At 51.9% G+C, this 58,197-nt stretch overlaps 2 protein-coding genes and 1 pseudogene across 6 annotated transcripts; all 3 read right to left on the reverse strand.

Annotated features, from left to right (window-relative positions):
• Positions 1-6,809: 6,809 nt before the first annotated feature.
• TM2D3 (TM2 domain containing 3) lies at positions 6,810-14,709 on the reverse strand. Of its 4 annotated transcripts, none has more exons than XM_028137192.2 (6): positions 14,559-14,709; positions 14,064-14,156; positions 13,047-13,204; positions 9,947-10,121; positions 9,014-9,089; positions 6,810-7,551 (listed from the first exon to the last, which is right to left on the reverse strand). In XM_028137192.2, exons 1-6 carry the CDS (start codon positions 14,647-14,649, stop codon positions 7,386-7,388), a joined length of 759 nt encoding a protein of 252 aa, XP_027992993.2. In that variant the 5' UTR covers positions 14,650-14,709; the 3' UTR covers positions 6,810-7,385. The 4 variants fall into 4 exon arrangements, with proteins under 4 accessions (XP_027992993.2, XP_027992994.2, XP_054569232.1 ...); XM_054713257.1 differs by lacking the exon at positions 6,810-7,551 and adding an exon at positions 8,554-8,689; XM_028137193.2 differs by lacking the exon at positions 14,064-14,156.
• Positions 14,710-15,528: 819 nt separating this feature from the next.
• TARS3 (threonyl-tRNA synthetase 3) lies at positions 15,529-34,272 on the reverse strand. 2 transcript variants are annotated; one of them, XM_054713255.1, is made up of 19 exons: positions 33,889-34,272; positions 32,677-32,745; positions 32,267-32,463; positions 31,441-31,564; positions 29,680-29,801; positions 28,770-28,887; positions 27,796-27,860; positions 27,506-27,584; positions 26,337-26,483; positions 25,612-25,710; positions 21,506-21,672; positions 20,570-20,732; positions 19,975-20,112; positions 19,176-19,253; positions 18,990-19,090; positions 17,863-17,967; positions 16,927-16,999; positions 16,203-16,317; positions 15,529-16,046 (listed from the first exon to the last, which is right to left on the reverse strand). In XM_054713255.1, the coding sequence occupies exons 1-19, from the start codon at positions 34,174-34,176 to the stop codon at positions 15,898-15,900; spliced, it is 2,397 nt and encodes a 798-aa protein (XP_054569230.1). In that variant the 5' UTR covers positions 34,177-34,272; the 3' UTR covers positions 15,529-15,897. The 2 variants fall into 2 exon arrangements, 1 of the variants encoding a protein (XP_054569230.1); XR_008555399.1 differs by lacking the exon at positions 16,927-16,999 and having other exon boundaries at positions 15,962-16,046.
• Positions 34,273-38,074: 3,802 nt separating this feature from the next.
• Positions 38,075-39,790, reverse strand: LOC103303129 (D-3-phosphoglycerate dehydrogenase-like; annotated as a pseudogene).
• Between the last annotated feature and the right edge of the window lie 18,407 nt (positions 39,791-58,197).

The following is a 58,197-nucleotide window of genomic DNA, read 5'->3' on the forward strand; positions in this document are numbered from 1 at the left end:
CAAACCCGAGCTCAGTCCTTGAGAAACGGAGAACGTGGAGGCTCCTGTGGCTGCCGAGTTTGGGAGTGGGGTTTATCCCGCCAGGTTCGGGGGTCCCAAATGGAAAACAGGGTCACATTCCAGGTCAAGAGCGTCCCTCCCCGTGTCCATCACACACCCTCACTCGGTGGCCGCACAGAGCACCTCCCGCGGGCGGGGCACGTGGACGTGCGCTGTCCGCTGTCCGTGGTCCTGGCGCGGGAGCCGCAGTGGCCCCGTGGCCCGCAAGGCCGGGAGGGACGAGCTTTGGGGGGAGCTGGTGTTTGGCTCCGGGCAGAGGAGAAGGAGACCCCCAGGTAGCAGAGAAGGCGTTGGTGGGAACTGAAGTTTGGAGGGGCGCGTGGGAGCCGCCCCCAGCCTGCACCTGCTCGCTCCCGGGTGTGTCTGGGGCGGGCCGAGCGCTCCTCTCTGCCCGCACCCCGGCCCTGCGCTCCTTAGGGCCCATTTATTCCATTTATTTCTTTTGTAAATTTTCTTAAAATATATTTTATTGATTTCACAGAGGAAGGGAGAGGGAGAGAGAAATAGAAACATCCATGATGAGAGAGAATCATGGATCGGCTGCCTCCTGCACGCCCCCTACTGGGGATGGAGCCTGCAACCTGGGCATGTGCCCTTGACCGGGAATCGAACCGTGACCTCCTGGTTCCTAGGTCGACGCTCAACCACTGAGCCACCCCAGCCGGGCCCCAGCCGGCTTTAAGGGCCTCTTAGAACGCAGAGCCTTGGACGCTGTTCCCTGTGGACGTGCGGAGGGGCCATCGTCACTGGTCGGGTCTCTCGGATGCTGACTGACCTGCCTGTTCCCCGTGGACGGTTTTGCGTGTGATTCGGGAGCCCCGCCCACGTGGCACCTTTTCTCTCCCATGGGTGCGCCCTGAGTGCATGCGCCCTGGGACGTGGGCGCCTGGCAGGGAGCGGGGCAGCCGCTCTGAGCCGGCTGCTCCCTCGCAGCTCAGCAGCGCTGTGGTGGCGGGGAATGGGGCCCCGGGGACGCAGCCCCACGCCCTGTTCTCCCGGGTGGACATTCTGTTAGGCTCTCACGGGGGAGGCAGACGTAAACAGGGCATTTAATGAGACGCGCGCACACACACACGGAGACGTGATGGAGAGGAACATGCGGCAGCAAAGAGGACAGAAGGGCAGAAGGGCCCTGGGAGGCGGCAATTACACGGGCTGGCGGCGGCTGGCTGGCTGGGTGGGGCCCTCCGCCCTGGTGACATGTGAGAGACGCAGGAAATGAGGTCGGGAGCCCCAGAGGGGGCAGCGGGCCCTGAGGCTGGGGGTAGCCACGTGGGGAGCAGGGCCAGGGGGATGGCGTCCCTGTGGGGCAGGGTGGGTCACGCTGGCCTGCCACCCTCAGAGGGGCTGTGGCTCTGTCTTGGTGGGAGCCAGGGGACTGGGAGGGAGGGAGGGGGACTTGGCACAGCAGAGGGACACAGGAGCCTCTGTGACCGGGTCTGTGTGTGAGCGGGGCAAGGCGGCAGGGACACACCGGACGCGGGAGGCCACCGGAGGGTCCGCGGGGTCCAGGCACGAGGCAGTGACAACAGGGGCCGGCCCAGGGGCCGCGGTGGTGGGAACAGTTGGTCCCGCGGGGAGTGGACTTTGGAGGAACCGAGGACGAAAGAAGGGGCGTCCAGCCAGGCCGGCGTGGCTCCGTGGCTGAGCGTCGACCTAGGAGCCAGGAGGTCGCGGTTTGATTCCGCGTCAGGGCACAGGCCCGGGTTGCGGGCTCGATCCCCAGTAGGGGGCCTGCAGGAGGCAGCTGATCTGTGATTCTCTTCCATCATGGATGTTTGTATCTCTGTTTCTTCCTCTCTTTCTCTAAAAAAAAAAAAGAAGCCGAAACCGGTTTGGCTCAGTGGGTAGAGCGTCGGCCTGTGGACTGAAGGGTCCCGGGTTCGATTCCGGTCAAGGGCATGTACTTTGGTTGCAGGCACATCCCCAGTAGGGGGTGTGCAGGGGGCAGCTGATCGATGTTTCTCTATCATCGATGTTTCTAACTCTCTATCCCTCTCCCTTCCTCTCTGTAAAAAATCAATAAAATATAATTTAAAAGAAAAAGAAAAAGAAGAAAAAGAAAAAGAAAGAAAGAAAGAAAGAAAAAAGAAGTCAGCAGGGAGAGCCAGTCTGTAAATCACAACATGGAAAGAACATCACGGAGACGCAGGCGAGTGAGGGATCCTGCAAGTCCCCCTCGTTCCAGTGAAGAGCAAGGCACATTGGCAGGGAAGCGAGGAAAAGCCCAGGGCATTTCCTGCGGGGAATATGCGGGCCGTCCGTGGACACTATTGGAGGCAGAAGTCGAGTCCTGTCCCGCTTCCCCCCGGAAAAACCCTTCCCGTGGCTCACCGGTCCCTCCCTCCCCGAAAGCAGTGATTTGTGGGTGACACAGACTCCCTGTTGGGAACACCTTGACCAACGCTGCTGGGTCAGCCTCCCGGCGGGGAGCCTTGGGCGCTCGGATGGTTGGTCGGTCGGTGGGGATCTGAGATTTGGGTGTTTGCTCGCAGCCGTCAATGGCCGGACGTGGATTCCGAAAAGAGCTGTGGGCCCGGTCTTGGCTAGAAAAGCCCGTTAAGAACCACTGGGGACCGGGACGTCAAGCATACAGAGACTCCCAACCACACATTTACTGCATCAACGTATGGGGGTGGCCGAGACCGGTTTGGCTCAGTGGATAGAGCATCGGCCTGTGGACTCAGGGGTCCCAGGTTCGATTCCGGTCAAGGGCATGTACCTTGGTTGCGGGCACATCCCCGGTAGGGGGTGTGCAGGAGGCAGCTGATCGATGTTTCTCTCTCATCGATGTTTCTAACTCTCTATCCCTCTTTCTTCCTCTCTGTAAAAAATCAATAAAATATATATTAAAAAAAAAAAACAAAAAACGTATGGGGGTGCCTTGGGGGTTATTACCCTCCCATTGTGGGTGCCCAGAGGGGGCCCCAAAACAGCCACCTCTAAGACCACAATGGACCCCAAAGAGAATGGAGAAGAAAGGAGAGGAAGAGAAACATCCATGATGAGAGGGAATCATGGATCGGCTGCCTCCTGCACGCCCCACACTGGGGATGGAGCCCCCAACCCGGGCCTGTGCCCTGACCAGGAATCGAACCGTGACCTCCCGGTTCCTAGGTCGACGCTCAACCCCTGAGCCACGCCGGCCAGGCTGGAGGCCTCGTCTCTGTCACCCATTCCTCTCTGTAACTGGAGCATCAGGCGCAGCCTCTCTGCAGGGGCACGTTGCGCTAGAAAAACCACAGAAGCCAAATTGAAAAGAAAATTTATGACCCTTTTCCAAACCAATATCCTAAAGCTGACCGAGACAGCCAACCAGATACGGCCCGATTGCAGGAGGAATTTAACGGGCTCTTCCAGCGAACCACTCGCACGCACGCACGCGGGGGCGGCTGGCCATCTCCCAGGCCCCCGGGGCACGGATGAAGGATGTCCGAGGACCTCGCTGGGGATGGAGAGCGAGGCTGTGCTTGCTGATGTAGGGCTCATCGCCTACTTATTTCTGCTCATCACACTGACCACTCATGTGTTACAGGGTCCGCAGGCCCCCGCAGCTGGCCCGTCACGGCCACAGGAAGTTCTGAGGGACCCTGGGGGCATGAGTTTCCGTGCCTTAGAGATGGAGGTGGTGTGGCAGGTACAGGGTCTTGAGACCATGCCCCATTCTTTTTCTTTTTTAAAAAATGTATTTTTATTGGTTTCGGAGAGGAAGGGAGAGGGAGAGGAGAGAGAAACATCCATGATGAGAGAATCATGGATCGGCTGCCTCCTGCACGCCCCACACTGGGGATCGAGCCTGCAACCCGGGCATGTGCCCCTGATCAGGAATCGAACCATGACCTCCTGGGTCATAGGTTGACGCTCCACCACTGAGCCACGCCGGCTGGGCGTCCTGCTTCTTGTCGGATTAGGTAACAGCTCATGGGAGGTAGCGTGGCCGAGTGGTCTAAGGCGCTGGATTTAGATAACAGCTCATGTATTGCACATGATGGTATTATTTCTGCTACTTGCTGCTCAAAGCCACGATCTGCGATCGATGCTCACAGCTGCCCAGCTGGCTGGAGACGGAACCAGGATAAAAGCCAGGCCAGCGCCCACCCTAACGTGGACTTGCACGTGTAGAGGTTTCCCGCCCCGTGTGGAGCACACACCCAAGAGCACACACACTTGCTCTGGGGCCGCATCTTCATTTGAACTGTCAGGAAGCATTCTGACCAACAGGCCTGGCTCCCGGCTCAGCCTCCTCTGGCTCCGCCCACCGGGGACGTCCGAGTGCTCTGCCCACAGGCCCAGCTGGGAGTGGAGGCTCACCTACTCGGCATGGGTAGGGCTGTGCCATGGTTTTCCTGGAGTTTGGCCTATTAGAGCAGGTACTGACGGGAAGTTTTCTGTGTGTGTGTGTATGTGTGTGACTGAGTGAGCAGGTGTGAGTGTGCCTATGTGAGTGTGCACGAGTGTGCACGTGTGACTGTGAGTGTGCATGTGTGACTATGTGTGTGTGTATGCGACTCAGTGTGAGTGTGCATGTGACTATGTGAGAGTGCATGTGTGCGTGTGTGAATGTGAGCATGTGTGTGTAAGCTGAGTGTGTGCACGTGTGTGAATGTGAGCATGTGTGAGCTGAATGTGTACGTGTGAATGTGTGTGTGAGCTGAGTGTGTGCACATGTGTGAATGTGAGCGTGTGTGTGAGCTGTGTGCACGTGTGTGAATGTGAGCAGTGTGTGAGCTAAGTGTGTGCTATGGTGACGACTCCGCCTGAGGCGGTGGGCCCTCTGACCCTGCACCGGAGAGCGCTGGGGGTTCTAGAAACAGCCCAACGCTAACTGCGGGATGAACGGCCCTGGGCGCTGTCTGTCAGGCTCCGATTAGCCGTCATAAAGATCTTGATAAAGGAGTGAGTTCACCCAAGTGACACCTCGTTAATTCAGCCCTGGCAGGAGGCGCCGGAATCTAATTTCCCAGATAACGGTCATCACTCAAACTTACAAATGCACCCTGTATCAGGAACAACTCCATCCTGACCCGCAGCCTCCCACACCCCGCCCCCCGCTCCTCTCCCTCGTGGCCTCCGTGCCTGCGGAAGATGGCCCCCCACGGGCTGCTGTGGGACAAAGGCGCATGGGATCCATCCCAGCAAAATGACCAGTCAACAGCATCACCAGCCACTGAAATGCTCTGGCTGAGCTGACACATCGATTGCCTCGTCACCCAATGAAGTCGGAGCCTGGAGGGAGAGCAGGCTGGAGTCGGGGTTCAGGGCACAGGGACACCCCCATCTCAGAGCCCCAGGGAGCTGGGAGTCAGGTTCGTGTTGTGGGGCTGATCTCAGAGCGCAAATGTAAAGGGGACGCGCCATCTAGTGGCCGGAGCTGGAACTGCAATTCGGGGACACCAAGACACACCTGAGCAGATCTTCAAGGGCAAGGTACCCACTGTCCCCTTACAGGTAAATGGCAACGAATAACCTGGTGAAGAAAACCCCGTGAGATTTTAGGAGATATTCTCCAAAACTACTTCACAGCTTCCAAGTCTGGCAGGCTGGTTAACCCTTCTCCCCGTTCACAGATGCCCCATTTGAAAGGAAAATGCTGATTCGGAGCGTTTCGTAAGAAACCTTTGTAAAACCCATTTTGGATTAACAATTGCTTTTCCTGCCTTGGCCGGTGTAGCTCAGTTGGTTGGGCGTCGTCCCGTGCACTGATAGGATGCCGGTTCGATTCCCAGTTGGGTTGTGGCTCAATCCCCAGTGGGGGGCATGCAGAAGGCAGCTGATTGATGTTTTGCTCTCACATCGATATTTCTCTCTCCCTCTCTCTCTGGAAATCAATAAAAATATAATATTATATATATATATATTTTTAATATTTTTTTTTTTTTTTTTTAAATAGCTTTTCTTTCTTAAATTGATTTCAGAGAGGAATAGAGAGGGAGAGATAGAGAAACATCAATGATGAGAGAGAATCATCGGATCGGCTGCCTCCTGCACGCCCCACACTGGGGATCAAGCCTGCAACCTGGGCGTGTGCCCTTGACCGGAATGGAACCTGGGACCCTTCAGTCCGCAGGCTGACGCTCTATCCACTGAGCCACACCTGCCAGGGCAATAGCTTTTCTGTCCATTAAAGGATCTATAGACTCAAAATCACTCCTCGTGCTAACACACACTGAACACTCCCCGGTATGCCAACGACCCAGCCAGCGGTGAACACAGCTGACCGTGAACGAGGGCCTGGACTGTGCCGACACCCACGCAGCTCACACTCGTGTTGCTCGAGGGTCAACTGTATTTTCATCCACAGTTGGGAACCCCCGTATCTGCAGGGCTGACTGAACTCCCACGTGGATATTCGACCGCTCCGGATTGGCGCCCTCACTCCATGCTGTGCAGGGGTCAATTATGCACCTGTTGGAAGCGAGCGATGCCCTGAAAAAGACACGTTTCACCTCTTTTTTTGTTAATCTCACCCAAGGGTATTTTTCCATTGATTTTGAGAGAGAGTGGAAGGGAAGAGGGAGAGACAGAGAGGAACATCCATGTGAGAGGACACATCAACCGGTTGCCTCCTGCATGCACCCCAACCAGGGCCGGGGATCGAGCCTGCAACTGAGGTACGTGCCCTTGCCCGGAATCGAACCCAGGACCCTTTAGTCCCCAGGCCAAACTGGCGAGGGTACATTTTACCTCTTAATGGTAACAGCTGCTACGATTACTCAGGATGATCTATTGATTCAGAAAACAGTCTCTAATGTTTCTTAAAGCCAGTTATAACTTTATTAATTTTTCCGTCTCCTCACAACCTTTTACATTACTAATCAAGTCAAACCACAGCCACCAGATCTGTACGCTCTAGGTCACTTTAAACAGTCACAGACGAAGACCAGACATACATACGACATCGCACAACTCACGGAGCTCTGACGTGCGGGTGGTCACTCTCTGGGCTGAAGAATGAACCGGCCCACCTCCCACGTCACAGCTGAAAGGCTCCTGCAGGCTGAGCCGTCCAGGCCGAGCGCCGAGTGATACACTTCGACTTAAGCAACAGAAAAGGAAGCACAGGAACGAAATCCACTTCCAATCACTGCAGTGTGCTCCTCCAGTTGAATCGAGTCCCAGTTTTTTCACAGAAAAAAAATACACTTCAGGCAAATGAAACCGAATTCCAGAGAAGCATGGTCCGGTGTCTTCCTTAGTTTTACCTTCGCCAAGGCAGGCCACGTACAGATGCTGTACATTAGAAACAACCAACACGTCACTCGCGACACCCCCTCCTCCGGGCCAAGGCCTTCCAGGCGCCGCTCCCCCCGAAGCACAGATCGCCGCTAAATGTAGAGAGAGCCGTCTGCGGGCCCCACGTAGCCGACCCCGATCAGCAGGACGTCGATGAGCGTCCAGATCCCCAGGCCGCCGAAGCTGAAGAGCTTGCCCAGGCCTTCTCTCCACTGGCCCAGGTAGAACCGGTCCGCGCCGAAGCCCCCGAGGGTGATGCTGGAAGACCAAAGAGGACCGGATCCACCACACGTCCCCCCACCGCCCGGCCAGGTGTGGCCCCAAGACCCCGCTGGGCCACACCTGGGAAGGGATCTCCTGACCCCAACCCTCTGTGGGATCACAGGACTAGTACACGCTTTGCAACTACAAATATTTTCGATCTCCGATCCTCGGTGGGATCAGCGTGTGTGAAGGGCTGGCTTTAAGTTAGATACGGGCTTTTGACTGTGGGGGGGCTACCCTACCCCTGTGTCGTTCAAGGGCCAGCTGTAATCATGGGCCAGAGACTTAAAATTTCCACAGTAAACATACGACCTTTAGCCGGACTAAGACCTAAAGTTTCCCTTTAAAGAAAAGTAATGCCCTTTGCAGTTTATTCTGGAAAACGGCACATCCCTAGAACAAAGCGTTGGCACCAGAAGGCAGGCAGCCCACCACCCCTGCTGCCCGGGTCCAGCCGTTTCAGTCTCTCATCTCTAAAAACGTAGTGTGAGGGCCCAGCCGGCCTGGCTCACAGGGTGAGCATCGACCTGTGAACCGAGAGGTTACAGTGCAATTCCAGGTCAGGGCACATGCCTGGGCTGTGGGCTCGATCCCCAATAAGGGGTGTGCAGAAGGCAGCCAATCCATGATGTTCCTCCCTCTCCTCTCTTCCTCTCTGAAATCACTAAAAAATATATTATATTTTTAAAAATTTATTGTTAGGAATAAATGACTTTCAAAATTCCTTCCCATGCGAAGATCTAACACTATTTGGACAAGCTCTCACTGGATTTCTTTTAAAGCTTTTGCGATGGGTCGTTTCAGAGCATGCAAGTAAAGAGAACAGCACACCTGGCCCAGCTCCAACCCCACACCGACACACGGCCAGCCCTGCCCAGGCCAGGCTGCGGCCACAGGGTCCCGGGCTCTAACTCTGAACCCTCAGCTGGAGGGGGCACAGCGCTGTAATTAGTGCATCGCGTAAGTACAATATATATATATTTTTTTTTGCAAAACTGTTGAAAAGTTGAGCAAATACAAGCATGTGAAAATATAAGTCTGTAATTATTTCAGGATGGTGGGGTGATAGGTGGTGTTACCGTTTTCTTTGATCATTTTCACCTTCCTGGTGGTCAGCATGGAGCATGCAGTACTTTCATAATAAAGGAGAAAGCTAAGCACACACATCGTAAATCCGCCTGTGGCAAACAGCACGCAGGGCTTACTGGCTCGAGGTGCGTCAGGGAGGGGACCCTCAGTGGCTCTGATGCTCTGTAATGACTCCGCTAAGGCATGTGTGGGCTTCCTGGGAGAGGGAACTCCTGCCACAACTCCACAAAGGGCTGCTCTGACCCCCGAGCACCTCCCACAACCGTCTCCTCGGGTCTGAGGAGGAGCTGGTCTGAGCTCCGTGTCTGGAAGATTCCACTGACCCCACCAATTCCCACCGGCCCCCTAGCTCCCTGTAACAGCTCACCTCAGAGCCAGGGCTGTGGACCACTTGTAGCCGCCAGTCCAGTTGCAATAGAGCATCTTGGGAAACGTCCGGTTACCTTTAAGGAAAAAGAAAACTCTCCATTTAGACACCTGGGTACAAACATACCCTTACACAGAGACCTGACGGAACTAGTGGCCTTGTAACTTAAAACCTAAAAGTCAGCCTCCTTACAATAATGCCCACTATGTTGAGTGGTAAAAAGAAAGAAAGACCTGCCCTGGCTGGTTTTGCTCAGTGGATAGAGCATTGGCCTGCAGACTGAGGGGTCCCAGGTTCGATCCCGGTCAAGGGCACATGCCTGGATTGCAGGCTTGATCCCCAATGGGGGATGTGCGGGAGGCAGCCAATCCATGATTCTCTCTCTTCCCTCTCCCTTCCTCTCAGAAATCAATAAAGATATATATAAAAAAAAAAAAAGGAAGAACAAAAGACCTGATCATCCCTAAGCACAGACTTAAAATTTAAATGTTAGGTCAGGCTCAGCCAGCGTGGCTCCGTGGTTGAGCATCCACCTATGAACCAGGAGGTCACGATTCAATTCCCAGTCAGAGCACATGCCCAGTAGGGAGTGTGCAAGAAGCAGCAGATCAATGTTATGGTCTCACACGAATGTTTCTCTCTTCTCCCTTCCTCTCTCTCTAAAAAGTAACAAACTATTCAATGACAGTGCATTAAACTTCATACCTTACGGATTTTGTCATTTTATTGCTACATTTTAAAAGATAAGAGCATGGCAAATGTCTGGATTTTTATGGTTCCTTTTCATATTAATGAAACTTGGCAGAACTCCCAAGTGCTGATGAATGCTTCTGGTGAAATAATTTGAACTGGATTCCCAAACGTGTGATGAAGGCTCCATAAGCACGCTGAGAGAGAGACGCCTCGCCCCGCAGCCTCGCGGGCCCGCCTCACCCAGGCAGTGCACGTGGTCCCGCACCGTGCAGTTGGCGGTGTGGCGCTGCCGGGGACAGGACACCGGCATGCAGCCGGTGGAGCTGGAGCACTCGTAGTCCGCCTCCGGAAGCTGCCAGCAAAACCGGCAAGTCATGTTGATGACGAAGTGCTTCTGGGATCTGAAGTCCTGATCCTACGTGGCAAAGGACACAGAACTCATCAGTCATCACAGAGCAGCTCATTAATATGTCAACAAAACTACGCAGTCATATGGCACAGTGTGCGATACTTCATGATCTGGCAGGAAGTGGCAAGAAAGTATTTGGACACAAACCATTACGTATCCAAAGCAAATATACACCAAGTGGCCAGATTATTATGATCTCTGAATGCATACTAATCTGACCACTCAGTGTGTGTGTGTGTGTGTATACATATATATATACATAATAAATGCATATACATATATATATATACATGTATACATATACACACATACATATACACACACACACACACACACACATACATATATACTAGAGGCCCGGTGCATGAATTCGTGCATGGGTGGGGTCCGGCCAGCCTGGCCAGGGGGAGGGGACATGGGCAGTTGGCCAGCCAGCCTGCTGGTCGAACTCCAGGTTGAGGGGACAATTTGCATATTAGCCTTTTATTATATAGGATATACACCGAGTGGCCAGATTATTATGCATTCAGAGATCATAATAATCTGGCCGCTCAGTTTATATGGTATGATCCTAAAATCATAAAAATATACACCCATAAATATATAGGAAAAACATCTAGAGAAACGCACATCAAAATCACTAAGGTTATTTCAGGGTGGGGAGATTAGGTCATCCCTTTTACCTGGCTAACTCTGTAATAACAACCAAGCATACTTTTATACAAAACAGAAGGAAATTTTATAAAGCCAGAGCATGCACAGCTGGAAGGACAGATGGGACATCTGTTCAAGGTCAATGAACTGAAAGTTCGGAGTCGAGTCCAGGCCCCGCCAGTCTCAAATCGCCCCTAATATCCCCACTCCAGTCCAGAGTTGTCACTGCTGCTCCCAACACGAGCACGTGATCCACCCACAGGCACCCCAGAAAATCATCAACTCAGGAGACCCACGAGCAGGGACTCAGCACGTGTTCATTGGGGGCCTGAGCTGCGGAGACCAGACTTTTCAATTCCACTGTTGGCAGTCATTATTTTGTTTTCTGCTCACACAAGGAGCGCGTGTTCTCTGTAGGTTGCACATTTGGAAATTGCAGGGGAAAAAACCAGTAACCTCTGCAGAGAGACCCAATCTTAATTTTTTTTTCTGTAATATAGGTTCATAGAAGCGGACTTACACTGAACGCATTTTGTAACCTTTCTTGCCTGCACTTGACATTATATTGTCATACGTACTCATTTTTTAAAAATATATTTTATTGATTTTGTACAGAGAGGAAGGGAGAGGGATAGTTAGAAACATAGATGAGAGAGAAACATCGATCAGCTGCCTCCTGCACACCCCCTCCTGGGGACGTGCCCGCAACCAAGGTACATGCCCTTGACCGGAATCGAACCTGGGACCCCTCAGTCCACAGGCCAACGCTCTATCCACTGAGCCAAACAGGCTAGGGCTGGCATATGTACTTCTTAAAACCATCTTTAAATGGTCACACAATCTTCTCTGGAAGTTATCATATTTATTAAATATTTTTATTTATGCAAAATTACTCTTTTGTACAGAGTACTGTTGTAAACGTCTGCATATTTATAGTGATGTGTTTATAAGACACATTTCTTAGCAACTGTTTTTTGTTTTTAAATGTATTTCTATGATTGATTTCAGAGAGGAAGGGAGAGAGGGAGAGAGATAGAGAGAGAGAGAGAGAGAGAGAGAGAGAGAGATAGCAATGATGACAGAGAATCACTGATCGGCTGCCTCCTGCACACCCTCCACTGGGGATGGAGCCCGCATCCCAGGCATGTGCCCTGACCGGGAATCAAACCGTGACCTCCTGGTTCATAGGTCGACGTTCGGCCACTGAGCCACGTGGGCTGGGCAGCAACTGTTTTGTCAACTAGTTAATAAATGTACACCTCACTAAGTAGCCAGTTTTGGGAGATAAAGTCAAAGAAGCTGAAACAAGTAACAAAGGCCCTAACCGGGTAGAGCGTCGGCCTGCGGACCGAAGAGTCCCAGGTTCGATTCCGGTCAAGGGCATGTACCTTGGTTGCGGGCACATCCCCAGTAGGATGTGTGCAGGAGGCAGCTGATCAATGTTTCTCTCTCATCAATGTTTCTAACTCTCTATCCTTCTCCCTTCCTCTCTGTAAAAAAGTCAATAAAATATATTAAAACAAAAAAACAAAACAAGCAACAAAGGAATTGAATTCTGGAAAGGTTCCCCTTTCACAGCAAAGTCTGCCCATTTTCACTAAGTACCTACTATGTGCCAGACCAGGCGTCCTCAAACTACGGCCCGCGGGCCACATGCGGGTGTTTTTGCCGTTTTTTTTTTTACTTCAAAATAAGATATGTGCAGTGTGCATAGGAATTTGTTCATAGTGTTTTTTTTTTAAACTATAGTCCGGCCCTCCAATGGTCTGAGGGACAGTGAACTGGCCCCTGTTTAAAAAGTTTGAGGACCCCTGTGCCAGACAATAACATACATAATTTTAAAAGCCTTTAAATAGATCAGACGGCATGGCTCAGTGGTTGAGTGTCAACCTATGAACCAGGAGGTAACGGTTCCATTCCCAGTCAGGGCACAGGCCTGGGTTGTGGGCTCCATCCCCAGTAGGGGGAGTGCAGGAGGCAGCCGATCAATGATTCTCTCGCATCATTGATATTTCTCTCTCTCTCTCCCCTCTCCCTTCCTCTCTGAAATCAATTAAAAAAGTACATAGATTAAAAAAAAACTGCCATCTGAACCCTTGTAACCAAACCTGACTTGGAAGCTCGTCTTTGGACCAAGCTGGCTTTCGTCCTAAAATTATTACCTACAAAACGCAGAGCACTTTCTTTCAGAACTTTTCCCGTCCTCCGGTCTAAACTCTCCCGCGAGCTCCAGGTTTACAGCGAGTTTACTCAGAACAGGTCGGTGGCAGCACTTACAACACAGGTCACAGAAGGCTTGACTGTGCAGTCAAAGGTGACAGGCTTCCCGTAGACACAGGAGAAGTTGGTCCTGCACTCCACACAGTCGGCAGGGAGCCTGCTGCACAAGCCATTGCTCGGGCACTTCATCACGTAGGGCGGGATATCGGTGCTTTCTGCGAGAGGCCAGAGAGAAGCTTATTCTCTTAGAGCGCTGATTTAAAACACACACACACCATTTTCTAAGGTTACGGGGCATGATGGTTAGCAAGGAAGAGACTAGGCTGGAATGGAAAAAGCAAAGCTGGAGCCAGAGACAGCTGCAATTACAGCAGGGCTCTGCCACCAGCCGGCTCTGTGACCCGATGAACAGCTCCATAGCTTAGAAAACAGCACTGAGCCCGGCCCGGGTGGCTCAGTGGTTGAGCACTGACCTATGAACCAGGAGGTCATGGTTCCATTCCCGGTCAGGGCACATGCCCGGGTTTTGGGTTTGATCCCCAGTAGGGGGCCACCCTCGGCTTCCCTCCCAGTACTCCCAGCCTCCCCAGCCCAACCCAGCTCCAGCTCCAGCTCCTCGCTCCACGCCCACGCTAAGGGAGCCCACGGGGAAGGTAGGACGTCCAGAAGTTGGCAACACCACTATAATAGCGTCATTCTCATAAAACTAAATTCTCGCTTCTAAGCACATCGTTTTTCATGTAAGAAATACAAAGCCCAGCCGGTGTGGCTCAGTGGTTGAGCGTTGACCTATGAACCCAGGAGATCATGGTTCGATTCCCGGTCAGGGCACATGCCCGGGTTGCGGGCTTGATCCCCAGTCCCGGGGCGTGCAGAAGGCAACCCATCCACGATTCTCTCTCATCATGGATGTTTCTATCCATCTCCCTTCCTATCTCTGAAATCAATGAAAAAAAAGGGTGGGTGGAAAGGAAAGTGATTTCATATACTAAAAGACATGTTATCCACAAAAAGCGAGGGAGAACCCAGCAGATGTAAGGACACACATTTACCGGAACACAAAACGTCTAGTACCTGCTGCCCTGGGAACCATTGTGAAAGGGCGCGTTGCGCCCGGATCCCTTACGGCCCGAGCCAGCGGCTGCGAATGCTCTAGATTTAAGGATCCTACAATCAGAGAAACAGGTTACCCTGGGACATGAACATCTCCGTGTGTGGGCCAAGGCAGGGTCCACGCCACGCCATGACTTGCTCGTGAAAAACCTCACAACTCCACTGCACAGAAAACGGAAGGAGACGCCAATAGGGTCAACACCCATTGAGGTCCGGGGGCAACGAGGGAGCAAAGCGCGGTGTCGGGACCCGCCCCGCAGCCCGGGCCGCGCCCCCCGAGCCCTCCGGGTGGAACTTGCGGCCCAGCTGTCCCCGCGCGGAGGGGCGTCCCCCGACCGGCGGCCAGACTCGGGCCGCAGCGCCCGGCCACCCCTCCGCCCTCTTCCCGTAGGTCTCGGGGGTCCCCCGGCCACCCAGCCAGACCCAGACCCGACGTGGCCCCGGCCTTGAACTCACCACCGCCCGACAGGATATAAAACTGTGAGAGGAAGAGCAGCACACGGCAGAGGCGGCTCAGGAGCCCCGGCCGGTCCGCCGCAGCCGCCATCTTGCCGGCGTGACGCACTTCCGGGGCGCGGGCTAGAGGTCTTTTGAGGGGCGGGGCGCCGGCCTGCGCGCCGGAAAGGGAGGAGCCGGGAGCGTTTCGGCCCCGCCCCCTCACCCCGAGGGGATCCAGGGCGCAGGCGCATGGTGGCTCAGGCAGCTGCGACGCTGACTGGTTGCCTTGGTTTCCAAGCGTCTCCTTTGCCCAAGGACGAGGCGCTCGCCCCTCTAGAGACCGGGAAAGGTCACCGGGACAGAAAGGCACACGTGAAATGGCAAAGCAGAGGCGGGCACGTTGGCGAGTTGGCACCATTCCTAGGTGGCTGGATAGGTACGTTTAGACAAAAGCCGCCAAGTGCTAGGTACTGTGCGACAGTTTGGATGACATTCCATTGCCTTTCATACTCAAAAGGCCTAGTTTGCAGATGGAGAAACTGTGGCCCAAACTGTATGGGAAGCAACTGAGGCTCTCGGGTGGGCCAGGTGGCCCCGCGATCCTGGGGCTGGCCCAGCCTGTACCCAGCTGGCATCTCTCCGCAGCTGCTGTGGGTTCAAGACCCTTGTTACATCCAGACGTTCCTCTAAGACTGGGAGAGGCCAGACGTTAAGTGAGCAGGATTCCAGGCCCCAGGTACCGGGACAGGAGCCCTGGATGTCAGATGAGGGTCCAAAGCCTGGGTCCCTCCTTGGAGGCCAGCCTTGGGGTGGGGAGACAGCCTGCCAGGCATCCTGCGTGCTCAGGTGGCAAACAGTCGATTCCACAATATACTGAACCTGAGTCCTCTGTCAATAACCCAATGTTCGGTATTAGCTTCTCTTGTGGTTGTTGGTTAATTAAAACAAACGAGAACATACTGTTACTAGAAAATAAGATGTTCTGCCATTTTCTAAAGGGGTTGCAGACTTTTATTTAAAACCTATATTTTGAAAATCACAAATCTTAGCAATAACACCTCATAATCCTCATTTCCTGGTATTTCCCTTTTTTTCAATCAATAACATTTTCCCATATAAGTCTCTCAAGACATTTGGGAAATTAGAAATTTCTCCAAGCTTGTTCTCAGACACATTAGTGAATTGAACTTCGTACATATCGGCTACTCACTCATTGTCTCCTCTTCCACCGCCCCCAGCAGAGGAACCGTCAGTGGCCCAAAGTTCTCAGAAGTACTAACTTTAATTAAGGAAAATGCATTTTGGGGGGGGCGGGTGTCAAAACAAGGTTACACAGAAGGGACAGCAAGGAAGGACTTCAGAATTCTTCCTCGGCATTTAGCGTACGTGATTTCTTGAGAGTCTTCAATTTATCGATGGCAGAAGCGAGAGACATCTCTCCATGAATTCTGTTGTCCCTTGTTCGAATGTTGACAGCATTGTTTGCTTTTTCCTTTTCTCCAACCACTGTGGAAAAGAAAGGGAAATAACATTGTAAATCAACAATTTACAAAAGATTGAGCAAGCAGTCACATGACCTGTGTCTTGAGTTTTTCTTCAGTATGGAATTAAAGTGCAAAAAGAACCCAAGCATTTAGGAGAACAGATGCAACTTTAAATTACCGAAAATAAAATTATACTGAGCCAGCTGGGCGTTCCGGATTTTCTTATTTAGTGTACAGCTATGATCTAAATCGACGTCAGCCATGAATCCTTCTTCAAAAAATGTGCTGGAGACCTACAAGAATAGAAAATGCTCTATTATTGTGTCGGCCTGTGGACTGAAGGGTCCCAGGTTTGATTCTGGTCAAGGGCACATGCTCAGGTTTGTGGGCTCGACCTCCAGTAGGGGGCGTGCAGGAGGCAGCCTATCAGTGATTCTCATCATTGATGTTTCTCTCTCTCTCTCTCTCCCCCTTTCCCTTCCTCTCTGAAATCAATAAAAATATATTAACAACAAAAAGAAGTCTTTGTTGTCTTAAGCTGCTAAATTTTGGGGTAATTTGTGACACAGCAATAGGTAATATAAGTATTCTGTCCTAATAGAGCCACATGGAAAAGATTAACAAATGTGAGATGTTCTAAAACAGCAATTTCTCAAAAAAAACATTAAGAAATAAAATAGTACTGATACAGTAGATAGGCATGTTTCAGGGGTTACTCCCAATGGCTGAAAACATGGGTTGGCAAGTGAATGTGTTAGTTATGCAGTATTTTAAGGCATGAATACATTTCAAGTAAAAAAATCTTCACACACTAGATGCCAAGATTATTCTGTACTTTGTTGTGTACTTAGATTGGACAGAAGGTGACAAGTAGGTCTGTCGTTAAATGTGTCTAATTTTACCTGAAGTGCATACTTGTCACAAGTCGGCCCCACAGGGATGACCATCACCTGACGAGGAGACAGCCAGAAAGGCCTGAGAAATAGAAAATACGTGTATTTTCAGAATGACCATTTGTTACATGATTAAAAATAACCAAAGATTTTTTTATGAGCTTTCTCATTCAATAGTTTTTTAAAAAAATACTTGATTTCAGAGAGGAAGGGAGAGGGATTGAGAGAGAGAGAAATCAATGATGAGAGAGAATCATGGATCAGCTGCCTCCTGCACGCCCCACACTGGGGATCGAGCACGCAACCCCGGGCATGTATCCTTGACCAGAATGGAAACTGGGACCTTTCAGTCTGCGGGCCGACGCTGTATCCACTGAGCCACACCAGCCAGGGCTCATCATTGATGTTTCTCTCTCTCTCCCTCCCCGTCCTCTCTGAAATCAATTAAAAAAATATACATATATATTTTACACCCGCACTTGAGGGCATTTCCCTTCCCCACTTCACCCCTAAGCGGGGCTGGGCTTGGGGAGCAGTTCTCTTTGGTTTGTGCCAACGTGCTGTTCAGGGCCATTTGTGCTGCAGGGTTTCCTCCAAGGTCAGTGGTCACGAGGTAAATACCACGGGATGAAGGGGGGATGGCAGGAGGGGGTACCCCCCTGGGAGTATGGGCCTTGTGATTCCCAGATTCCAACTTTCAAAGGCTTGAAATGGTGAGAAGATGACTCTATAACGCTACTGAGTTCCCAAAAGGTAAATGAGACAGTTTCCTGTCACCCGGCCTTTCTTTTCTGGCTCGGCAGAGGTAACGGGAGTTTTTTACTTGCCTCGGGGACACTGGCTGATGATAAGGCAGGAGCCAGCCGTTTTCTTTCACGTTAGTTTTATCTTTCAGACGTGACTTCTAAGGAATAACAGACACGTTTCCTTTTCCACGTCACTTACCACTTCCCCCCGTAGTTTTCCGACAGGATGGCGATCATTCTCTCCACTGAGCCCAGAATGGCTCGGTGAATGATCACAGGGCTCTTCTTGTCATCCCCGTCCTTACTAGAAAAGGAAAATGACATATTTCAGGGTTTTATTTTTTTTAATATATTTTTTATTGATTTCAGAGAAGGAGAGAGAGAGAGAGAGAGAGAAACATCAATGATGAGAATCATTGATCGGCTGCCTCCTGCATGCTCCCTAGTGGGGATCGAGCCCCCAACCTGGGCATGTACTCTGACTGGGAATCTAACCACGACCTCCTGGTTCATAGGTAGATGCTCAACCACTGAGCCACACCGGCCGGGCCTGACTGATTTTTGATAAAAGTACAATGGCAAGTCAATGGAGAAAGGATGCTCTCTACAACCAATGATGCTAGAATAATTAGATGAGCAAAATCGTAAAAAAATAGACACCTAGATGTAACCAATGAACTCTGACCTACACTTTCACATCTTAGACAAAAATTGGACTCCAAATGGATTTTAGACCAAAGTGTAAAACTCAAATACTCGAAAACGTTTAAGATAAAACATAGGGGAAATCTTCATTGCCTGTGCTTAGGCAAAGAGTGTGCAGACATGATGCCAAAAACATGATCCATAAGAGAAAAACTCTATAATTTAGACATCAGTGAAATACAAAACTTAAAATGAAAGGGAAAGCGAAGACACTGTAAAAAGAAAAAAGAAGAAGAAGAAGCTACAGCCCAGCCAGCGTGGCTCAGTGGTTGAATATCCATCTTTGAACTAGGAGGTCACGGTTCAATTCCTGATCAGGGCACATGCCCGGGGTTACAGGCTTGATCCCCAGTAGGGGGTGTACAGGAGGCAACCAATCAATGATTCTCTCTTATCATGGATGTTTCTCTCCCTCTCCCTTCCTCTCCAAATTCAATAACAATATATTTCCTTTTTTTTTTTTTAAAAAAAAAAAGAAGCTACAGCTTAGGAGAAAATACTAGCAAATCCCATACACATCCAAGGGCTTACATCTAGACTATACAAAGAGCTCTCGACACGCAACAGTGCCACGTGACCAGGAGGTCAGCACTGCACCGTTCCCCACTTCCACTCACTCACCTGACGTACGTGAGATTGAACCTCCTCGGGAGCTGGAAGTCCAGCTGGATGGTCGCACACTGATGGGACCTGCCCAGGGCGTCCTTGATGCTGATATCAACCTGCAAAGGAAGTGAGGTCGGCTTAGACACGGTTCCTATTTCTCTTTTCCGCTGACCTCTCTGTTGAAGCATCAGGTCCGCTTACTTTAGGGCCATAAAATGCTCCATCTCCTGGGTTCAGCTTCCACGGTCTTCCAAATTCCGTCAGGCTCTTCTGTAGTTGCTGTGAAGAAAAAGGAAGATGAGAACGTGCCTGGCTGGTGTGACGTCGACCTATGAACCACGAGGTCGCTGGTTCGACTCCTGGTCGGGGCACATGCCTGGTTTTGGGCTTGATCCCCAGTAGGGGGCGTGCAGGAGGCAGCCAATCAGTGATTCTCTCTCATCATTGCTGTTTCTCTCTCTCCCTTCCTCTCCCTGAAATCAACAAAAATATATTTAAAAAAAAAATTTTTTTTAATTAAAAAAAAGAACGAAAAATACAGCCCTAGCTGGTTCAGCTCCATGGATAGAGCACTGGCCTGTGAACTGAAGGGTCCCAGGTTCGATTACAGTCAAGGGCACATGCCCGGTAGGGGGCGTGGAGGAGGCAACTGATCAATGATTCTCTCTCATCATTGATGTTTCTCTCTCTCCTCTCTCTCTCTCTCCCTTCCTCCCTGAAATCAATAAACATATATTTAAAACAAAAACAAACAATGACAGTGGTTATTAGTGATTGGCACTGGAGAGAGTAAACAAACCTTGGCATGAACTGTGAAGTGTGACACGCATGTACGGTGTTGCTGTCATCACGTGACGCGGAGAGCTGGGTAACTGCGCTCTACAGCTGGCGCATTTGTCCCAGAGCCGCCCATGTCCAACCCCCTGCGGGTGCCGCCCTCCGCACCGGGTGACTGCAGCCACGCGGGCGTTCCCCGAGCCAGCACTTCGTCCCCACCGACCTTCTCAGCCTCATCCCACAACTCGAGCTCGCCCAAGAAGTGTTCCGGCCGCGTTGACAGATTTAATTGAAAGGAGAAGCCGAACGTGGAGTAGACAGACTGCAAGAACTGCAGACACCCCCGGATTTCCTCTTCAATCTGAAATGAAGGCAAAGGAAATGTTTTATCAAAAAAAAATTTTTTTTAAAAAATATTTTTATTGATATCAGCCCTAACTGGTTTGGCTCAGTGGATAGAGCATCGGCCTGCAGACTGAAGGGCCCCGGGGTTCAATTCCAGTCAAAGGCACATGCCCGGGTGACAGGCTCGGTCCCTGTTAGGGGGCGTGCAGGAGGCTGCTGATCCATGATTCTCTCATCATTGATGTTTCTCTCTAGCTCTCTCTCTGAAGTAAAATATATATATATATTTAAAAGTGATTACTGATCTGTGACCCCGATTTGAGAATCACAGACTGTGAGGCTGAAGGAGACCTCAGGAGACCTCAGAGATGAGACTGAACTCTGTAGTTCACAGCGACTTCGAGGGACTGAGAGATGCTGTGAGATCAGGCCCCACGAGTGGGCGCTGCCCGGGCCCCGGCCTCACCGCTCACCTGCTCCATGGTGCAGAAGATGTGGGCGTCGTCCTGCTGGAAGCGCCGAACCCGGGTCAGGCCACTCAAGGTTCCCGACAGTTCGTTTCTATGAAGAACCCCAAAGTCGGCAAATCGAATGGGCATTTCCCTCCAAGACCGCGGGCGGTGGGCAAACATGAGGCTGGAAAAGAGGCGGCGACACACAGCTGTCACTCAGCGGGGAGATGGTGAAGCGATGAGCAAAATCGTAACAAGTTATGATGAAGCCTCCAGACGTGTCCCTTTTTATTCTGGTCCTTAGATCACGAGCTTTAAAGAAATTTCTTCTCCCGAGTTACTGCACCTTGGATTTGCATGGCTCCGGCGCCCTAAGAACCTGTCTACCACCTCTCCCAGAATGCATCTCTCCCAGAATGCAGCCTCCTGCTCCCATTCACCCAGGGAATTCCCACTCACTGTTTACAACTCATTTCAAAGGCCACTTTTTTTTTTTTTTTTAAAGAATAGGTTATTGCCTGGCTGGTGTGGCTCAGTGGTTGAGCATCAACCTATGAACCAGGAGGTCACAGTTTGATTCCCTGTCAGGGCACATGCCTGGGTTGCAGATCCCCAGTGTGGGGCGTGCAGGAGGCAGCCGATCCATGATTCTCTCTCATCACTGATGTTTATATCTCTTCTTCCCTCTCCCTTCCTCTCTGAAATCAATGAAAAAATATTTTTTAAAGAAAGACTAGTTTATTGATATTTAGAGAGTGGGGAAGGGAGAGGGAGAGAAACATCCATGTGAGAGGGAAATATCCATCGGCTGCCTCCTGCACGCCCCTTACTGGGGATCGAACCCGCAATCTGGGCATGTGCCCTAACTGGGAATCGAACCGGTGACCTCTCGGTGCACAGACGACGCCCAACCCCCTGAGCCACACCGGCCGGGCCTGCTTGACGGTTAACACTCACCAGTGCCCCGGGCAGTTCATGGGTTTGAGGGCAAACGTGTCCTTGTCCACATCAAAGGTGAACATGCTCTGGCTGTAGTGCTGCCAGTGGCCCGAGGCCTCCCAGAGCTTACTGCTGAGCACGTTGGGGGAGAGCACTTCCGTGTAGTCTCGGTGGTGATATTCCTCCTGCGAGGCAAGGCAGGGAGAGGTCAACGCCGCGCAGAGTCCTGCTGTGAGCGCCCGTGTGGACTCGGGATCACCTCGCGTTCACTTGCGAGGAACGTGCCCTCGGTGCTGAGTGTGGTCCCTTCGGGATCGTGAGGGGTGAATGCACACGCTCTATTTTTCACGTTAGGTATGTTTGTTTTACGGTATACAACAGCGTATGATGCTTTAATTCTTTGTGAATTAGCAGTTGGAATACTACACAGAGAGCGTTTATAAAAGCATAAACCTCCAAGGCCAATGAGAAAGGAGAGGAGGTGAAAGCAGGTCAGGATCTTTAGAATCAGGAAGGCAGGTCAGGGTCGCCTCCGCCGACCTGGGAGAGCTGAAACCAAACGGGAGGATCTGGAAGCACGCCTGCTTCTAGGACCCACGATTATTATTATTGTTATTACTAGAGGCCCGGTGCACGAAATTCGTGCACGGGGGTGTGTGTCCCTCAGCCCAGCCTGCACCCTCTCCAATCTGGGACCCTTTGGGGGATGTCCAACTGCTAGTTTAGGGGATAGGGCCTAAACCGGCAGTCAGACATTCCTCTCACAATCCTGGACTGCTGGCTCCTAATCACTCACCTGCCTGCCTACCTGGTTGACCCTAACTGCCCCCCCCAGCCTGGTCACCCCAAACTGGCCCCTCCCTGCCGGCCTGGTCACCCCTAACTGCCGCCCCCCTCGCCAGCCTGTTTACCCCTCACGGCCCCCCTGCTGGCCTGGTCGCCCCACGCAGACTGCTTGTTCAGTCGTTTGGTCATCCCTCACTAACACCCCTGCCAGCCTGGTCGTAGGCAGCCATCTTGTGAGGATGTGAGGGTTAATTTGCATATTACCTCTTTATTATATAGGATTATTATTGAAATTTTTTAAAGTTATTTTTACAGAGAGAGGAAGGGAGAGGGAGAGAGGGATAGAAACATCGATGAGAGGGAAACATCAATAGGCTGCCTCTTGCACGCCCCACACTGGGGATCGAGCCTGCAACCTGGGCACGTGCCCTGACCGGGAATTGAACCGCGACCTCCTGGTTCATAGGTTGGTGCTCAACCCCTGAGCCACGCCGGCCGGGCTGTAGGACTCACATGTCGAAGGCACCGGTGCTGTCCCCTCGAAAACAGCACTGCCATTCCGACACCCTTCGCCACGTCTGTGCTCTCTCTCTCGGGAAGCCTATAGAATATTTTCTCTCTCTCAAGCTCCAGAATCTCTCGGTAATGTGCCTCGGTGGCCAAGGACTGCATGCTTTCACACACAAACCCCGACACCAGACCTGCCTCTGCGGGGAGCGGACACCGTCCCTTGCCCACGTGGGGCCCCCGACGCTACGGAACCCACAGGCAGAGCACGACCGGCTCTCTGGGCAGGATGACGGCCCGATTCCTGGGGACACGGACACACAGCAGAGTGAGAAGGACCACGTCTGGGGTGCAGGGAGGAGCCTCAACGCTTCCATATCCCACAACGGCCCGCGGAGAGCCCCAGGGACCCAGCAAAGACAGGCCCACTACGAACCGGGCCCCTGGGGAGAAGATGGAGGTCACCCGCTGTCATGGGTGGAGCGGTATCCCTCCCCCGAGAAGCTAGGTGGGAGCGCAGAATGCGACCTGATTTGACAACAGTCTTTATATCAAGGTGGTCAAGTTCAGACGTCACTGGAGTGGGTCTTAATCCAATGGGACAGGCGTCCGCATAAAAAGAGGAGTTTTGGAGAGGAAGAGAGAGAGACAGAGAGAGAGAGGAGCATGTAGAGGAAGGTGACGCGAAGACACGCAGGGAGAGCGCCAGGGGAAGGCAGGAGACTGGTGTGAGGCACTGACCCGCCAGGGAAGACCAGCGTGATGGACACGCCACCCCTGGCTGGGGTAAGGCAGGGAGGACGGCTCCCCGCGGGTCTCAGAGGGAGCACGGCTCTGCCCATGCCTGGATTTCACGGTTCCGGCCTCCGGAAGAGGAAAAGGACACATTCCTGCTGTAGGCCACTCGTGTGTGTGTGTGTGTGTGTGTGTGTGTGTGTGTGTGTGTGTTGTTTAAATATATTTTTATTGATGTCAGAGAGGAAGGGAGAGGGAAAGAGAAAGAAACATCAAAGATGAGAGAGAATCGTGGATGGGTGGCCTCCTGCACGCCCCCTACTGAGGATCGAGCCCACAACCTGGGCATGTGCCCCGACCGGGAATCGAACCGTGACCTCCTGGTTCCTAGGTCGGCGCTCAACCACTGAGCCACGCCAGCCGGCCGATTTTGCAGCTTTCTGTGTGTGCTGCATGCCCAGGCCACTTCCTTCAGCATCCACCTTGGCTATGTCTGCCCCCCATGCCCATCCCAAGACGGGGCGCAGGCCTCCCCCCAGCACCCTTACCTTGGCATGAGAGGCCTGGGGCCGTGTGTCTAAAGGGCTGCGCACCCTGCACCGCACACAGTGAGGCCTGGGGCCGCCCCCCGCCAGCTCTGTGTCGCATCTACGAGAGACAAGAGACCCCGGTAAGGCCGCCCGGAGGCTCTGCCTCATCTCAGCGCACTCCTCCCGCGGCCTGGAGTTCGAGGTGCCAGGGGCCGGGATGCTTTTCCAGCAAAGACGGTGCATTGAGATCAGCAGTCATGACGGTCCTTGCCCGCCGCTGGCACCTCTGATCAGTCAGATTCCTCAAGCCTCGCCGCCCTGCCCTCTGATCGCCTCCTACGGCCTCACGGGAAAGGCGCAGCCCAGGTGAGCGAGCCCAGTGCGGGCAGCGTCCAGGGGCGCAGCGCCAGAAGAGGGACAAAACGAGACGAGTGACTCAGACAGAAGCACCAGCACACGCCACGTGCTCTGCCCCCAGCAAGTTCTTTTTTAAAAATATATTTATACCGATTTCAGAGAGGGGAAGGGTGAGGGAGAGGGAGAGAGAGAAACATCAATGATGAGAGAGAATCATGTTTGGGCTGCTTCCTGCACGCCCCCTATTGGGGATCGAGCTTGCTCCCCGGGCATGTGCCTGACCAGGAATCGAACCCTGACCTCCTGGTTCAGAGGTCGACACTCAACCACGGAGCCAGGCCGGCCGGGCTCTTCAGGAAGCTCTTGAAGAAAGTGCTTCGCCAAATGAGAGGGATAAGCGAGGAGGAGGAAGACGCGACATCGGGAGAGAAGAGCATGAGCACAGGATGCGAAGAGGGCAGTCGCCAGGATGACGACAGGAAGAAGCCTGAAGACATCGCTCTGGAGCGAGAAGACCCGATGGACAGACAACAGAATCACCGAGGGACCCCCAGATCGTCAGAGTGTGCCGCAGGGGCTTTGGGGGGTCCTGACGGATGGCAGAGGGCGAACTCGTGGACCTGGTCGCTGGTTCACGGTGACAAAGACAAAGAGCGCAGGAAAGGGACGTCACCCCGCAGTCCGCGTGGTCACCTGCAGCAGCAGCCACCGCACACGGTCCGTCCCGTGACGGACGCTAGCCCATGCGTGTGTCCTACCACTGAGCACCTTACAGAGCTCTTTCCCTCTTTGCTCTGGAGCTGCCCGATCTCACCAGACGCCGAAGGGGCCCCGGGACCCCGGCCTGGGCCACAGTGAGAAGCAGTCTCCCCAGCTGAGCATCCTGTGCCAGCACGACCCCCCCCCCCCCGCCCCTCCCAGGAGGAGCCCCTCACTGCGCCGGACGCTCACCTCTGCGTGGCACGTGCTCTAGAAGCTTATGGCACCGCAGAGGCATCTGATACAGTAAAACCCGAGGATGCACTTCATTTAGGAAAATGCAAATCACCTCGACGTTTTTATTAGAAGGCACCATCCGGTACCGGGCTCCAAATTCTTACTGTGACTAACACACAGTCCATGGGCGTGCCTGGCCATGCGACCAGGAGAGGGGAGAGTGAAAGGCGAGACGGAGCCGAACGAGGGAGGGAGCGCTTAGGGTCCACTTACCCGGATGAAGTCCACCAGCGTGTTGTAAATGCAGGCTCCCCGGGGCAGGAAGAAACAGCTTCCGGGACTCAGGTCGTGGAAAAAGAAAAGCTCCTGATCCTGAAATGAAACCGTAACGGGACGTCAAGTTCCACTGCGGGTGCTTCATGTTTGCTGTACACGTGACATGCTAGACATAACATGTGCACGGTCCCCATGCCCATCCCCAACCACTGTATCCAGAGTCCCTCAGGACTTCCACCCAACTGTCCCCAACGGCACATGGGAAACGACGCTTTGTATGGGTCGTCTCACTACGCTCTGAGCGGTAGCTTTTGCTTCGCCTTCTATTTCCTGCTACTTTCTCACTTGGCATCTTGGAGGATGGATGCCATGAGGAGAAAACACTGCAAAAAGACCAGAAATATTCCCTGCTGGCCCGGCCCGTGTGGCTCAGTGGTTGAGCATCGACCCATGAACTGGGTTCGATTCCCGGTCAGGGCACATGCCCGGGTTGCGGGCTCGATCCCCAGTAGGGGGCGTGCAGGAGGCAGCCGGTCCATGATTCTCTCTCCTCATTGATGTTTCTCTATCTCTCTTTCTGAAATCAATAAAATATATATTTTAAAAGATGTTTAAGCACATAGGAGGAGAAATGTTATTTTTGGAACACTTTAGTTTTGGGACAGAATGGCGAGCCGACAAAGGCCCGCTCCATCTCAGGGGGGATGAGACGCTAGGCCCACCTTCCCGATTTTCCTGTGGTCTCGGCTCCTGGCCTCCTCCTGGGCCTTCTCCCAGGCTCTCATCATCTTGCTCTCGGGGAAGGACACGCCATAGATCCGCTGCAGCGCTTCCATGGCGGGGCTGCCCTCCCAGTGGGTGGAGGAGTTCTAAGCATCCAACAGCGTTTCGGTGAGCGTAGCTAACATTCGGTTATAAATAAAGTCTGTCTGGCATATGCACAGCTTTCCAATAGAGCATCAACACAGCTTACACGACAGTGACTTTCTACAGCGCTGGAAAGACGCTTTAGTTGGTTCTAACTAAACCTTCCCCGTCCAAATCCATCAGCAAATTACGTAAAGAGCCCAGCCGGGGTGGCTCAGTGGTTAAGCATCAACCTATGAACCAGGAGGTCACGGTTCGATTCCTGGTCATGGCACATGCCCGGGTTGTGGGCTTGGTCCCCTGTGTGGGGCGTGCAAGAGGCAGGCGATGGATGATTTTCTATCATCATTGATGTTTCTATCTCCTCTTCCTCTCCCTTTCTGTCTAAAAACCAATTAAAAAAAAAAAAAAGAAGACATATAGCCCTAGTTGGTTTGGCTCAGTGGATAGAGCATTGGCCTGTGGACTGAAGAGTCCCGGGTTCTATTCCAGTCAGGGCACATGCCGGGGTTGTGGGCTCGATCCCCAGTGTGGGGCATGCAAGAGGCAGCTGATCCATGATTCTCTCTCATCACTGATGTTTCTATCCCTCTCTCCCTCTCCCTTCCTCTCTGAAATCAATAAAAAAAAATAAATGTAAAAATTTAAAAAGACATAAAAAAAACCCAGTATGTACCACAATATCATAACCAGTTAACTGCCACGATGTCTTGAATTTAATTAAAAAAGGTCCGCCGCTTGCATCTATAGAAGCTTGTGGCGTACAAACGGTAAGACATCCTATGGACAAGAAAAATGCACTGTAACGCAGTAAGGTTAAATGAAAATTAAAAGCTACACATAATGTCCTAATCATCAAAATTCTAAAAAAAAAATTACACTGTTTTTCAGAAGCCCAGGTAGACATCAAATAGTGAAGGGTTTTTAAAAATAGCACGATGTTCAGATTATCGAACATGTGACTGAAATTCCTAGTTATTTAGTGTACCTTCAGTCTGCTCTCCTAAGAGCAATAAACCCTTACCTTGAAAATTCTTATGGCTTTAATTTTCCCGGTGTGTCTCACGTGGGGGCCTTTACACAGGTCGACGAGTGGGCCACACCTGTGACGAGGTATTTAGGACAAGGCCAGGGCCATCCCGACAGACAAGGGAAAAGCAGGGACTTCCCTTTGGTGACAACATTCCCTCACCGAAGGGACACGCCCACCTGCAAATTTACAGGTAGACCCCCACCCACCCCCGGCAAACTGCTCCCCCTGCTGATGCCGTCACGAGAACCTCTGTGCAGCCTTAAACCTCACGTGCACATTACCTGTAAACCGTGGTGGTTGGAGTGTTAACCTTCTCGTTCAAAATGCGGCACTTGAACTTATTGTACTACAAAGGAAAGCAAGTTTATGTGTTATGACATAAAATGCTTACGTGGGAAAATGTTCACTTTTTTGCAACCAACACTGAATAGATGTTTGCTATGTTCTAGGTGCTGAGATCCGGGGCGTGGCTCCGAGGTTAGAGCATCAGCCTGCACAGCGGGTGGTCGCAGGTTCTATTCCTGGTCAAGGGCACGTCCCTGGGCTGCAGGTTCCATCCCCGCCCCTGGTCGGGGTGCATGTGGGAGGCAATCAACTGATGTGTCTCTCTCCCACCGATGTTTCTCTCTCTCTCTTTGTCCTCATCTCCCCTCCCTTCCACTCGCTCTAAAAATCAATGGAAAAAGTATCCTCGGGTGAGGATTAACAACAAAAAGTTGTCTAGGTTAATTACTTTTTTAAAAATTATTTTTATTGATTTTAGAGAGGAAGGGAGAGGGAGAGAGAGAGATAGAAACATCAGTGATGAGAGAGAATCATGGATCAGTTGCCTCCTGCACGCCCCCTACTAAGGATCGAGCCCACAACCCAGGCATGTGCCCTTGGCCGGAATTGAACCCGGGACCCTTCAGTCCATAGGCCGACGCTCTATCCACAGAGCCAAACTGGCTAGGGCTATGTTAATTACATTTAATCTTCCTATACCCAGGTTTTCTTTTTCTAAACAGCTTCTTAAAATTATCTGGCCCTAGTTGGTTTGACTCAGTGGCTAGTGCATCAGCCTGCAGACTGAAGGGTCCCGAGTTTGATTCCAGTCAGGGCACATGTCCCATTGCAGGCTCGATCCCCAGTAGGGGGCGTGCAGGAGGCAGCCGATGAATAATTCTCTCTCATCATGGATGTTTCTTTCTCTCTCTTCCTCTCTGAAACCAATAAAAAAAATATATATATATATTTTTTAAAAAAAATAAATTACCTTAAACATCTCCAGAAGGACGTCCTTGCTGACTTCCAATCTTTCAAAAGGCTGCTTTTCTCTTATAATCGTCTTACAGATGCTCTCCAGCGCCGGCAGCTCTGTGCTGGACACGGCTCTGCAGGGGGAGCAGGCGAGAATCAACACACGGTCCCGTCACCACCCGGGCCTGGTGTGGACTCGGTCCTGTGGCCTCTGTCACTCACCACCACGCTCTCTCGGCGGAGGAACTTGGTGGGTTTTTTTTTAAATTTATATTTTTATTGATTTCAGAGAGGAAGGGAGAGGGGGACAGAGAGAGAGAGAGAGAGAGAGAGAGAGATCAATGATGAGAGAGAATCACGGATCGCCTGCCTTCTGCACATTCCCTAACTGGGGATCGAGCCCACAACCTGGGCCTGTGCCCTTGACTGGGAATCAAACTGTGACCTCCTGGTTCATAGGTCCACGCTCTACCACGGGAGCCACGCTGGTCAGTCGGAACTTGGTGTTTTGATGCACCAGGACTTCAGAAAATCAGACATTCGACCAAAGGCAGATAATCATTTTCCCAGATAGGGAGACGGCCATCGATGGATGGATTGATCTGCCTTCAGTCTCTTCAACGAGGTCTGCAATTTGAAAGCCCCGTTGGGCCTGAACGGCGTGGCTCAGTGGCTGAGCGTCAAATTATGAACCAGGAGGTCACGGTTTGATTCCGGGTTAGGGCACATGCCTGGGTTTCGGGCTCCATCCCCGGTGTGGGGATTGCAGGAGGCAGCCGATCCACAATTCTCTCTCACCATGGATGTTTCTATCTCTCCCTCTCCCTTCCTCCCTGAGGTCAATAAAAATGTATCTTTAAAAAACGTAACCATGATAAAACAACGAGCCCAAAGCACGGGCACTCGGAGTGGACATCGGTGGTCACCTGTCTCCGATGAACATGTCGTAATAAAAGCCGCTCTCGATGGGTGGGCCGTAGCACAGGTGGCCTCCGTAGTACAGCTCCATGGCCTCGCCCAGGATGTGGGCGCTGGAGTGCCAGTACACCTGCGGGCACAGGACACAGACGCACGCTGCTGGCGATCACATCACATCACGCAAAGGCACAACGGGCGTGAACACATGGGTCGGTGTTAACTCCAGGCCACGGGGCAACATCGACTTGAAAACAAAGCCAATGATATCGTCAACCAGAAAGCTGTGTCCTTTTGTAAAATGCCCCTTGTTGCTGGTGTGCACATTTACCAACTTTACAAGAACACTTTTACTCCATCATTTCCTCCGTGAACTTACCCAGAGAGCAGGAAGTATTTCTCTCCTGTGGTACGTTATGCGCTACATTGTAAATAGGATCATCCTATATGATAAAGGGCTAATATGCAAATCGACCAAACGGCAGAACGACCGGTCGCTATGATGCGCACTGACCACCAGGGGGCAGACGCTCAACGCAGGAGCTGCCCTGATGGTCAGTGTGCTCCTACAGGGGGAGCGCCGCTCAGCCAGAAGCTGGGCTCACGGCTGGCGAGCTCAGCGGCAGTGGCGGGAGCCTCTCCCACCTCTGCTGCAGGCGGGCAGTAAGGAGTGAGGGGTCCCGGACTGTGAGGGCCCTGCACTGCAAGAGGGATGTCTGACTGTTGGCTTAGGCTGGGGGGATTGGGCCTAAGCCAGCAGGTGGACATCCCCTGAGGGGTCCCGGACTGCGAGAGGGCATAGGCCAGGCTGAGGGACCACGCCACCCCCCTCCCCTGCCCCCCGCCCCCAGTGCATGAATCTCATGCACCGGGCCTCTAGTCTTTTAAAATAAAAGCTGGTTTTGCACAGTGGATAGAGCATCAGCCCACGGACTGCAGGGTCCCAGGTTTGATTCCGGTCAAGGCCACATACCTTGATTGCAGGCTTAATCCCCAACCCTGGTTGGGTGCATGTGTAGGAGGCAACCAATCAATGTGTCTCTCACATCGATGTTTCTCTCTCTCTGTCTCTCCCCCTCCCTTCTCTCTAAAAATCAATAGAAAAATATCCTCAGGTGAGGATTAACCAGAAAAATAAATAAAGTAAGTTAAATTAAAGAGTAAGAGTTTTCTTTATAAAGCACCTTTGAATTTTGCAGAAAATGTTTTCACAAAGTCATTAATTTATCATTTTGTAGACTTGAGTTTTCTAGATTTGTTTTGCTATAGGGTTTCTTTCTCACGGATATGCAATCAATATTCATAAACTGGTTGATGTTCACAGTCTTGTTAATATGTTCATAATAATAGGAAAATAAAACTCGGGGGAAAAATAAATCTTTGATGGTAAATTACACTAAAAGAAGCATCAGGCCTGGCAGGCGTGGCTCGGTGGTTGAGTGCTGACATGAACCAGGAGGTCACGGTTCGATTCCTGGTCAGGGCACATGCCTGGGTTGCGGGATCAATCCCCAGTAAGGAGTGTGCAGGAGGCAGCCGATCCATGATTCTCTCTCCTCGTTAATGTTTCTATCTGTATCTCCCTCGTCCTTGCTCTCTGAGATCAGTGAAAAAATACTTTTAAAAAGTTATTGAATACTTATTAAATCGCGATTGACACCTTTTAAACCTTAGAGCACCACAACAACACTCCTCGTGCCTGACTTTGACAGGTTGTTTTAGACGCGTTGTGTACAAACCCCACTCTGGCTGTTGGCTATTGACATACTCACAGCTTGTGCCTCCTCGTTGTCAAACGTAAGCAGCTCCAGCGTGGAGTCCCCTTCCAGCGGGCGGTCCAGGTCCCACAATTCACCATTGACCTTGGCTATGACGGTGCTTTCGGCCAGTTCTCGACTGGTGAGGAAAAAAATCACCGGGCAGTGAACCTTGTCACAGGCTATCATGATTTGTTAAAGCACAAGAATAAAATCACTCCCAGGGTTTTTTGTTTGTTCGTTTATGTTATTTTTTTTGGTGTTTTTAAAAAAATCCTCATCCAAGGATGTTTTCCCATTGAATTTTAGAAAGAGTGGAAGGGAGGGAGAGAGACACATCGATGGGAGAGAGACACATCAATTGGGTGCCTCCTGCACGTGCCCCAACCAGGGCTGGGGATCGAGCCTGCAACCGAGGTATGTACACTTGACCGGGAATCGAACCTGGGACCCTTCAGTCCAAGGGCCGATGCTCTACCACTAGCCACACCGGGCAGGGCAAGAACAACACCTTTTCAACAAGCTCTGGGCCAACACTTACTACTGAACATCGCCCGGCCCGGGTGGCTCAGCCAGTGGTTGAGCGTCGACCTATGAACCAGGGTCAGGGTTTGATTCCCGGGTTGTGGGCTGGATCCCCAGTGCGGGGCATGCGGGAGGCAGCCGATCGATGATTCTCTCTCATCGATGTTTCTCTCTCTCTCTCTCTCTCTCTCTCTCTCTCTCTCCCTCTCCCTTCTTCTCTCTGAAATCAATGAAAACATATTTTAAAAAGGCCCAGAATAGCCTAAAGAAAACCCCACAAAAAACCACCTGAAATCTTCTCCAATCTATGGTTTACCTAATGTCAGCAGCCACTTGGTACGGTGTGGTTTTCCACGCTTCCCCTTCCACCGTCCTCCCGTCAGCCACTCTTACGGTGATGGCATCGCCGGCATGCCCCTGGCTTCCACCGGGGCCACGTGACAGCTGATGCTCTCTCTTCAATATCTCAAAAAGCGTCAATCTTTCCTTTATGAAGTCTGGTTGATTTTTCACCTGAAAATCATTGGAATGCACTAAGGTTAGCATACGCACCCCACTTTTTTCTTTCAATTTTTTTTCTTTTCAATTTCAGAAAGAGGAAGGGAGAGGGAGAGAGAGAAACTTCAGTGAGGAGAGAGCGTCGTGCATCGGCTGCCTCCTGGGCGCCCCGGGGGCGTATTTTGATTGCAGGCAGCATTTTATACTATTTCCAGAGCAACGACTTACCTCGCTGTCAGGCCCCTGTTCCTCCTTCCCATTCTGAACGTCCTTTTCTTGGTTTTGACTAGAAGGAGGCTGGGAGAGAAAGGTAAACGGTAAACAGATCATGCCCATGACAAGAAAGAGCAAATGGACTCTCAGCCCATTACATCTGAGACCCGAGGGAGGAGGGGACATGCCAGCAGGCAGAAAGTGCCCCCTGTTTGGGGGCTCTTAGCTGGGCTGCTGTAAGCACCCCCTACAGCCCTCAATGGGCACGGTGTTTTCTGAGGTTTGGTCCTTCCCTCTGGGAATTCTATATTCTTGCTAAGAACAGGTTTTATGTATATATATATATATATATATACATCTTTTTATAAATATACATATATATTTATTGATTTCAGAGAGGAAGGGAAAGGGAGATAGAAACATCAATGATGAGAGAGAGTCATGGATCGGCTGCCTCCTGCACACCCTCTACTGGGGATCCAGCCCACAACCCGGGCATGTGCTCTGGGAATCGAACTCTGACCTCCTGGTTCATGGGTCCATGTTCAACCACTGAGCCACCAGGGCTATTTTTATATACTTATTGTATTTTAAATCTAAATGCATTTAATTATTTTAAAGCCCCCCCTCCCCCGCTAAACTTTAAACAAGTAATATCACTGGAAAATGGTTGTGTGGCTGCCACCAGAGACTCTCAGCCCATGATTTCACGAAGATGGGGATAGGGCACCCTGGTTTTCAAGAACTGTGCCTCCCCACTCCCGGGCCTGAGAAAGCCTTCAAAATGTAGGAGATGTATTACGTTACAGGAAAATAACTAGTTTTTCAATGAAGTAAAATAGTGAAATCCTGCACTAAATAATGATGTTCAATACACAGACCTCAAGACAACAAAACCACAACGTGCCCAAGCGAAGACTAGAGCTTTCAACACGCCAGCATTTTGGGGGGGGGGGATCCCCAAGCAAAGGAAATGGCTCTTCCTGCTCCGACAGAATCACGGGCGGCAGCGATGGAAGCGGGGAGCTGAGCGTGCACCCCCAGGTCAGCCCGGCGGCTGCGGGGAAGGCAGGGGTCCCGGGGTAACGGGAGGGCAGGGCACGCCCTGCAGGGACCAGGAAGGACCGCGCCCGCACAGCCCTCAGGGCGCCGCCGGCACCCGCACCTGTCCTTCCCGGGGAGAGACACGCTCAGGGTGCCCCGCGGGGAGTCCCGCCGCCCCAATACCTGCGCGCCCGCAGCCGCGCGCCCGGCCTCCTCCTGCGCCGCCTGGTGGCTCCGCTCCTCGGCGAGGCACAGCCGCAGGCCGGACAGGCGGCGCCGCAGGTCGCGGTTCTCCGCCCGCAGCTGCGCCACCTCCCGCGTGAGGCAGGGCCCCTCGACCGGGCCGCGGTCGGGCGCGTTCAGCTGCGCGTCCCGCAGGCGCTGGACCTCGGCCCACAGCCAGCGAATGTCCTCCTCCTGCCGCTGCAGGCGCGAAGCCACCGCCTCGGCCGCCAGGGCCTCGGCCGCCATGGCGCCCGCCTCCCTCAGCGAGGGCGCCGCGCGGGGTGGCAGGTGGTGGGGACAGGGAGGACGAAGGGGCAGCGGGGACCGGACACACCGTGAGGGGCAGGGCGACGGGGAGGGCGACGGGGAGGGCCGGGGCCATGGGAACTGGGGAGGCGGGGCTGCGGTTACGTACAGCGCAGGGGCGTGGCCATGGGAACCTGGAAGGCGGAGCCACGTGGAGAGGCGTGGCTGCGGTACGTACAGCGCAGGGGCGGGGCTATACCGGGTGAGGCGGGGTTTCAGTTACGTACAGCGCAAGGGCGGGACTATAGAAACCGGGAAGGCGGGGCTGCCGTTACGCACAGCGTAAGGGCGGGGCTATGGGAACCGGAAAGGCGGGGCTGCCGTTACGCACAGCGTAGGGGCGGGGCTATGGGAACCGGAAAGGCGGGGCTGCCTTACGTACAGCGCAGAGGCGGAGCGACAGAAACTAGAGAGGCGGGGTTACCGTTACGTACGGCGGAGGGGCGGGCATATGGGAACTAGGGGGCGGGGCTATCGTCAGAGGCGGGGCTGTGGCTACGTACAGCGCAGGGGCGGGGCTATGGGAACTGGGGAGGCGGGGCGACGGGGAGAGGCGGGGCTGCGGTTACGTAGGCCGCAGGGGCGGGGCCGAGGCTGGGCTCACTGAGGGAGCTGGGGCCGCCGGGTGCGATCCCCCGCGGTGGCCTGGGCCTGGAGGGTGGTGCGGGGCCTGAGTGAGCTCAAGGTGCTTTCAGGGCTCTTCGCTTGTCGCCAGGCGTCGGTTGAAACGCAAATGGTCCAAAATCTTGGAAAAGTTGACCTCGCCCTCCCGGGAACGGCTCCGGTCTCCACCCCCCCCCCCCCCCCCGCCCCGAGTTCTGGCTTCCATTATTCTCTCACCTCGTTTCAAGGCTCGTCATTAGACAAAGATCTTAGGTGCACGTATGCATTACCTACGGGCACAGACAATAGGGTGGCGAGGGCCTGGGTTGGGGTGGGAACCGGGTGGAGGGGAGCTATGGGGGACAAAAAGAGGGACATCTGTGATAATTTCAACAATATAGATTTAAAAAAAAAAAGTGGCCACTGAGAACCAGCCTTCTTTGGCCTTCATGCCAGGCTGACCCAGATACGTACCCTTGACCGGGAATTGAACCCACAACCTTTGGGTCCTACCCCATCTCATCAACGTCATAACGAAACGACGCTGGGTGAAATGGTGTAATTCGGGGACCTGCTGTACATGCGGTTGGACGTTGCTGTGAACTTAAAACTGCTCCAAAAAAGTCTATTAAAAAAAAAGAAGAAAAAAACAAAACCGTGGCCTGTAAAACTGCAAAAGGACCACAAGATGGCAGCATTTCCCTCAGAATTTTCGACTCGGCGTCCAATTAACTTGGTGGCCGGCGGGGAGGAAAGCGGCTGATTCTGGGACCGCCCGCCCAGCCCTCAGGAGGCTCCGAGTGCTGCCCCATGTAATGTGCACGGCCCCAGCCCAGCCCTGGGCGCGTGCTTCACCAGTAAATGGGTATTTTAAAGGTAAGTTTATGCCCTGGCCGGTTTGAGTGCATAGAGCGTGGGCCCACGGACTGAAGGGTCTCGGGTTCGATTCTGGTCAAGGGCAAATGCCTGGGGTTGTGGGCTCCATCCCCAGTGTGGGGCTTGCAGGAGGCAGCCGATCCATGATTCTCTCTCATCATTGATGCTTCTCTCTCTCTCTCCCTCTCCTTTTCTCCGTCTAAAATCCCATTTTAAAAACATAAAAAAAAAAAAAAAAGGATCTACAGCTAAAGGGCAGAGCCAGTACCCAGACCCAGGCCACATGCTCCTTCAGCCCACAGATCCAGTGCCATCTCCCCGATTCGATCCTGAGACATGTCGCCGGGTTCCCCACAAGACGGGGGGTGGGGGGGGGGGTGGGGAGGGGAGGAATGGGGGGCTGGCCCTCAGGTAGAAAACAAAGCAATCGGTGGAAACGCCCAACAGACACATTTCTGCCAGTTTATTGATCATGGATGCATTTCCATGCATAAAAGGGGTTCATTTGTGTTTTGTAAAAAAACAAACAAAAAAAACGTGGGACGAAAGTGTTCTATTTCCGGCACCCAGGCCTGTCCACATCACCCATAAACGCGGAACACGGGCCCTGCTGGCGGCTTCCGTCTGGCTCTGAGCCATGAAATCTCGACATCCAGGTTCACTCGTTTGCAGGAAGAGACTCCGGGGTGTCACACTCGCATCTATAAAAAGTACTAACAGCCACCGTCGCCACGGCAACGCACGGCCCGCGCCAGGGGCCCCCACCGGCGGAACCTGACCTCCACGGGGTGGATTCCCAATCTCCGTGAACACGTGGACCCTCTTTCCGCCGATCAGAAGTAAGAGCTCAGCCCTGGCCGGGTGGCCCAGTGGATAGAGCGTCGGCCTGCGGACCAAAGGGTCCCGGGTTCGATTCCGGTCGAGGGCATGTACCTCGGTTATAGGCTCCTCCCTGGCCAGGAGCCTGGTCGGGGCTCGTGCAGGAGGCAGCCAATCAATAATTCTCTCTCATCATTGTTGTTTCTCTCTCTCTCTCTGCCTCTCCCTTCCGCTCTGAAATCAATAAAAATATATTAAAAAAGAATAATTGACAAATAAAAATAAGCAAGAAAACCCTCCTCTAACATGCAGCCACCCCTGTCTGCTGTCATTTGCAGCCGCGAATCCCAAAGCACAGACATCCAAAGGGGACAAATGAATGGGGGATTGTGCCCCAGCATCAAAGCATAAAGGGCCTCTTGTGGCAGGCGGCTTCCTGATCAGCTGACTCTGCAGGACACTGGGAGCCCGGCCGCTCCCAGAACCTGCACCAACCAACCCCCCTCCCCCTTTGCCTGCAATGGGCTCAGCAGGGACCCTGACCAATCAAACGTGCAGGCACCCTACAAGCAAGCCCGCCCAGGCAAGTGCCCGTCCCGCCCTGGTTGGTGATTCTGGCCCAACGCCAGCTTGCCCAGAAGGTAGCAAACGTTGTGCAGCAAACCATGGGCCCTTCTGCAAATTCAGCCTGGATTTATCTGTCTTTCCTTTAAATCTCGGAGCGCCGGTTCCTTGCAAAGCAGATGTTGCAGGCATATTGAGATGAAGTATGGGATTTGGCAGGGGAGGGAGGGAGGGGAGAGAAGCTCATTTTTTTTTTTGCACTTGATCTTAGCCAAAAAGCCGAGAAGCAGTGGGAGCTAATGAAATTGTGGTAAATGCATACAACAACGTTGGCCGTTTCCAATATCGGAAAGCATAGAATTCAGAGGCCTTTTATCCCACACATGTTGTTACATAACCACCACCACCATCTAGTTTCAGAATCATTTCTTGTGGGAAAGTTGTGTGGAGGTTTAGGAAGTAAATAAAGAGGATTATTTGGTTACTGGTGTGGGATCGGGCCTAAACCGGCAGTCCGACATCCTTCCCGAAATCTGGGACCGCTGGCTCCTAACTGCTCACCTGCCTGATCGTCCCTAACTGCCTCTGCCTGCCTGCCTGATTGCCCCCAACTGCCCTCCCCTGCTGGCCTGGTCTCATCCCTAACTGCCCTCCCCTGCTGGCCTGATCTTGCCCCCAAAATGTCCTCCCCTGCTGACCTGATCTCACCCCCAATGGCTCTCCCCTGCCGGCCTGATCTTGCCCCCAACTACCCTCCTCTGCTGGCCAATTTGGTTCTGATTGGTCGGTTTCTATGCCAGTCAGCATCAAAAGCTCCGCCTCCTTGGCAGCCACTGGCTCCTCACAGTTGACCCAGATTTAGTTCTGATTGGTCAGTTTCTATGCCAGTCAGCATCAAAAGCTCCTTCTCCTAGGCAGCCATCGGCTCCTCACAGTTGACCCAGATTTTTTTTTTTTTTTTGGGGGGGGCTGTTTATTAAGTGGTTATTACAGGGGTCAGACCACATAAGTGGTGTCAGCCCCGGGAATGCGACCTGTCAATGTTGATCACAAAGCCCCCAAGGCTGGTCCTGGTGAGCCCCAAGGTCAGAAATGAAACTGAAAGGCCTGGGTCACATGCTGCTTCCAGGCGTCCAGGCTGGGCAGCAGGGAGGAGACGCCCATGGCGTGCCAGGTCTCTCCATTGGACACCACCGAGGTCTGGTAGGACAGCAGCTGCGCGCCTGCCTCCGCCAGGAGCCCAATCGTGGTAGGCAGCATGGCAGGGTTGGAGGGCTGAGCCCGGAACAGGAGCAGGGCCAGACCCCTGCGGAGAGGCACTTCTGGTCTGAAGGCAGCTCCGTTGAGTGCCTGCAGCCCAGGTGAGGTGCCCTGGACAAAGCCCACAGCCTGGTAGGGGGCACCTGCCAGGGCCACGCTCAGGAGGCCTTCCCCGCATCCTTGCTCTCCTGGCACAGCCGGGTTATGGGAGGTGGTTACATTGAGGCCGGCCTCCTTCACCAGCAGCTTGGCGTTCACCAAGTTCACATCCGCATCCGCATGATTAGAAGCGTCTTTGAGGAGGCCGACCATGACTGCGGGGCTCAGGCAGTTCCCGGCATTCCTCAGGGATAAGCCCTGCGTTACCTCCTGGATGGTCCCTTTGGGGGACCCTGCCCAGGCTCGCATCAGAGTCCCCAGAGCTTCTGCCAGACCGATCCAAGGTTTGGTGTGCGGAGAGAAGGCGCTGGTAAGGGCCCGGGCGTTCACGACCCCCGCGAGGGCTCTCCCCTTCACCCTGTCCGCGAACTGGACAGCGATCTCCTCCCCGCAGCGGCTCTGGGCCTCCTGGGTGCTGGCGCCCAGGTGGGGGCAGCTGATGACATTCCTGTGGTCCACCAAGGCGTGGTCCCGAGGCGGCTCCTCCGTGAACACGTCCAGCGCTGTGCCCGCGCACTGCCCCGACTGCAGGGCCCGGAGCAGGGCGCCCTCGTCCACGATCCCTCAGCGGGTGCAGGTCACCACGCACACGCCCTTCTGGCACAGGGCGAAGGTGCTGTCGTTCAGCAGGCCTGTCGTGGAGGGCAGGAGAGGGGTGTGCACAGTGATGAAGTCACAGAGGGGCCAGGTCTCCTCCGGGGCAGCTGCTGAACGCCGAAGGAGGCCGAGACCTCTGGTGAGATGATGGGGTATTACCCCACAGTCTTCATCCCGAAGGACTGCATCCGGACGGCCACCTCTCTCCCGATCCTCCCCAGGCCAAGAATTCCCAGGGTCTTTCCCTTCAACTCGGTTCCCGTGAACTTCTTTCCGTCCCATTTGCCATCCGTCATCGAAGCCGTCGCCTGGGGAATCTGCCTGGCCAGACGCATGGCCCTCCCACAGGTGAGCTCCGGGCACTAAGCCTGTTCCCATCGGGCGTGTTCATGACCAGGATGCCCTTCCTCTCGGCGGCCTCCAGATTCACGTTGTCCACGCCGGTGCCGGCCCTGCCCACCACGGGGAGCTTCTCTGCGGCATTGATGACATCCGCGGTCACCGTGGTGGCCGAGCGGACGATAAGGCCTTCGCAGTCCTGCAGCTCGGCTATCAGCTCCTCTTTGCTCAGGTTCTGCTTCTCCACCACCTGCAGCCCTCCATCTTGCAGGATCTTCCGGCAGCAGGGGTCCAGGCTGTCACTGATGAGCACTTTCTGTAGATTTGCGAAGGCCATTGCTGGAGCCGGCCTGGGGATCCACTGCTCTCCCTGGACAGAAACACCTCTAAGCCCCCAGATTTGGTTCTGATTGGTCAGTTTCGATGCCAGTCAGTGTCAAAAGCTCCGCCTCCTAGGCAGCCATTGGTTCCTCACACTTCACCCAGGTTTGGTTCTGATTGGTCAGTTTCTATGCCAGTCAGTGTCTCTGGGCCTATCAACGGGGCCTGATCAAGAAAGGCGGGGCTGATGAGCAGCCCCGGTAGCGTCCTGGAGAGGAATGGAGGCTCAGGCTGCTGGCCAGACTGGGAGAGAGAGAGAGAGGCAAGTGCTGGTCAAAAGCTGCCCCAGGGGATCAGTCTCTGCTTCTCTCTTCAGGCCTCTCTCTGGCCCTGATTCACAGCCCTCTGAGCAGTCAGTGCAGGGGCACTGCGCCTGCCAGTGGAAGCAGTCAGCTCTGGGTTGCCACGGCAACCCAGCACTGACTTCCGGTCTGGTCGGGCTTCGGTCATAACGTTGTTACACCCTGGCTCTTCAGTTTAGAGATTATCAGGCTCATGCCAACAGCACTGCATTGCTCTTCGGCAACTCTTTTTTTTTTTTTTTAATATATTTTATTGATTTTTTTAACAGAGAGGAAGGGAGAGGGATAGAGAGTTAGAAACATCCATCAGCTGCCTCCTGCACACTCCCTACTGGGGATGTGCCCGCGACCAAGGCACATGCCCTTGACCGGAATCGAACCTGGGACCCTTCAGTCTGCAGACCGATACTCTATCCACTGAGCCACACCGGTTTTGGCTCTTTGGCAACTCTGACTGGGCCGTGCTGAAGGGTCAAACTTCAGCAGTGCTTACCATTTAAACATAAGGTCCCTTTAAGGCCACGGCGCCTTCTCTGGCTCCTTCTCCCGGTCAGACTACCTGCATGGCAGACACCGGGAGCATGGCGGACATGGACCTGGTGATGGAATGCGAGGAGGGGGAGCTGGCCCCGTGGCAGGAAGTCAGTGATGTCATTGAGGATTCTGCAGTGGAAGATTATAATAATTCAGTGGATAAAGCCGCTCCAGTTCCGGTGAGCCCGCAGCCGGCCCCGGCTCCAGTGCCCATCACTCTCGACGCTTCTGTGGCTGGGCCCCTCTCCACATCCACCACCCTTAGTCGCCGTGGGGCACAGAGTAGCCGCAGCACAAAGGGGACTCTCGTCAGACTAACTGCCAACGACAGCGCTGAAAGAAAGCGGCGTCGACAGAATACGTCCGAAGACCAACAACTGCCACCACGCACCTCTGCCGCCGAGAGAAGCCGGCGTCGTCGACAGACTATGTCTGAAGAACAGCGATCGGCCCAGCGGGCCTCTGAGGCCGAGAGAAGCCGGCTTCGCCGACAGACTATGTCTGAAGAACAGCGATTGGCACAGCGGGCCTCGGCCGCCGAAAGGAAGCGCCGCCGTCTACAGAAAATGTCTGAGGAAGAACGGCTGGCACAGCGAACCGCGGCCGCCGAAAGGAAGCGCCGGCGCCTACAGGGTATGTCCGAAGAAGAACGGCTGGCACAACGCACCTCTGAGGCCGAAAGGAGCCGGCGTCGTCGGCAGACTATGTCCGAGGAGCAGCGACTGGCACAGCGGGCCTCGGCCGTCGAAAGAAGCCGGCGGTATCGGCAGAAGATGTCTGAAGAGCAACGAATGGCACAGCGCGCCTCTGAGGCCGAAAGGAGCCGGCGTCGCCGACAGAATATGTCCGAGGAGCAGCGACTGGCACAGCGGGCCTCGGCCGCCGAAAGAGTCCGGCGTCACCGGCAGAAGATGTCTGAGGAACAGCGATCGGCACAGCGTGAACGGAGACGGCGGCGTCGACAGAAAACGTCTGAAGACCAAGGACTGGCACAGCGCGCCTCTGCGGCCAAAAGAAGCCGGCCATTGACAAGTACGACCCATACTGGCAGGAACTGGCTTCCTGGTGAAGACGAGGTACATGAGGAGGCCAAGATCGAACACGGTTGTGGTGGCATGTAACCCGTGTGGCGTTCCATGTCAAGAGGAAGGGAGAGGGATAGAGCCACCATCTTTGTCCTTCTAATTTGCATATTCCCTCCTGATTGGCTGGTGGGCGTAGCAGAGTGATGGTCAATGTGCATGTTTCTCTTTTATTAGTGTGTGTGTGTGTGTGTGTGTGTGTATATATATATATATATATATACTGAGTGGCCAGATTATTATGCATTCAGAGAACATAATAATCTGGCCACTCAGTATATATACCCACTCTGCTGGTTTTGCTGTGTAGCTAATGACAGTGACTTCATTTGCCAAGTTGAACATACAGTTCAGAGGAGTCCATCTTACTCGTTGAGGCAATATTTGCTTTTTTTTAAAAAATGTATTTTATTGATTTTTTAGAGAGGAAGGGAGAGGGATACAGAGCCAGAAACATTGATGAGAGAGAAGCATCGATCAGCTGCCCCCTGCACACCCCCCACTGGGGATGTGCCCATAATCAAGGTACATGCCCTTGACCGGAATCGAACCTGGGACCCCTCAGTCCCCAGGCTGACGCTCTATCCAGTGAACCAAACCGGCCAGGGCCAATATTTGCTTTTTATCTTTGATTTAGATATATTGGCTCCCCCCATTTTCTATCTGGTTTTAGAATATCTGTAAGTTAGAAAATACAGTATTGAGATTTTTTTTTTTAGCCAAATGTAAGTAGGACTTAAAAACATTTACGAAATTGCTTTTCTCACAAATGAAAAAGAATGTAAAATATTTCAATAACAATTAGCCCAGTTTATTAGTAGGTGTTTATTCCTATGTATTCATGAATGAATCATCATCTTATTAAGTCATCCTTTTTACTTAATGGCTGGGGACCAGGTCTTTTCTTTATCAGTCTTGATGACATAAAGAGAAAGGCCCTCACCGGTTTGGCTCAGTGGGTAGAGCGTCAGCCTGCGGACTGAAAGGTCCCAGGTTCGATTCCGGTCAAGGGCATGTACCTTGGTTGCGGGCACATCCCCAGTAGGGGGTGTGCAGGAGGCAGCTGATCAATGCTTCTGACTCTCTATCCCTCTCCCTTCCTCTCTGTAAAAAATTAATAAAATATATTTTTTTAAAAAAAGAGAAAGAAGGCAGCCTATCAATCTCTGAGTTTCCATACCTAAGACCATGGTTGGTGAGAGAGCCTTTTGCATTTCTGAGATTTGACTCACTAGGAAGCGATGCCATCTTTTTTTTTTTTAAATATATTTTTATTGATATCAGAGAGTTGGGGAGAGAGAGAGGAAGGGAGGGAGAGAGGCACTGATGATGGGAGAGAGTCATTCATTGTTTGGCTGCCTCCTGTGTGCCCCACATTGGTGGTCGGGCCCCCAACCTGGGCATGTGCCCTGATCGGGGACTTGAACCATGACCTCTTGGTTCATAGGTCGATGCTCCACCCCTGAGCCACGCCAGCCAGTTGAGATGCCATTTCTTAAAGCAGGCGTCCTCAAACCACGGCCCGTGGCCACATGCGGGTGTTTTTGCCGTTTTGCTTTTTTTACTTCAAAATAAGATATGTGCAGTGTGCATAGGAATGTGTTCATAGTTTTTTTAAAACTATAGTCCGGCCCTCCAACGGTCTGAGGGACTGTGAACTGGCCCCCTGTTTAAAAAGTTTGAGGACCCCTGCCTTAAAGTCTCTGTACGTTGCTGAGTTAATGCTTATTGATGAATATTCCTCTTATTAAAAAAAAATTAGGTGGTGGGGGCGGGCTAGAAGGAATCCATGGGGAGAAAGGAGGAATCTATGGAATACTTTCAACTAGGAAGATTTTTTTTAAGTTGGGTTAGCAGCAAATTACATTCTGACGAAATAGGTGTTACCTAGTTAAAATATGGTGTTCTTTTAAGAAAAACATGTTACTACTTTATTTGTAAGAAAAATAAACTTATATGTTATTCTGTTTTGCTGGGAAAAAAATAAAGAAACCTCTCAAGTTTAAAAAAAAAAAAAAGAATAATTTCTTGTTGTCACTCGTCACCCGGAGATATCCCCCCCCCCCGCGATTGATTTTTATTTATTTTATTTTTAAAAAATATATTTTATTAATTTTTTACAGAGAGGAAGAGAGAGAAATATTGATGTGAGAGAGACACGTTGATGGGTTGCCTACCGCACGCACCCTGACCAGGCCCAGGGATCGAGCCTGCAACCCAGGCACAGACCCTGGACCAGAATCGAACCACCGGGACCCTTCAGTCCATGGGCTGATGCTCTATCCACTGAGTCAAACCGGTCAGGGCAAGGACTATTTTCGATTCATGAATAGTCTACATTATTATTATTTTTTAATTCTTACTTATACACATCCCCCCACCCCACCCCTATATATAGCCTAAGCTGGAAAAATCTAAACAAGTTACAATCCAAATAGAAGAGGGAAGTCGCTAATTATATACGTGCTATTCTTCCTAAATTCAAAGCAACTGTCTCACTTCTTTTAATGTTTAAAAAAAAACATGGCACAACCATGAATGTTTTTTAAAGTTCCTTACTGCCTGGTGGGATAAACACATTGCCCCCTTCATGTATCCTCCAATGTATTTTTAAAAAAAATATATGTTATTGATTTTTTTACAGAGAGGAAGGGAGAGGGAGAGAGAGTTAGAAACATTGATGGGAGAGAAACATCAATCAGCTGCCTCCTGCACACCTCCTACTGGGGATGTGCCCGCAACCAAGGTACATGCCCTTGACCGGGAATCGAACCTGGGACCCTTCAGTCCACAGGCCGACGCTCTATCCACTGAGCCACACCGGTTAGGGCTCCTCCATTGTATTCGAATACAGAAAGCAAACGCACTCACCGTTTAAAACTTTCGGACCTTTAGGATGCTAGCTCCGTGGAGGCAAGAGTCCAAAATACTGGCACCACCAAAACACTGTTGTCGGGAAAATTGGGGGTTGTTGCCTTCATAATATCAGACTGATTAAGGCTGTTTGTGGCTCCTTGTTGTGGGTGGAGAAGGCTGTGATTAAGTTCTCATTCTTTTTATGGGTCCTAGCTTTTCCTCAGTCTTATCTTTTTATAGCCACCTTCCCCGACTAGTAAAAGCGTCAGCCTAAATTTGGGGTCTGAGGCCCCTTCTTACAAGGACCAGCCACAGGAAGAAATGATTGTTCAGCCATTCATGCTCCCTGTGTTTTGATTTGTTTTTAAGGTTTTTATTGATTTCAGAGAGGAAGGGAGAGGGAGAGAGAGAGATAGAAACATCAATGAGGAAAGAGACACTTTAATTGGCTGCCTCCTGCACGCCCCCTACTGGGGATCAAGCCCACAACCCGGGCATGTGCCCTTGACTGGGAATAAATGAAGCATGCGGCCCGCCTGCTGGGAGTTTGACATGCTTGACAAAGAAATAAGACCCTTGACCTAACCGGTTTGGCTCAGTGTGTAGAGCGTAGGCCTGCGGATTCAAGGGTCCCAGGTTCGATTCTGGTCAAAGGCATGTACCTTGGTTGCGGGCACATCCCCAGTAGGAGGTGTGCAGGAGGCAGCTGATCGATGTTTCTCTCTCATCAATGTATCTAACACTCTATCCCTCTCCCTTTCTCTCTGTAAAAAAACCAATAAAACATTTTTTTTAAAAAAAGAAGAGCTCTAGCTAGTTTGGCTCAGTGGATAGAGTGTTGGCCTGCAGACTGAAGGGTCCCAGGTTCGATTCTGGTCAAGGGCACATGCCTGGGTTGCAGGCTTGATCTCCACTAGGGGATGTGCAGGAGGCAGCCGATCAATGATTCTCTCTCATTATTGATGTTTCTATCTCTCTTTCCCTCTCCCTTCCTCTCTGAAATCAATAATGATATATTTTAAAAAATAAAAATAAAAAAAGAAATAAGACACTTGAATTCTCAATGTTTGTAACCTGTTAAACCACAGTGTATTCAGTGATTAGTTTTATTTATTTATTTTTCATTTCCCTTGACATTGATAACCCTCAATGAAGAGAGTGTGGAATACGTGGGTACATTTTTTAAAGGAGCCCAGGCCTATCTTAGTTTTCCCCGTTGATTAACAAGATAGTTTGGTTTGGTTCATGGTCACTGTCCCAAGCTACCGCGCAAGTCAGGACTGCATGTACTAGTATGTGTGTGTGTACATTTATGTATATACACTGAGAGGCCAGATTCTTATGACCACCTGACGTTTGTAGGCAAATTAGCCGTACACTGCATCGTATGGGATATGGAAGCCGAAGGCCTGTTCGAACACCTTTGCTGTCTGCAGTTACCAAGATAAAACGTCTCCAATTCGCACAGGAACGCAAGGATTGGACAGTCGAGCATTGGGAAAAAAATCACGTGGTCCGATGAATCACGTATCCAGTTGCATCATGCAGGTGGCAGAGTGAGAATATCGCGGAAACAGCACGAAAGCATGCACCCCACATGCATGAGTACAAGCCTTCAAGCTGGTGGGGGCAGTGTTATGGTTTGGGGCATGTTTTCCTGGCATGATTTGGGCCCTTTAATTCATGTGGAACAACGTCTGAATAGCACAACATATCTAAGTATCGTTGCTGATCAAGTTCATCCTATCATGTTGATGGCTTATCCCAATGGAGATGGCTTCTTCCAACAAGACAATGCGCCATGCCACGGTGCTCGTATTGTGCAGGAGTGGTTTCAAGAACATGAGGGAGCCGAAACCGGTTTGGCTCAGTGGATAGAGCGTCAGCCTGCAGACTGGAAGGGTCCCAGGTTCGATTCCGGTCAAGGGCATATACCTTGGTTGCGGGCACATCCCCAGTAGGGGGTGTGCAGGAGGCAGCTGGTCGATGTTTCTCTCTCATCGACATTTCTAGCTCTCTATCCCTCTCCCTTCCTCCCTGTAAAAATCAATAAAATATATTTAAAAAAAAAAAAAAAAAAAAAAAAGAACGTGAGGGAGACTTTACCTTGCTTAGGTGGCCCCCACAATCCCCAGATCTCAATCCATCTGAGCATTTGTGGGACAAAGTTAAAAGAGCCATCAGGCAGTTGGTTCCACAACCATCAAATCTCACAGATCTGGACAGTGCTATTCATCAGGCATGGTGTCCGATTCCTCGCATCACCTTTCAGCATCTTGTGGAGTCAATGCCAAGAAGAATCACCGCAGTATTGAAGGCAAAAGGTGGCCCCACGAAGTACTGATGGGGTGGTCATAATAATCTGGCCACTCAGTGTATGTGTATAGGTGTGTATATATGTCTATATACGTGTGCATGCATGTGTATAATTAAGTGTACATATATATGTGTATATGTGTGTATACATATACACACATTATATATATACATATGTGTATATATATGTGTATGTATGTATATATATATATATATATATATATATAACATAATATGCTAATTAGACCGAACAACTAAACGACCTTCCAGACATCCTTCCAGATGACCTTCCGCACGAAGCCGTGGCGGGGGCAGATGGCAGAGGCTGTTAAGGGCGATCAGGCAGGCAGGTAAGCGGTTAGGGGTGATGAGGCACGCAGGCAGAGTGGTTAGGGGCGATCAGAAAGGCAGGCAGAGGCGGTTAGGAGCCAGTGGTCCCGGATTGCGAGAGGGATGTCCAACTGCCTGTGGGATTGGGCCTGGACCAGCAGTCAGGCATCCCCTGAGCGGTCCTGGGCCGCCCCCACCGGTGCACGCATTTTGTGCACGGGGCCTCTAGTATATACATATACAGTATACATACATACATACATATATATGTATATGTATGCAATTTATAGACACGTAAAATCTCCAGCCACTCTCGGCTGAAGACAGACACGCGGGTTGGAAGGCTTCGCATGGCCATTGTGAGTGTCAAGCCGCCCTCTCTCGCTCCGGAAGCCAGTCCTGGGGTCTCCCGGGGGACCAGGGCTGGTTGACAATGATGACCTTCCGTCAGCTCGGAGGCGGTGGGGAAACTGAGGCCACAGGGCGGGGCTGGCGCCGCTGGATGGGCGCCTCCCAAGCGCGCCAGGTGCCAGGTGCGCCCCGCGAGGGTGGCAGAGGGGGGGGGGTGCGGGGGAGGGGGGAGGGCCCACGGCCACGCACGGCGACGGCGGGAGCGCCCCGCACGCACGGCGACGACAGCGACGGCGGCGACGGCGGCGACGGCGGCGGCGGCGGGCGCGGGCGCCTCGGCCACGCAGGGCCGCGGCGGCGGGCGCGGGGCGCGGGGCGCGGCGGCGGCGGCGCGGGGCGCGGGCTGACCTATGCGGCGCCTGGAGGGGCTGTGTCTGCGGCGCCGGCGGCGGCGGCGGGGCCCGGCCCGCGAGCGCGGCGGGGACAAGATGAAGTACCAGAAGTACCTGACGGTGCTGCAGATGGCCATCGGCGTCACCCCCTCCAACCGCGGCAGCCTGCTGCCGCTCAAGCGGCGGCTGTGGTGAGCGCGGGGCGCGGGGCGCGCGGGGACCCGAGCGCGCGAGGGGGCGCGGGGCGCAGCCGCCGCCTGGGCCCGGGGCCGGGCGCTCTCTCTCCAGCATCCGCCGCCGCGACCCCGGCGGTGCCCGGCGACACCTAGAGGGAGGGCGGGCGGGCCCGCGGGCACCCTCTCCCGCCCCAGGCTGGCTGGGGCACCGCGGACCCTGTCCCCTCCCCGCATGCGCTCTCCGCTATTTCTCCATCGCCGGCTGCCGGGAGGGCGGACGAAGGGACCGGCCGCTCCCGCAGCCCGGGGACAGGTGGCTGGGTTGGAGTTGCATGATCGGGGGGCGGAGGGCGGAGGGACTCTGCATGCGCCCCAGTTCCTCCGACCTGGACACGGAGATCGCGGGGACGCCGAGAGGACGCCTGGAGAGCACCATGCCTGGGAGGTGGCCAGGTCTGGTGCCCACATTTGGGCTTTCCCTCGGATTGCATTGCATGTTGGAAACCTGTATTTTTACTGATGTCAGAGAGGAAGGGAGAGGGAGAGGGAGGGATAGCAACACCACGGAGGAGAGAGCATCAGGGATCGGCTGCCTCCTGCACGCCCCCTGCTGGGCATGTGCCCTGACCGGGACTCGAACCCTGACCTCCTGGTTCTGTCCCTTAAAAGGACACTGGTGATTGGACTGAGGGCCACCTCTGTGAACCAGGGTAATCTCACCCTGAGGCCCTTCAGTTTAGCACCTGCAAGGCCCCCTGCTCCTGCTCCCGGGGTTGGGCAGTGTGGGGAGGAGGGTCCCCCTTCAACCCTGGGCAGACCCCAAGGCCAGTTCCACTCCCGCTGTTCAGCGGGTGTGAAGCCCACACAGTGGTGACTTTTGTCTCTTTGATGTGAAATATGTTTTCATCATGATTTTATTGTTGTCATGAGTCTTGATTATTGCAACGAGTGTTTTTAGGAGTGTTTGCACCAATCTTGGGTGTGGGGGGGGGGCGGGGTGCCATTTCATTCTCTTCATGCTTGTAAATATATTTCTCTTGGTTATTATTTTTAAAATACGTTTTTATTGATTTTTTTTTTAAGAGAGAGGAAGGGAGAGGGAGAGAGCGATAGAAACATTGATGATGAGAGAGAATCATGGATCTGGCTGCCTCCTGCACGCCCCCCACTGGGAATCAAGCCCACAACCAGGGCATGTGCCCTGACCAGGAATCCAGCCGTGATTCTCCACCATGAGCCACACCAGCCGAGCATAGTTGATTCCGTAATGATTGTAAGCCATGAAGTAGCCATTCATTCGTTCGGGCAGTCATCCCATAATCAGATTCTGAAACTAGTAAGAGCTGCCAGGCATTGAACTTCTTACCTGCGGGTCCCTGGGTAAGTGCTTTGCAAGCATCCTCTCATTTAACCTACAGCCCCTAGGGGGCGCTGTATCTCTCCAGTTTTACAAATGAGCCAGTACTTACCCAGAGTCACACATCCAGTTTGATGCCAATTGTTAGGGTTAAAAACACATTTGAGCAGGGACATGACGGACTAGAAGCGAGAGCTGAAAACAGGCACAAAATGCCTGGCAAGTGTCTTGCAGAATGTTGTTTTCCCAACAGTGGCCTGCTCCTGGGATGGGATGCAATGCCCTAGCTGGTTTGGCTCAGTGGATAGGGCGTCGGCCTGCAGACTGAAGGGTTCCAGGTTGGAATCCAGTCAAGGGCACATGCCTGGGTTGGGGGCTCGATCCCCAGGGCGAGCAGGAGGCAGCCGATCCATGACTCTCTCTCATCATGGATGTTTCTATCTTTCTCTCCCTTCCTCTATGAAAGTATCCTATATAATAAAAGACTAATATGCAAATTGTCCCCTTGACTGGGAGTTTGACTGGGAGTTGAACCAGGGGGTGGGGCGACCGGCCAATAGCCCGTGGCTCCTCCCCCCCCTCCCCGGCTGGTCCAGCCCAATTGTCCGGATTGGGGCAGGCTGGCTGGACCCCACCCGTGCACGAACTCATGCACTGGGCCTCTAGTATTTTTTTTAAAAAGAAAGAAAATAAAAGGAAATGGCTATAGTATCCAAGTTCTTGCTTGGTTTCTTTTTAAAAAATATATTTTATTGATTTTTTACAGAGAGGAAGAGAGAGGGATAGAGAGTTAGAAACATCGATGAGAGAGAAATATCCATCAGCTGCCTCTTGCACACCCCCTACTGGGGATGTGCCCGCAACCAAGGTACATGCCCTTGACCGGAATCGAACCTGGGTCCCTTGAGTCCGCAGGCCGACGCTCTATCCACTGAGCCAAACCGGTTTCGGCTTGCTTGGTTTCTTTAATGAGCAAATTACAGGCAGTTGCACACATCATTGTCAGTATAGCGACTCGAGGCCATTTTAATATTAACCTATTAAGTGAGCTCTTAAGGTTTCTGAAGCCTTATACTTATAAAGGAAGATTAGCATTTTACTGGATTCTGCTGAAGCGTCAGGATTAGTGTGACGTCAGCTGCTTTGTGTATTTATCGGTATCTCCAGGCTCCTGTGCTCACGCCCTGGTTTGGAATCCTCTCCACATTGGGGGAAGGATGCTTCCTTCTCTTGAGGTGGTCATCGCTGTCCATTGCTGATATTTAAAAAGAAATATGTTGTGGAAGGTTTATTAAGTCTTCCTTTTGTTCTTGTGTAACTAACTTTTTTTTTACCATCTTGATTATTTTTTCCCAATTCTTTGTTATTCTTTATATATGTGTGTATATCTATATATAAAAGCCTAAGCAACCGTCCGACCGGTAGCTATGATGCACACTGCCCACCAGGGGGCAGACGCTCAACGCAGGAGCTGCTGAGCTGCAGTGACGTGGCAGCTGCGGTTCTCGGGTGACGCACCTGGAACCAGAGAGAAGAGAGCCTAATTCTGGGGTGCGTCACAAGAGAACTGCCTTCTCAAAATCCGGGACCCCTCGGGGGATGTCGGAGAGCCGGTTTTGGCCTGATCCCCACAGGCCAGGCCAAAGGACCCCACTGATGCACAAATCCGTGCACCAGGCCTCTAATATATATATATATATATATATATATATATATATATATATATAATCAACCTAATTTAAGCATGCTAGTCCAATCTAGCTAATATCACATACTAATTTAGTCAGCCCAATGCAAGCTGGCTTAGCGCATAAATTGATTTAAGCAAACTAATCCAATAGAGCTGATCCCATCCACTGATTCAATCAACCAGATCTATCTAGCTAATTTAATTGAAAGCTCGGCTCGGCAAAAATGTAAAGCATGGCTCAGCAAAAAGTCAAGTATCTATTCTTTGCTGAGTCATGGTATTGATTTTTTGCTGAGTCATGTTGCCAATTTTTTGCAGAGTGTGGCTCAGTAGGGGGCATGCAGGAGGCAGCCGAGGGATGTTTCCCTCTCATCAATGTTGCTATCTCTCTCTCCCTCTCCTGCCCTCTCTCTGAAATCAATAAAAACGTAATTTCTAAAAATATGCCTTTAAAAAAAACAAAACCAAAAAAACAACGTTCCCCCTTCTTGCAGGGTAACGCCATCCTCTGAGAATGGTGCTACTTCTAGTAACAGCCAAGGAAAGCCTTCCCTAAGACGCATCAAAGGGAGACTACACAGAAGCAAAAGCCTCGACAGCGTTGATTTCTGCGAACTCACTGTGAGTAGATGGTTCCGTGCTTTTCTCCTATTTCAAGGAACATGAACAATTTTTATTTCTTTTAAAAAAATTTTTTCATGAAAATACAACAGGCTATGTTTGTGTAAGCACGTTACCAGCCAGCATGCTTGCTTAACGGGTAGCCATATGGTTCATTTGTAATAAATGGTTCATAATGATGGATTCTGGTTCAAATACCGCGATAAAAGAAATGCTTCTTGAATACTACAAAAATTGAATTAAGTTTGGTGGAGTCAATTTGTAATGTAGTGTAATATGATCCTATAGAATAAAAGCCTAATATGCTAAGTGTCCGGTTGTCCGGTCTGCCGTTCAACCAATCAAAGCGTAATATGCTAATGATATGTTAAGGCAACTCAACCACTTTCTATGATGTGCACTGACCACGAGGGGGCAGATGCTCTGACCGGAAGGTTAGCTTGCTGCTGGGGTCTGGCTGATAGGGACTGAGCAAGATGGGCCGGACACGCCCTGAAGCCCTCCCGCGGTTCCTCCCCAGCTGGCCAACCTCCTGTGTCCCTCCCTGGCCCCGATCTGCACCATTGGGGTCCCTAGGCCTGGCCTGTACCCTCTCGCAATCTGGGACTCCTCGGGGTGATGTCGGAGAACTGGTTTCGGCCAGATCCTGCAGGCCAGGCTGAGGGACCCCACTGGTGCACAAATTCGTGCACCAGGCCTCTAGTGTATAATAAAATGCAAACTATAATATAATATAATATAATATAATATAGTATAATAATATACATATCTCAGAAAATGACAAATCCACATATTAATGTAAGTAGAGACCTAAGTATTTTATAAACCTCAAACATCTTATTCATGGTTTTGACTTTTTGCTGTCATGCATTTGATTTCTTGCTGAATCATGGTTTTCCATTTTTTGCCGAGTCATGCTTTTGACTTAGAAGATAGTTATTCTGATATTATTAGGACAGTGTGCTTAATGATGGTGTTTTCCATTCTAAGTGATTGACATGAAGGGTCTTATTTTTTTCCAAGCTAAGTGACAGGTTTTCAAATGGATATGTGATAAATTCATGCATGTTTTTTTCCTAAGAATTGTATTGTCCTAGTCCATAAGAGAGCTCAGTGCCATAAAGAGACTACTAGGACTTTCTTTGCTGTGAGAAGGTTTTATTCTTTTAAAAAATTAAAAAAATATATATGTTTTTATTGCCCTAGCCCTGTGGTCGGCAAACTGCGGCTCGCGAGCCACATGCAGCTCTTTGGCCCCTTGAGTGTGGCTCTTCCACAAAATACCACCGCCTGGGCGAGTCTATTTTGAAGAAGTGGCGTTAGAAGAAGTTTAAGTTTACAAAATTTGGCTCTCAAAAGAAATTTCAATCGTTGTACTGTTGATATTTGGCTCTGTTGACTAATGAGTTTGCCGACCACTGCCCTAACCAGTTTGGCTCAGTGGATAGAGCGTTGGCCTGTGGACTGAAGGGTCCTGGGTTCAATTCTGGCCAGGGGCACATGTCCAGGTTGCGGGCTTGATCCCCAGTGGGGGGCGTGCAGGAGGCAGCCAATCCATGATTTTCTCTTGCCATTGATGTTTCTATCTCTCTCTCTCTCCCTTCCTGTCTGAAATCAATAAAGAAATATATTTTAAAAAAAAAAAATATATTTTTGTTGATTTCAGAGAAAGGAAAGGAAGTGGAAAGAGAGATAGAACATCAATGATGAGAGAGAATCATGGATTGGCTGCCTCCTGCACGCCCCCCAATGGGGATGGAACCCGCAACCCGGGCCTGTGACCCGACCAGGAATCCACATGTGACCTCCTAGTTCATAGGTCGACGCTCGCCCACGGAGCCACGCCGGCTGGTCTTTTCCTCTCTCTTTTTACTCTCCAGAGGAGGAATAATGTCATGTTTCATGCAGTCACAGAACAAGAAGAGCCATGACCGCTTCCAAATCTACCGAGCTGATGTCATGGATCTGACAGTTCTGTCACATTTCTAGGACAGTTGCGGCCTCCCCCCCCAATCTGTGAACAGGGCCCACGCCAGTGGAACTCACCCCGGGGTGCCGTGCTCATGGTGATGAGCTGGGGCGGCGTGGGGGTGGGGGTGGGGAGGGACATTTGGAGGTAGTTGGTGACATTGGCCAAGGGCAGTGGGGCGGGCACGCCGGCCAGAGGAGGCTGCAAATATAGAAATACAAAGATAGAATTTCCTCCGTGCGTGCTGAATGAGTACATTTAGGGAAAGAATTATTTTCTAGCTAACGTGGCTCGGCTGGCCCGGCCAGCGTGGCTCAGTGGTTGAGCATCGACCTCTGAACCAGGAGATCATGGTATGATACCTGGTCAGGGTACATGCCCGGGTTGGGTTGCAGGCTCGATCCTCAGTGGGGTGGGGTGTGTGTGTGTGTGTGTGTGCAGGAGGCAGCCGATCCATGATTCTTTCTCATCGTGGATGTTTCTCCCTCTCTCTATCTCCCTCTCCCTTCTTCTCTGAAATCAATAAAAATATGTGTAAGGTAAGTGAATAAACAAAGTGGGTCGGCTGTGGCTTTTCAGAGACCATCTTGTATTACTTCATGTCTTTGCACTCATTGGCCTGAATGGTCTGAGTTCCACGTTGTCATTGAACAGATGAACCATCTCCGGGAAATGCAATAAATGAGGTGGTATGTCGGCGTCTGGGTGCAGAGAAGTTCAAGTCTATGGAGAGCCTGGGTTGTTGAGGTCTGTGAGACCGATGCCCGCGGGTCCCCGTTGGCGCAAATGAAAGCGTGGTAACTCGTTTGGTGTTCCTGGGGCGTCTGAGCATTCGGATGAGAAATGGAAGTTGCAGAACATGTTCTGTTTTAGGGAAGCCCACATCTTTTAAAAAATATATATATATATATTGTTTTGATGTCAGAGAGGAAGAGAGAGAGAAACATCCATGATGAGAGAGAATCATGGATCGGCTGCCTCCTGCACGCCCCCCACTGGGGACCGAGCCCGCAACCCGGGCCTGTGCCCTGACTGGGAATCGAACCGTGACCTCCCGGTTCCTAGGTCGACGCTCAGCCACGGAGCCACGCCGTCCGGGCTGACATGGTTATTTTAGACCTAAATCTTCTCCCTGGGCCCAAGGCAGGTGGCCGGCTACGGAGAGGGTCAGCGGCCACACGGGGGCAGGACTTCCCAGCCAGTGACACGGACAGCCTGGCGGCGTGTCCAGCGGGGTCCTTCTGGGTTAGGAAACTTCATTCTTGCTGCTTCTCACCCATGGAATCGCTACCTAAATTGATTCCTGGACTTTCAGGTGCAAATGAAAATGGAAAATCCTTTCTAATTTGAAATGATTTGGGTTGTTTGAATGGCTGGAAACAGTTGATCTTTGGAGAGATGCTATTTCAGGCAGAGTGGAATTTCCAGCCACCCTGTGCTGATTTAAACGTGATTTATGGCCCGGCCAGTGTGGCTCAGCAGCTGAGCGTTGACCTATGAACTAGAAGGTCACTGTCAGGGCACATGCCTGGGTTGTGGACTCGATCCCCAGTAGGGGGCATGCAGGAGGCAGCCAATCCATGATTCTCTCTCATCATTGATATTTCTCTCTCTCTCCCTCTCCCTTCCTCTCTGAAATCAATGTAAGTATATTTTTTAAAAATGAGGAAGAAAAAAACACACAAAGTCATTGCTAATAACAAGTTCAGAAGTCAAATAGAAAGCCTTTATTTTATTTTTTTAAAAATATTTTTATTGATTTTAGAGAAGAAGGGAGAGGGAGAGAGAGAGAAAACATCAATGATGAGAGAGCATCATGGATTGGCTGCCTCCTGCACGCCCCCTACTGGGAATCGAGCCCGCAACCCAGGCATGTGCCCTGACCGGAATCGAACCCGGGACTGATCTTCAGTCCGGAGCCACACCAGCTAGGGCCGAAAGCCTTTCACATCGAATGAACTTCAAGGAGACACTTGAGACTAATTTCCGTGTTGAAGGAAGAGGAAAGAAATGGTGCGTGGAGGCCTGTGAGCTCCCTGGAGAGTTCAATGCCAGGGTGACGCCGCCGGGGCGGGCCGGAGGGCTGCCAGGGTGTGTGCCAGAGAGCACACAGGGTTCCCGTGAGCAAACGGGAGCAACACCCGTGGAATGAGGAAGAAGGGCGGGCTGGTAATGTCACTGTGATGTCATTTCTCCAGAAAAACCCCAAGAGGGGACGTCTCAGTGTCCCTCGTGGCGTGGGTGTCACCTCACTGCCTTCCCACGCTTCACTTCCTGGTTTATCTTTCTTTTTTTTTTTTTTAAAAAATACATTTTATTGATTTTTTTACAGAGAGGAATAGAGAGTTAGAAACATCGATCAGATCAGCTGCCTCCTGCACGCCCCCTACTGGGGATGTGCCCGCAACCAAGGTACGTGCCTTTGAGCGGAATCGAACCTGGGACCCTTCAGTCCGCAGGCCAATGCTCTATCCACTGAGCCAAACCGGTTAGGGCTATTTTTTTAAAAAAATCTTTATTGTTGAAAATACTACATAGTTCACATTCCCCCCCTTCCCCCATGGAGCCCTTCTAGCCCGCCCCTGCCCCCCCACCCCAGGCCTTCACCCCCCTATTGTCTTATTGTCTGTGTCTATGGGTTATGCATCTGTGCCTACACGTTCATTGGCTAATCTCTTTCTTCCCACCTGCCCGCCCTCCCCCGCCTTCCCTCTGAGGTTGGACAGTCTGCGTTGAACATTTCTGTAAAACCACGGCCAAACGAAGATCTTAGCAAGCTTTATTTCCTCCAAACCCATGAGCTCTTTAAAAAAAAAAAAAAAAAATATAAATAATATATATATATATTATTGATTCTTAGAGAGAGAGGGGAAGGGAGAGGGAGATGGAAACATCAATGATCAGAGAGAATCGTTGATCAGCTGCCTCCTGCACGCCCCACACTGGGGATGGAGCCCGCAACCCGGACATGTGTCCTGACCGGGAATCGAACCGTGACGGCCACAGGTTCACAGGTTGACGCTCAGCCACTGAGCCACACCCACCCATCCATTCTTCACGCACCGCTTCCGTCAAACAAAGCTAATGCCTTTTGCCTCCAATGAACGTTTGTAGTTGACGTGGGAAACCAGGTCAGGTGCCCCGGAGAGGGGAGTCGTAGGCATTCGTGAGGCACCTGCTTAGAAGGCCAGCGATCTTTTCCAGGTTTTTGTGACTCATGCCTTTCCGATCTCTTTCTAAGGAGCCGTGACAGAGCTCCCAGAGCCGTCTCGCTCCTCCAGTTTCCTGGGTGGACGGTCGGAGGATGTCTGGGTGAGGGTTTGAACTTGGCGTCACGCGGGGCGGGGCTGACTCTTGGTTGGCGGGAAGGGGAGCGTGGGGCTTCGTTGTGGAAAGAGCTAGAAAGATCCCACGGACAGCCCGGCCCTCCGGCTTGGTCACAGGGGAGCAGCCTCGATACCACGGAGGACAAGCCCCGTGATTCATCGCGTCCCTCGTTTCGCCGCAGATGTTCAGGAAGACGTGGGCTGGGCTGCTTCACCTTGAATTGTTTTGCCTTTCATCCTGGATCTTGAAAATAGCACTGACGTCATTCACTGCAGAGCACGGAGACGTTCGTGGCCCAGAGCACGGACAGACATGTGTGCTCTCCAAACATAACATACAAAGAAGTCAGTATGTCCCTTCTTTAGGGAACTCAGAGCTTGTCAGTCATGGATGTCGGTGGCGAACTGGTTTTGTTGTTTTTGTTTTAAATCCTCACCCGAGGATAGTTTTTTTCCTTGATTTTTAGAGAGAGGGAAAGACAGAGAGAGAAACATCGATGTGAGAGAGACACATCGATTGGTTGGCTCCCGCAAGTGCCCCGACCAGGGCCCAAGCCGGGGAGGAGCCTGCCACCGAGGTACAACCCCTTGACTGGAATCGAACCCAGGACCCTTCAGTCTGCAGGCCGACGCTCTATCCACTGAGCCAAACCAGCCAGGGCGGTGAAGTGGTTTTCAAAAGTCCCCTTAGCCCTAGCTGGTTTATCTCAGTGGATAGAGCATTGGCCTTCGGACTGAAGGGTCCCAGGTTCGATTCCGGTCAAGGGCACATGCCCAGGTTGCAGGCTCAATCCCCAGTAGGAGGGGTGTGCAGGAGGCAGCTGATCAATGATTCCCTTTCATCATTGATGTTTCTATCTCTCCCTTCCTCTCTGAAATCAATAAAAATCAATATAAAGTTCCCTTAGCATCAGTTTTGAGGATGTTTCGCTCAAATACTAGTCTTGATTCTCATGCCATGGCTGAGTTGAAGCAAAGATATACCAGGTGTGTGTGTGTGTGTGTGTGTGTGTGTGTGTGTGTGTGTGTGTCTAGTAGGTTCTCAGGTAGCTTAATGTGGC

Source organism: Eptesicus fuscus, chromosome 25 (assembly GCF_027574615.1).
Source record: "Eptesicus fuscus isolate TK198812 chromosome 25, DD_ASM_mEF_20220401, whole genome shotgun sequence".
Lineage (NCBI taxonomy): Eukaryota > Metazoa > Chordata > Mammalia > Chiroptera > Vespertilionidae > Eptesicus > Eptesicus fuscus.

Bases quoted from the DNA above. Each gene is read 5' to 3' on its own strand.
- TM2D3 (XM_028137192.2), bottom strand. From the start codon at position 14,649: ATGGCGGCTGCGGCGGACCGGCCGGGGCTCCTGAGCCGCCTCTGCCGT. The intron at 13,205-14,063 runs GTACTAGACGTT...GGCCTCTCGCAG, and splicing joins AATGGTTCCCAGGGCAGCAG to AAAGCACCGATATCCCGCCC. The intron at 9,090-9,946 runs GTGAGGCGGGCC...TTTTCCTTAAAG, and splicing joins GGACCACGTGCACTGCCTGG to GTAACCGGACGTTTCCCAAG.
- TARS3 (XM_054713255.1), bottom strand. From the start codon at position 34,176: ATGGCGGCCGAGGCCCTGGCGGCCGAGGCGGTGGCTTCGCGCCTGCAG. The intron at 32,464-32,676 runs GTAAGTCGTTGC...AATGATTTTCAG, and splicing joins AACAGGGGCCTGACAGCGAG to GTGAAAAATCAACCAGACTT. The intron at 16,318-16,926 runs GTAAAATTAGAC...CTATTCTTGTAG, and splicing joins GTGACAAGTATGCACTTCAG to GTCTCCAGCACATTTTTTGA.